This window comes from Camellia sinensis, chromosome 7 (genome assembly GCF_055761805.1).
Source record: "Camellia sinensis isolate YWXY chromosome 7, ASM5576180v1, whole genome shotgun sequence".
Lineage (NCBI taxonomy): Eukaryota > Viridiplantae > Streptophyta > Magnoliopsida > Ericales > Theaceae > Camellia > Camellia sinensis.
The window spans coordinates 168,159,950-168,232,038 of record NC_138967.1 but is presented as its reverse complement, the minus strand read 5'-3'; the positions used below and the strand labels follow the sequence as shown (position 1 = coordinate 168,232,038).

Here is a 72,089-nt window from a genome sequence, read left to right as displayed (position 1 = left end):
ACGCAAACAATCTTGATCAATTATGAAATATAAATCTTTAATTTTTTAGCAAATTACAAATACACCCATAAGGTTTGTTTAAAATATGAATCGGTGTTATAGTATTAAAAATTACAACTATCGTTTGTTATAAATTTTAATTTAACACAATACTCAGGAAAAAAAAAAAACACTATTTTCCTATGCAATAATAAATTATCAAAATTGTTTATTAATAAATATTTCTCATGTCATTAAAAATTGTTAATTCACTTAATGATTTATTTATTAACAAAATGCTTAACTGAAAAATATTTTTCATATCATTAAAAATTGTTAATTTACTTAATGATTTACTTATTAATAAAATTGGTTATTGTTATGCGAGTATGATTTATGTATTAATAAAATTAGTCATTTGTATATACATATGTATTTTTTTCTGTTTCTTTATTAGTTCAGTGAATTATCTAAATAGTTTTTTTTAGAAAGAGGCCTCGTTTGGCAAGTTCTTGCTTTAGCTTAAAAGTTAAAAAGTTACTAAAAAAAATCAAAAAGCCTATAACCTATATAAAGAAGTCAAAGATTTCTTTTTCTCTCTACTTTTTGCATATCTTTTCATAAAAAAACCAAAAAGTCATTCCAAACATACTAATTTTTTTTACCTCATATTTTAGTTAAAAAACTAAAAAGTTACTAGAATAGCATGTTCCCAAACGAGGCCAAAAGAATTATCTTCGTATTTGTTTTATATTTATCTATTAAAAAAAACTACACACCATAAATTTTTTTTTATAAATTCAAAAGAAATATTAAAAACACATAAATTCACAATTTGAGTCTAAATCATTAAGCGTATGACAAATCAAAAATGACACATATCATACCACATAATTCCATCATATATCTAATAATTTATTCTTTTCAATAGAATAATATTATAATTTTAAAAAAATTATCAAAACATAAAACTTAAATATACTATAATAATAATTTGTGTCTTACACGGGTCTTTGTAAACAAATATATATATATATATATGATTGTATTTTTTTTGATATCTCAGATTTTCTGTTTCATGCAATATCTCTGATAATTTTGGGGTTTAATAAAAATTTGTGTTGTCATGTCAGAAATGGCCCTAAAGCTTCCATGTGATTTTTAGCTCTGAGAACACTGAAAGAGAAAGTAGCAATAATGCTTCAAATTGTTCTATATTAAGTGTTGCTTAGTGTGATTTATGGGTGATGTACAGAGTCGGTAGTAATTTTAGGAACACTGTTTTGTATTTTGTAACCATTTTCCATTGGGTTTGGCTTCCTTCTGTCCGTGATTGGACTGGAGGGTGGGTCCATGAAAGTCTATCACGAGTTTCGATTTGATAACTTAAATTGTTCAATATGTAAAACTCATAAAGTACTATATACATGTAAAAAATCACGTTGATCGAATATCAATAGTTACGTGATCAAATCAGTTTTGTATAAAAAAAAATGAACAGCGAAAAAATAAACAGTTGACAAATTTAATCCGATGAAATAGTTATCGATATCCGATCAACGTATTGTTTTACAAACATATAATACTCGACGATTTCTACACATTTAACGGTTCGAATTATTGAACCTGTGATGAGCCCCCATGAACCCAACAGCACGGACAGGAAGGAGACCAATCCCTTTTCGATTTACCAAGGAAAAGGGGGGGAAAAAAAAAAGAAAAGGCTTCTTGGTTATGTTGTAATTTGTTCAATTGTTACTGATTATGTTTAATGTGTATAATGTGATTGTTCCACTCTGATCAATCCAACAGTTAAACCACTTACCCTTGACCTAGTTTTTTTTATCTAGTTTATTGAATGGTCCATTTGTTAAAAAACATTGGATGAAATAATTCATAGGTTTCCAGAACCAACACCGATACAATTTTAATCACTCCCATGAGCAGTTATTTAAATTTCTTTAAAATGAAAAGATTTAAAGAAAAAGAGTAAGTTGATGCCACTTCTCTTTTCTTCTCTCCTACCTGATCCTTCATTTTTTCTCCTAGTTTTCTATGTATAAACATTGCTTAGTGGATGAGGCATTTCCTTACCAGGCTTGATGAATGTCTGTGTTGAAGTCTTATGACTGCGAGTGCAAATTCCATTACCTTATTATCCACCCACTGGTTGTCAAACTTGAGTACATTGATTCTTCACCTACCAAACAGACCTTGAAAAATGTCAAACAACTATGAAAGAAACAAAAAAGAACAAGAACCCACAATAACTCCCAGCAGCAAACAAAACCAACACCACAGAAGCCCTTCAATATCTTCAAATCTAAATGCCTTCAAACCTCAATATAAGTTAAAAAAGGATTTTCTAAATTGGGCATTCAATTACTGTTGTGCCAGTTGCATCAAAGATTGGATCCCAAGAGGTCAACACAAACAGCTAAAATATGCAGAGACATAATTGAAATATATATATATATATATGTCCTCTAAGCAAAGTAGATATATAATCTAACACTGTTTAAATCATAGATTCGTGTAGGAAAAAGAAAAAGAAAAACGAGAAGTGAATCAAATAGAAATAATTTTTTTTCCCACAAATCTCACTCCTGCTACAGACATCATTTTCTATCACCCACTCAAAATAGAAGTGAGGCCTACATATTCAATTCGAGATCCAAACATAGCCTAAATTAACACAAACCATATAAGCAGAGATCACAGACAGCAAGTAGAACCCTCATGATCATGTTCTATCACACAGCCTTTGCATCTAGTAATTTCAGGGTTTTGATCCACACAGTAGTCAAAAAAAATGAAAAGTTCATCAAGAGTGTTGATCTACTACAGAATTATTACAAACTGGTGTTTCTCTCCCCAACTACTGTAAAATGATTTTTACGCTGTACATGCCAGTCTGAAAATGAAATACAAGAATTACAATTTCAAGCATTTTGTCCGATAATGGTCACTGGATTTTGGCACCCATCCATATGCCTTCCTCTAACTAATCAAACATCAATCCTATACAATACACCTTACGTAAAAAACGAGAGGGAGATATTACAGTATGAAGGTTTTAATCTGACCTAGCAGTTGAATTTGGCTACAGACCATACCAAGGCCACGAGGTTTAGATATATGATAGATAAAGGAACAAAATATAAGATAAATTAGTTCAGGTCACGAACACTCACCATGGTTCTGACAGAGAGAGCCAATTAAGTGTTCTTTCTTTCTTTTTCTATATTTTTAATTTTATTTTTCCGGGGGCAGCAATTTACACTTCATCGGATGATTTTCATAATCCATCCATTCTTTCTGCTCGTGGAGAATGAGATATCTTGTCTTGAATTTCATTGGTGAACCAATAAGATATAGCATTCTAAATCCACCTTTCTGTGAATCTGTTGTGATACGCTTGCACAATTTGTCATTGCAAAGGAAAATAATGCATGAGTTTTTTTTCGTTCTTTCCAACTTGACATAGATTGATCATTCCTTTCCTTGCAAGAACTGTATAAAAAATTGTGCTATCAGAAGCTCCTGGTTTCGTTCAACGGATCGTAATCATAAGCGTCACCAGCCTTGACAAAGCGCCCCTTCACACGCCTCCTTACATCAGCCCTTGCCTTGCGAGAAGCATATCTAACCTTCTTGTCAAATCTATGACGCAATTAACATTATAATAGTTAATTATGAGGGGGAAAAAAAAGAAAGACTAAACGTAGAAAATTCCATCTTTTGGGAATCAAAAGACAATGTAAAAAACTGACATAAGTTTCGTGCTAATAACACACCCATGAATAATTGGAAAATTAAACCTAACAAAAGGAAAGATCCATGTGCATCTTGCAGGAACAAAAAATGTGGGTAGCTCCACATCTATGAAGCATAGGTACGATGAAAATATTGTCATAGGGTATGCATATCAATACGACTACCCGCATATCATGTACAAGAAATACTTTGGGTACAACTTTGGTATGGGATGGGTACTGGATGAATACATTTCGGATACTTTTGTGGGTACTTCCGGGCATAAATGTGACTTTTTAAAAATATAGGGGATACTGAAATAGTTAGATTGTGACTATTTTAAAAAAAATTAAAATAAAAGGTATTTTTACAATATCAAAGGTATAAAAAATACATAGGGTTCTTTTCTTGACCATTACAAAAATACTTTAATTATTTTTTGTACTTGATTTTTTAATTGTTATATGTTATGTACTACTACAAATTATTAAATCATAATTTTTTATGGACATATTGGACCGTACCCGTATCCTACTTTGTTTGGTTTTGCCATATCAACATACCCATAATGTAACCGCACCCGCACCAGTGCTTCCTAGGTCCACACAATATTCTTTTCTTTTTTTAACCTAAATGATGTGTAAAAAGAAACTGCTCTACTCTTACTTGCGTGTCTTCTTCTTTTCCATGTAACGCATAACAGCGCTGCTCCTACTAGTTGAAGGGAATGAACTTTCAGGACACCATGGAGGCGGCTCTCCCATGAGAACCATTGGAGAAGCACCACAGTCTTGATGATCTGCAGCACTACTCTCCACGCTAAGACCAGAAAATGAGATGCTGGAATGGGCTTGCGTTGCAAAGCAAAGGTTTGGATCAGTTTTAGAGCTTATCACAGAATCAGCAGACACCGGGTTGCTGATAGCCGGCTGCATTGACTTAACTAGTCCAATTGATGACCCCTGGGGAAAACAAGCAACATTTGATGATGAGTGCATTTTAAATTAGATGTAAACTCACAAATAACAGGAAGTTTCAGTAGTACTTCAATGAGAGAAAGCATAAGCGTTTATTCAGACACTCCAGCAGAAATATTTGATGACATACATGCAAGTGTGGAATGTTTGCTAGAATGTGATTGACAGGTGTTGAAAGGAGAGGAGAGAGGTTTTTATGTCAGTTTGGCAAGCAATAATCATGTCAGAAATTCAATGCTTCCTCGTGCTATCCATGCAAAAATCATTCAAGTGTTTATGCAAAGAAATCGTTAGGTACTCCACTCCAAAGATAATTGAAAAACCATGGGCGCTTTTTGAAAATAAACGCACACTCACAGATAAAAAAAGAATCAAGATGCATGACCAATAATATTAAATATTATTGCCCATTATAATTCGCATTCCAATTCCAGAAATCTTTTACTTTCCAAAATATTTGCACTGTAAACAAATTCTCTTGGTTTATAAATAGGATAGGCCCACTGGAACTCCACTTTAGCTTCCCACGCTCATGAATTTCCATGAACTCACATCTTGGAGGCAAGGAGCTGTAATTGGAGTGCCAAAGGCACAATTTGAACATCAAGAATTGTGAGATGTAACAGTAAGCTATGGTGGGGACTTTTCCATGGAGGTTTTGAAGGAAGGTTTACTAATACAAACACTACTATAATTTAAGTGCAGGAAACCTAAGTTGCACTTACCAATCAAATATTGGAACTGAGTGACAAGTTTCATTATCACCCGAGGGTGGTAGCCTGATGGACTGGAGGTCATGGGTTCGAGTCCCACAGGCAGTCACTAGGGGGCACAAAGCTCATGCATATACCAAAAGAAACCATGTCCACCAAGAACATTCCATTTAACCAAAATTTGGTAGATAGGAAAGAAAGCAATATTTATGTAAAAAGTTCCATTTCTCACAGCTCAATGGGACAAAGATGTTAGAACTATGCATTGACAGTGACACATTGTAAAGCAGAAAGAGATGAAGGACAAAAACACCAAACAAATGAGCTGATTACAGCTGATGAGAATAATAAGGATAAGATTAAGCAACATAAGAGAAAGCAAGAGTACCTCAGCTGCATATGTTCCTCGACGGTTCAAATCAGCACCGGACATGTCCTTCACTCCAAACAAGCTACCAATTCCATCGTTACCAAACAGTTGTTCTGGATCATTAAGAGCTACACCAAATATTTCTTCATAGTTCTCAATATTCAAGTCAACTTCATCCATATTGAAGTCCTCATAGAATTTATCATCTTCTTCTAAATCAGATGCTTTTGTTCCAGGACAGCACGTCTGCATATTAATTACCAGAGGTCAGATTTTTACTCAAGCAACACAGTAAACAGGTAACCTTAAACATATTCATAATACTATAAAGGTGATCAGTTTTGTACTTTGGCAATCTTAATTGATCTAACAAATTATCACCGCATGCATTTTCTTTTAATCTTCTTTACAAGCATGGCTAGGATTGAAAACGTGTCATATAACATTCCAAGAAGAAAGGCCCAAAGCTCAAAGCCAATGAGTAAGGTTGAGAGGGCAAATAATGATGGTACTGTTTGGCTGACTAGAATGATTAAGATTGTGCGGACCAAGAAAACATATGAAGAATGGAAGAGCAAAATCTTCACAACTATGCTGTAAAACAAAGGTGCTGCAAGAACTATCACTAGATCACATGCAAAAGTCCTACTATGAGAATTCAGAAGAGAATGATAAACTAAGAGCAAGGTATGCAACCATGGAACTATAAAAGCAATTTGGTTACACCAACAAGATGATCATATTTGTCTACTTAGGTAATAAGAGCAAGGTATGCAACCATGGAACTATAAAAGCAATTTGGTTACACCAACAAGATGGTCATATTTGTCTACTTAGGTAATTGACATAGGAGCTTAAGAGAAATCGAAAAGCCCTTGCTTGACATGTATGCTGAAGTTTCCCACTAACTACAGGGCAAATTTCTTGGTAATCATAATAGAGAACCAGGATTGGATCCCTTCTTCATGCTAGTTGGGGTTTTATTGGTAGGGGTGCTATCACCCCCATCTTTCAGCCTAAAATGACTTTGGACCCAAAAAAAAGTCAATAAAAAAGAAGAAGGAAATTAGATTATTGATTAAAAAAAGCAAATGCTTGGATGCATAAAGAGTTTCCATGGAATAATTTGAAGAAGAAAGAGATAGCAACCAGAAAATTAACATCCAAAAGGATGAGAACAATGATTCTATACTAACTTTAGAGCAACTGACAGAATACAAAGAATCAATCACAAGCCTAAATCAAAGAATTTTACTTCACCCATTAAAGGATGTTTGCAAGCTGAATACATGAAGGACATTTAATAGTCAATAAGCTTACACCAAAAAGATATTCAAAACAAACAAACAAAATTGTGCAAGGGAGTCTGAGAGACTTGTGTATCTTTCAAATGACAGAAGTAAAATACATAAAGCCTTTTGCAAGAATTGGAAAGAAAATGATTTTTAATCAAAATTTTGACAGTTATATGAGATGCCATTATTCAGCTAGGTAATGTAAGATTAGGAACACTAGAAAGAAAACACACAGCTCCCACATGAGCACAATACACTTCACAATTCTGATGGTAGGTTTTCCACACAACCAAGATGTTTGTTTCTGAGATATCCTATGAGAAATTTTATCATCCTTCAAAAGAAGGATTCATCAATTACCTTTGATGAAGTTGAATTTACATTTTGTCGCTTGGTTCTCAGTTCAGGCATTGCAGAGGACCCCATCCAATCACTCGACTTATCAATATTCTTTACATCATTCTCTTCGATGAACACATCTTGCCCATCTTTACTTTGTGAAGGGTCCGTGCTGTTTGTCAGACTATTGTCAGTAATGCTCATTAAACTCATTCCCTTTTCACAAGTTGAATCACCCACAGAAGGAATATCTAGAACAAATGACCAGATTGTGGAGAGTTCTGCAGCCGAAGGGCAACCAGAATAACAATTGACTGCCTGCTTCTTATGAGTTGAGGCCTCAGTAGAGCCAGTATGTCCCAGCCAATCACAATTCTGACAAAGAGATATCCTCTCTTCGACACATCTAATGAATGCAGGCTGTGAATTGCATCTTTCACACACAAGGGTCCTAGAATGACGCCGTGAAAGGGCATTTGCAGAATGGACATTCCGGTCACAGGATAAACATAAACAAGCAGCATCAGATCGACAATAGACCATCGATCTTTGATCCCCACAGAAATCACACATGTAACCCATGTTGCAACTAACCCTTCTTCTACTAGAATAAAATCCAATTCAATCCAATGAGAGGACAATTGTACTATTTTCGAAATTATCAACACTCTTCCCAAAACTATCAATCAACAGAACATAGCTTCAGAAACCCCCTTTGCTCACAGTTAGGAGATATAGAAATCTGCATTAAACAGGCCAAAATGTAAATAATTAAAAAATGGAAAATTTCAAGACTGAATTGCATAATCCACTAAAAAAACAGAAAAGTCAAGGTGTGGAAAAATAAAATCCAGGAATTTGGAAACAGATCTTGACAGAATAAAGTTCACTTCACACTATGGATGTGAAAATGATAGAGATTCCAAAGGAATAACAGTTAACAAGACATATATACCCAGAAAAGCTAAAAGGAGCTCCAACTTATTGGGCACCTAGAATCCAGATATAGTGAAGAAAATGAAGAGAATCAAAACACTCTGCTTTTTTATTTCCAATCAGCATGAAAAATATACATGACAACAAAGAACTAGAATCTAAAGAGTAAAAATTTATTCTTTTGGATAAAATCAATTAAAAAAATATGAAAATAAAATCATAGAAAACTAAAAACTTACTCTTAGTGTCAAGCTGATATTTGATTTGATTCGATTTGATTCGATTTGATTTGTTGTAGAAAAACAAAAACAGAGAAAGGATTCAAAAGAAACCCAAATCGTTATCACGAGACAACAAAACTTCAAATATAATTGTAAATTAAACAGTTAAAATCCCTAGAAACCCCAAGAGAGATAAGAAGAACTCTCCAAAAATACCATAAACACAGATAAGAAAGACTCTGCCAAAAAAAGATAATCGTACAAAAAAAGCAGTTTCAAATCACAATCAAACCCTCTTTCGCTTCACATCAAAAAACGGACTGAACAAAAAATTGAGACAAATACCAATACAAATACCTAATTTCAGGCGAAAACAGTGAACCAAGCCGAACAAATCAGAGCTCTTGCTGCCAACTTTCAAACCCAGAAACCCTAACACCCACCAAAAAACAACAAAAACAAAGATCTCAACTTTTTCACTTTCTCCAGAATCAATCTCTCTCTGAGCTATCTATCTGGGTCTCCCGGTGGAGTTGCAAGTGTTTTGTGACACAAAATAAAATAATGAGAAAAGGAGAAAAAGTGCAGATAATGGAGATTAGAGAGAGAGAGAGAGAACGGGTGGGGGAGGAGAGAGAGTAGAGAGAGAGAGGTGGGATGTGGGACCACGTAGTGGCTTTGGAGAAAGGGCAAAAAGTTCGGTCCCCTCACACGAAAAGGTACTCTTTTTTTTTCCTTTTTTGTTTTAAATTTTATTTACGAATATTATTTAAAAATTAGATTATTTTTTAAATTTAATAATATGTTTAAAATAATTAAATATTATTTAATCATTTTTTTATACCTCACACGTTTATAAAAATAGGTCTAGATGTGTTTTTTATTTAAAAAAATTAACAAGTGTTTCTTATTTATTATTTAATATTAAAAAATGTATGTAAAATATTTTTAAAATATGTAAAAAAGTATTTAAAATACATTAAATTTAATAAAAAAAGCATATTATATTCTTTAAATTTTTTTTTGTCATTTAGGCCAAGCACTTGATAGCAACATCTTTCTTTAAATGTAGAATTAGATATTTACATGTATACGTAAGCAATAATATCTAACGCTTTACTAAGATATTTTAATTTGGCATATTCGATGGCCACTTGTCCCTCACTTATTTTCTTTGATTTGATTTGTACTGTCATTCTCAAAAAGTTAATCAGCAGTAATACATCTTCTAAAATTCCAACTCTAATTTAGCAGTGATTCATTCTCAAAAATTAAAATTCTAATCGAAATCTAATAATACAAAAAATTAAAAAATAAATAAAATCAAAATATCATATTAAAGAGTAATTTGAAATGTCTTAAATAAGTGTATTTTTTTATTTTTTATGAAATATAGGTTGAGTATAAATTGAGTTTAAAATGATGTGGTACAAAGATAATTTGATTTAAATAAGATGATGTGATTTAAATAAGATAGTGACTTTTGACTTTTTGTATTTTTAGGTCAAGTTTGGCAATCTAAAAATAATCTATCTTTTTATCTTTTTTTCATTACTTCATATCTCTACTTTTCTACACATCTTTTTATAAAAAATCAAAAAATATACTTATTTAGGTCATTCCAAACAACACATCAGTTTAGGTCAAACAAGACGAAATGAAATCATATAAAAAAAAAACTCTCTCCATAAAACTCTCGAACATTTCCTTAAAGTCAATTTTTTTTTAATTTTTTAATGGTGTGACTCAGCTCAACGTCATCAAGTTGCTAAGATATGTTAAAAAAAATAAAAAAGTAAATTACACTTAACCCTGTCAGATTTAGATTTAATATATATTATTTTTGATATTTTAAAAATTACACTAATTTAGATAGAATGAAAATATTAAACTCATAGAGTGTGTTTGGAACGATTTCCAAATTATAATTCTACCTATATATTCTAATATGATGTTTACATAGAATGTTCAAATTATATTTCCACAACATTTAGAAAACTCTGTGTGAGGCGCGATTTTCAAAAAAAAATTGAAATTTGGCCTAACCGATCGTCCGGCCAGTTGACCGGAACAGTGCAAATTTTTTTTTTTTTTTTTTTTTGCAATTGACATGTTAATTTTTATATATTCAAAAAAAAATATACACTCTCTTTTCTTATTTTGCTTTACTTTCTCTTTTTTTTTTTTTTCTTTTCCTTTGTTGTACTTTTTTTTATTTAATGTAATTTTTTCTATTTTTCTACTAAGAGTTGTTGTATTTTATATAAGTAGGGGGTTGTGAAATGAAACTATTAACCACAAGGGTGAGAATATAATTTCCAAAACGTCAGGGATAGAATGTAATTGGACTAAACCTCAGAAGGTGCCAATGTAATTTACCCAAAATAAGAAGATGAAATAATTTTTCTATTTTTTTTTTTCTTTTCCTTTGTTGTACTTTTTTTTATTTAATGTAATTTTTTCTATTTTTCTACTAAGAGTTGTTGCATTTTATATAAGTAGGGGGTTGTGAAATGAAACTATTAACCACAAGGGTGAGAATATAATTTCCAAAACGTCAGGGATAGAATGTAATTGGACTAAACCTCAGAAGGTGCCAATGTAATTTACCCAAAATAAGAAGATGAAATAATTTTTTTTATCATTTGACTAAGAGCATCTCCAATAGTGTTTGCTAAAATAGCATTGTCGTTGCTATAGGCCTTGTTTGGAAAATTGGCTATTTTAGTAGGTTATTTTAGTTTTTGATTATTTTAGTAGGCTAAAATTTTTGTATTTAGAAAAATGATTAAATTTTTTTGTAGTTAGATGTAATGTTTGTAAGAGAAAAAATGAAATGATTTTGGATTTGATGTGACATTTTATTTTGTTAACTATTTTAGCCTATTTTGTCTTTTTGTAAATTTTAGCTTAAAAAGCCACATATTAGCTATTTGGCAATGAATAGTACTATTTTGCCAAATTATAGTAATTGTGCTCCAATGGTCACATGCTATTTTAGCAAATCTCAACTAACTTTTTCTCTGAATTTGTAGGTGATGTTTGGATATAAGTTTTTTAGTGATTTTTTTTTTGTTTGTTTAATTTTTAGCCTCTGTGACTTCTTTTTTTTTTAATGTTTCTAAAAAAAATTATATATTTACATTATTTCCGACTAGACAAATATAAAAATGAAAAAAATTTGAAAAATTGAAACATTTATAGTTGTTGTTTGTACTAATTTTAAACTTTTTTTCAGGCAAAAAGAGCACGGTGACTCTTTTGTCTTTCCAAGACAGATCACCACAGTTCATCTAATCCATTTCTAACGGTTGAGACGAATGATCCAAAATCATCTTGACTTTCCACTTTGTCTTCACTCTCCTTCTCCCTTTCACTTTCTCTCTCTCTTTCACCATTTCCTCCTCTATCTCCCCCTCTCTCTCTCTCGCAACCTCTCTCTATCTCTTTTCTCTCTCTCTCTCTCTCTCTCTCTCTGATCGGCGACGGTGTCTACCTTCAATCGCCGAAGACCAACCTTTCCTCCCCTTCTCTCCCCTTCTCTCTCACTCTCACTCTCACTCTCACTCTTACTCTATCTCGCTCCCTCTCCTTATCGCTCTCTTCTCTTTCACTTTGATCAATGACGATGTCCACCCCAAATTTTTGAAGACCAACCTTTCCTCCCTCTACATCTCCCTCTCACTCTGTCTCATTTTTCCTCTCACTTCTCTCTCTGTCATCTGGAACCGCCAATCGTCGCTGTCTACCCACACTCCTCTTTTTTTCTCACTCTTCTTTCTCTCTCACTCACTCTTATAATGGATCGACAACGTTGGGCAAGATGGAAGAGACAATCGCCGATTCTAAACCAAGGACTACCAAATCTGTTCCTACAGCTGGTGATATCTTCAACGCTACATTCGACGCTGTGACTCGCCACTAGATCTACTTTCAACTACCAAAACCAGGTATTTATTATTTTCAGTTTTGTTCATATTCTGAGATTATGAGATTTGAAGTATAAAATTGTTTTTTGAGCTCCAATGAATTTGTTGAATCTGAGATTTGTTGAATTTGTTTGAGATTTTGTTGAGATTTATTGATTGTTGTTGATTGGTTTTGTAAAAAAATAAAAAATAAACTTTGTCGATTTCAAGTAAATTAAAAAAATTATTGTAATTTTTTTTTTGGTGAATTCTAATAATAATAAAAAAGAAGAAAAAAAAAAGTGGTGAAATAGTTCTTGAGTGGGAGAGATGAAGGGAAACAGTTGGCTTTGGTTGAGTTGACACAAATGATAATTGCCAAAACTTGTGCCATTTTTCAACACAGCTGCTATATTATAGCAATGGCAACTCCAATGGCAAACTATTGGAGATGCTTTAACAAAATATGTAGCCAAACAACCTTGAGTAGAAAGAATTAAAGCAATTTTAGGGTTGGTTTGAGAATAGGATATTTTAATAATTTTTTTGATTTCTTAATTAAAATATAAGATGAAGAAAGAAAATTAGTAGGCTTAGAATGATTTTTGGACTTTTTACTAAAAATCATACAAAAAGTAAAGAGGAAAAAATTAGTATGTTTAGAATGATTTTTTTAACTTTTTTGTAAAATTTGATTTTCTTATATTTTTAATAAATTTTTAATTTTTTTTATTGTTATTGTAACTTTTCAAATTTGCCCTTAGTAATCATTATTAAGTGGTTTTTTGAGAAATGTTAAATTCATATACTTTTTGACTTTAAAAAAAATATATGTAAAAAAATAAAGAGATGATGTAACCAAAAAAAAAAAAAAAAAGAAAGAAAAAAAGACTAAAAAAATTGTGCTATATTTGCAATTCCCAAACAACCCTTAAAATGTAAATGCTAACTAAGCACAAGGTCAAATCAAGCCGATTTGACTCGTATAAACAACGTTCAAATTCATTACCCTCTAACAGATTTTATAACTGGTTGGGTTGAATTGGGACAAGATTAAAACTTCAAACACAAGTTTTATTTTAGATGAGTTTATAGGTTGAATCATTTATTATGTGTCAACATATTAAGATTTAAACTTAAATTTTTAGGTTTTGAGTATTTTTCTTTTACTAAACTCACATTGTGAGCTAGACGATGGAACAACAAGTAAATCTATAATCGAGTTTCAAACCCTAAGCCCAAGCCTAGTCCAAAAACTTAGAACCAATCAATTTCATTGAGTTTGGCTCTATCCAAACTAAACTAATCCATATCCAACTTTAATTAAAATTACGACTAAATATGATCATATTATAACATTATTTAAGCCTTTTTTTTTTTTTTTTGATTACTTATTTTGGAGAGCCAAAGTATTTGATACAGCTTTTGTTTATAACTTTTAAAACAAAATTAACTTAATTAATTTTTTTTTAAAAAAAATTAACGTTAAAAAGTAAAAAAAATTATTTTGTCTATAACTTTTAAGACAAAATTAACTTAATTAAATTTTTTTTAAAAAAAATTAACATTAAAAAGTAAAAAAAAAAAAAAATAGATAATTTTAACTTTACCTTCCTACTTGTCAATTTCTGATTCATAAAAAATTATACCAAACAAATCTATAGCTGTCCCTCGTATTGTATTGTAATCTTACCTGAGGAAGATTGGCAACCGCATTAAATTATAATTTTGAGATTTGTAATAGGTTTACTAGGCCAAATGTAGTTTGACAAGGTTGCCTATCTATGATAATCTCTTCCAAACGTCATATAAATTGGACTTTTTTTTTAATATAAATTTGATTTGAAGTTTTTATTAAAAATTATAAATTCTATATAAAAAATTATATAAGAAAGAGTAATTTTTTTAAAAAAATATTAATGTGTACTATAAAAATACAAGTTAACAAAATTTTTAAAGTATTCTTTAAATGTTTATAAATCAAAACTTTTTAATCAAACATGCATGCGAGAGTTTTTTTATTTATTTATTTATTTTTTTAAGAAAGGAATTAGGAGAAGAGGAGCTGCATCAGATAGGGGTAAGTATGGCTTTAATTGGTTTGGTTTAGAAGTAAATTAATGATCAAATCATTACTTACGATTACATAAAATAAGAAATGAAATCAAATTATGAAGATCATAGAACCAAACCAGTAAGACGAGATCCAGTTCGATTTGAAACTATAATTTTTAAAAATCTTATCATTATTCACAATATAACTTCAAAATATTATTTACAATTTAAGAATTGTTTAGAACTGATTTTATCATTATACAATAACATGCTCGCATAAGTAAAGAGTTACAACTTATGTGTATATATATCTTACCGTAAGAAGATATTTTTGTTGTTTGCAATAAGTAAAATTATATATATATATATATATATATAAGTGGTTCGGTTTGGTTCCGAATTGACTCCATTACTATAAAACAATGGACCGAACTTTGTATTAAAAAAACTAAATCCAACCATGTCATTTAGTTTGAATCAAATCAATTTATAAGTTTTCAATTTTTTTACTTAAGCAACAAGTAATTTTCAAATTTAAACATTACATATGATAAAAGAAAGAGTAATGCTACATTCACCGAATTTGGTGTCACTCAAATTTGTTCATTTCGGTCGACTGGCTGGTTATCCGAATGACAAGGTGATGACCTTGGTAGACGAGGGTGAAGTCGATCGTTCGGGAGTCATCCGAGCGTCATCTGGGCAATCATCCGGCTAGCACAAATTCAGACGATTCGGGCAACAGCAAATTCGGTGGATAAATCATTTCACTAAAATAAACATTTTATCGGCGAGCAGTGCTACATCTGTCAAATTTGATGTCACCCAAATTGCCCAAATTCGTTCATTCCGGTCGTCCAATTTGTTGTTTGGATGACAGAGTGATGACCATGGTAGACAAAGGTGATATCGACCGTCCTGCCAGTTGTCCAAATGTCATCCGAACCGGTCATCCAGTTGGCACAAATTAAAACAATTCAGACAACAGCAAATTCGATAGATAAATTATTTCACTTTTATCGGCTAAGCTAATTCTGAGCCTTCGTTTAGGATATGGGTTGACTTTTTAGCTATTTAATTTGGGGCTAAAAAGTTTCGTATGTGATGAACTTTTTGGTTTTTTTTAACTTTTATAAGAAATAAAATAAAATAATTATAATTTGAATATAACATTTTATCTTATTGACTTTGTAATTTATTTTATTTTTTTAGAATTAAAATAATTAAAAAAAATTAAGCGAAATGAAACTTTAATATACTGTGCAAGAGTTTAAGACGGCAAAGCTCATTAAATTGACGCGATTAGGATGTGGCCTAATCGAATCTACATTTGCTTAATGTGATGTTGTGATTTAATTAAGGTTTCGTGTGTTTTTATGTAAATCCTTATGATTTTGGAAGTGTCCACTCAAAATGTGTGGGGCTGCTCCATTTCTGTCGGCAATTTATTAAATAAATAATAATAAATAAATAAAAAGAAGTCACACTCACGTGCAGAGTTTTTTGTGTTACTTTTGGACTCATTTTGGGAAATTTATGTCATGTTTTGGATCTTCTGGTTTTTTTGGTTTTTGATTGTAGTAGTTTTTTAAATTTTTGCCAAGAGTAACTCTTTTTAGTTCGGACGGGAATCCAAGAAAATAATATAGCAGTTCACTTTTTAAATTTAATGATGTATTAAGAAGATAATTAATTGATAATTATAGAATATTTAATTATTAATTAATTATCTTTTTGACATATTAAGTCTAAAAAACTGGTCTAATTTTTTGACTTGAATATCAATGCTCATGAATTAAAGAGTATTCCAACCCTTTATACATATCATTTATGTGAAAAATTAAATCTATTCAATAATTATAATATGTTTAATTTATTCTGTTTGAAACAAAAAATGATCAATTTCTAAAAATATAATTGTCGTTTATTTTTTTATAAATAAATGTGATAAATTAAATAAATTAAAATTATCGCTTCCAACAAATGTTTGTGTGTTGATGATATACGCAAAGAGTATTACAAAAGAACAGTTTAGATTATTAGAAAATGACTCATAATGAATCTCACAAATCTAAAAAACACCCTCCAACTCAATTTTAGACGGGGGATAATTCAACCCATTTTGTTAAAATAATTTACTTTTAGGGATTTCTAAAAATGAAATCTCTTTAAAGAAAAAAAAAGAAAAGAAAAAAAAAAGAAGATGATAAAAATTTAAAACTCAAATTGCGGTTTTAGTGCTTTGTGGTGACGTCTAGTTTAAAATCTTATAAAATTTAAAATAATAAAAAAAATTATCAAGTTAATACAATAAATTAGAGATAAAAAAAATTTAGAAATACAATTATTTTTATTTTTAATGATAAAATTGTACATTTAGTGTTTAATTACTATCCTTTTGGAACCAATTTTTTTTTGTGTGGTGAATTACCTTTTTGACACCAAATTGTTTTGTCCCAAAAAGTACATTTATTAGAAATATTTTCAAAATTTTGTTGCTAAATTTTTATTTTTTTTTAAAATCTTTTGAGACAACCTTACAGCAACAACCCTTGTGACGTCAGGAATTAATTTTCAAAAATTTTTGTAATAAAATTTTTACTTTTAGTGAAAAAAATTGGTCCATATAAAACCTTTATATGTTATAGTAAGGGATGGTTTGATTTTTATATATATATATATATATATTTTTTTTTCTTTTAAATTTTTTTAAGAACTAAAGAAATGAGTTTAGAAAATTACTAAAAAATTTATTTTGTAATGTTTAAAAGGCATAATATTTGGCTTAAAGGCCAAAGATTACATATTTTGCTTTAATAAAGTTGGTACATGTAAAGAAAACAATAATGCTAAACACTACAGCTAAAGAAAACAATAATGATAACACGCCAAAAAATTGTCAAAGGCATAACATTAGGCTTAAAAGCCAAAGAGTGCATATTTTGCTTTAAAAGAAATCAATGTTTATTATAGAAAAACTAACCATTATAAAAAATATTAGAAAACTCAAAAAATTAAGGATATTACAATAAACTAAACTTTTTAACGTTAGCTTCTTCTTCTTTTTTTTTTCTTTTTTTTTTTGGGGGGGATGCACCAATAAATCCCAAATTAATAACTTATGCACTGTTTAGTCCTAAAAGTTTTCTTATAGACTGAAAGGTCCCATTACAATGTTAATAACATCAGATACAATGTTAATAACATCAGAGTCATGTTACAAACATTGGATTTCAAACATCTAATGTTCATCAAATTTCAATAATGTTTGAAAATATAGGATGAAAAACATCTAATGTTCATCAGATTTCAATAAATTTTGAAATTATAGAATGAAACATCAGATCATTTACATCATTCACATCATGTTGATGTAAAAATGGGACTAAATGGAGCATAAGAAAACTTTTAGGACTAAATGGTTCAACGTTTCAAAACTAGGACTTATGGGTAAATTTTCTTTTTTTTTTTAACTAATGAACTATCTTTTCCGCTAACTCCCAAAAGTGGTTCAATTAATTGGGGCTTCGTTTGGCAACAGATTTTTTTAATAATTTTTTAACTAAAATGTGATTTAAAAAAAATTAATATATTTAGGATAATTTTTTAACTTTTTACTAAAAGATGTATAAAAAGTGAAGAAAAAATAAATTTTTTGACTTTTTAATATAAATTATTAACTTTTAAATTTTTTAATAATTTTATGACTTTTTAACTAGAAGGAGACCTTCAATTATCCATATACTTTAGGAAAATTGAAAGGTCAGTAATTTTCTCTCTCCTCTCTTAAGCTACGACCCCAAACGTATAATAATAATAATAATATTAATATGTAAAATAATAATATTATATGTATCAATTGGTATATCAATTAATATATTAATAGATAATATAATATAATTTTAGATATTTTAAGTTTTTGTAATAGGTGAGATCATAATTTTAAAATAATAATATCACAACTATATTAATATATTAATTAATATACTAATTAGTGTGTGTAACACTACCGTACATAAAATCATGGGGCATTTACACATAAATCCTAATATATGAACTTATACTCTATTAAGTCCTAATTAAGATTTTTTGAACCTTCAAGTCCTATTAAATTTTTAATAGTCAGAATTGCCCTCCAAATAATGATTGTTCATCATTTATGATTATCTGTAAAAGAACATGATGATTTGACATTTATTTTGATTTTCAAAATTTTAAAATATCAACTTTTAAATTGAAAAACCTAAAAAACATTATGTGCAATTTGAAAAAATTAAAAAAAATGAATTATTTTTTATGTAAAACTGAAAATTTTGTATCTATAAAGGAGCGTGATGATAGAACATTGATGTGTAAAACTAAAAAAAATAAATAAATAACTTTAAAAATGAAAAAACTAATAATATTTTCAGTTTTAAAATTAGAAAAAACTGATAATGTTTTCGATTTTATTGGATAGTTGAATCAAACCAATAATTAGGGTGAAAACATTTAATATCATGGTCTGCTTTTTTTATCAGTTAGTCAAACAATTATCTAGAATATTACTATGTAAAATTGATAATATTTTTAGTTTTAAAAATTAAAAAAAGTTAATAATATTCTCAGTTTTACTAAATAAAACTTATTAATTCAAAAAAATTTAAATTAAATTTAAACTATCATAATATTTGTAAGAGTCTAGCTTTGGTCCAGTCCACTATCGGACTATACCGTGCTGTTGGGCCCATGGGGGCCCACCATGGGTCCCTTTTTAAAAATCTAAACCGTGCAATGTGTAGAACTCTTCGAGTACTATATGCCTGTAAAAAATCACTTTGATCGGATATCGATAGCTATGTGATTAATTCAGTTTTTTTTTAACCGTTAATTTATTCACCGTCTATTTTTTTTTATACAAAATTAATTTGATCACATAGCTATCGATATCCAATCAACGTAATTTTTTACAGGCATATAGTACTCGAAGAGTTCTATACATTGACGGTTCAGATTTTCAAAACGAAACTCGTGGTGCATTCCTAAGGCCCAATAATACAGTCTAAATTGATGGTAGACTGGACCAAAATCAGACCGTGTTTGTAAATATTGACTTTTAATAATTAATTCTAAAATCATCCGTTTTAATCGCATCAAGGCGACGGTTGCAAAAAATTATTAATAGACATTGCTGGGACAGGGGGTCTACAAACCTCTACCTAAAAAAGGTCGTATTTAAGGTTGTTGTTCTGAACCTATTATTGATTTTTATTTTTTTTAATAAAAGTCGCCAATTTTAGTTTACATTTATTGCAAAGAAAACCAAGCTTTGTTTTGTTTGGCAACATCACATTTTAGTTTAAAAATTAAAAAATTATTTAAAAAATTAATAATTTATACTAAAAATTTTTATATATCTTTTCGTAAAAATTAAAAAGTCATTTTAAAGATATTAATTTTTTTTACATTATATTTTAGCAAAAAAATTAAAAAATTACTAAAAGAGTTTATTTCCAAACGAGGCCTATAAAAGTCCGTTAGGATTAGTTTTGGATCATCGTTTTTTTTTTTTTTTTTTTTGTGTGAATTGAAAATTTTACAATAGCTTTCAATTCATTTATCCTCAAAACTTACAAGGTGGTTGAATATTTTGACAGATTCAAACTAATGTTTTAAGTAAGCGGACAAGTTAAAAATACCAAATAAGAAAAAAGGTCGATGACCATACAAATTATGAGTGTATAGTTTAATAAAGTAAATTGATATTCATTAATAGTTAAAGAAGTCTTGGTGTAATTAACTTAATAAAAAAATACATAAACAAGTGGTTGCAAGGAAAGACAAGTACATGAAGTATTTGAAGCAAAGTAAGAAATATGAGTTAAGTATCTTAAACGGGAGAATTTTTTTTTAGAGCATTTCAAGTATTTTGTTTAATCTCACCATAAAATGAACATTCAATACAATAAGCAATCACATAGACATTTTGCTTCATTCTCTCGAGTACTGGTTACATTTGTAGAGTCTCAGAGGATTAGACAATCTAATTTCAAGACCAATATTATTGAAATATATACTAGACAATCAAATGCGTTTGCGGATTTACTAATGAACATGGGCAAGAAGATGGGGTTAGGATTTCACGTTTTCAATGTACTTCTTGATTTTATTTTCAATCCACTGACATTTGATATTAGAGGACAATCTTGTATTAGATTGTTTTAATATATGACGTACTTTTTTAATAAAAAAAGAAAAAGAAAAATAATAAGAAATATATACTAGACAAATAATTAAGCAATATACTTAGGTTCAACTACAAAGTTAGTTTATTAGTTGACATGGCAGGCCCATAAAGATTATAGCTCACTATTTAGGGCCCAATACATAACCCAAATACTAAGGTCCAGCATTGCTGAAGCCCCAAGTAGCAATGAGAACTAATGACATCAAGACACATGGCAACAGAAGGGCAAGCCACATAAGCAGACAAAGATCTGCAAAGTTATTGCCACTGCACATTGCCATTAATGAAAGCCCTTACAGCATTTATTGCGATAACCCCTCTCCGTCGGGACAGAACACCTTCACCATGAACAAGGTAAGCTAGAGCATAGACTTTCGGCCAAGGTGACAGGTCAGAAGGGACAACGAAATGATTACTAGAGGATATAAGCAAACGTCAAGAACAAGAAGAAGGTTAAGTTTTTCTAACTCTAATCTATCTCTACATTCCACCTCTCTCTCTAACTTGCTCGTCGGAGGGTTCGCTGGGGGACTCCCCGTTTTCCGTTGAACTCTTGTGCAGGTTCCTCTGTGGGCTTGGTCATCCGAACTCCAGTTTGGGAAGCGTGGATCAGTCCGACCCGTTCCGTCTGGAACCCGCTGTATCATCAGTTGGCGCCGTCTGTGGGAAAGGTTTTTGTTCCGCGCGCCAGTTGTGCTCATTGTTGCCGGAGACCCTCTCTCAATAACCCCCTCCTACCACCTGTGAAGGTGGATGGTCACAACTAGATCCATGGCTTCTCACCCCAATGTTCCCGATCATCTAGCCGACCCTCCCAATCCGAATAACCCACCACAGTATTTCACCGAGCTCACCAATAGCATTAACCGCTTGGCCGAGCAAAACCAAGCCCTGATTAATGCTCTACTTCAAAGAAACCTTCCTATGCCTCCTCCTCCACCACCTCCAGATATTCCACCCAACCAAGAACGAGCCCCAAGCCATACTATCCTGCAACCTAACCCACCCAACTTGGAAGGCTTGCGAGCTCCCCTCCCGGATATAAACCTACCACCCCGGGGGCTGCATCCATCGGCCCCGGTACCAACCCCCGAGGGAGAGGCCAATAGCGTCCAGCCCCCGCTCCCCTCCGGTGGTGACAACATTCCTTTCTGGGATACAGAACTCCGAGCCATGAAGCTCCAGCTCCAATGAGTCATACAAAACATACAGCATAAACCATCCACCACGGCCAACTCGCCATTCGTTGCCTCCATCTGGGATAAACCTCTACCCTCCAAGTTCAAAATGCCCACCATCGACTCTTTCGACGGTACAACGGACCCAGTCGATCACTTGGAGACCTACAGAACCCTCATGATCCTCCATGCATTCCCCGACGAGATCATGTGTCGGGCTTTCCCCGTAACACTCAAGGGGTTGGCTCGACTTTGGTTTAGTCAACTACCAGCAGATTCTGTCTCCACTTTCCAGCACCTCAGTGACTCCTTCCTCAGCCATTTCATTGGAGCCCAGCGCCAACGACGTCTAGCAACCCAACTCCTCAATATCCATCAGACCGAGGGGGAGTCCCTGCGCAGTTTCGTTACCCGCTTCAACACCGAAGCCTTGCAAGTAGTGAAAAATGATGACAAGGTCATCCTTACGGCTTTCGTGATCGGTCTACGGTCATCTGATTTCTTTTTCTCCCTCTCAAAAAACCCCCCGACCTCCATGGCAACCCTACTCTCTAAAGCCCAAAAATACATGAATATTGAAGATTCCCTAGTCGCCTGACAAGACCCAATAGCCAAAAACCCGACCTCCAGAGAGAAAAGAAAGGACTCAAAAACCAGAAATACCCAGTACACTCATCAAATACCTCAGTACAATGACCGCCCACCCCGAGTCGACCGGTCGGCACCAGCCCGACCGCCCAGCCGGTTCGAGGGTACACACCCCTCAATTTTCCCATGGAACAAGTCCTCAATCAGATCTAGCGGGACTGCCCCCTAAAATGGCTCCAACCATCACGGACTCCTTCCAATCGGAGAGACCAGTCCAAATATTGCTGCTTCCACCAGGACCACGGCCATAATACCGAGGAGTGTGTTAACCTCAAAGATCAGGTCGAGGGCTTGATTCGTCAAGGACGTCTTAGTCGATTCACAGATACTCGCCCTCAGCAGAGGCAACGGACTGAACCCATCAGAAATAACCGCCGGCGCACCCCTCTACGACAACCGGCATAACCTAACCAAGGTCATGATCGCCCTCCACAACAACCTCGGGCACAAGGTAACCCCGCCCCACCTGTTGGAGAAATCAGAGTTATTTTCGGCGGCCTTGCTTGTGGAGGACCATCCCGCTCGGCTCAGCGTGCAGAACTCAGAAAAATAAGGCAGGGCTCAGACAAAGAAGTTGTCACATTGGACCGACCCTCCAAACAGCCCAGGCAGTAGACCGAGCCTCTCACCTTTACGGATGCCGACTGCACAGGCATCCGTTACCCCCAAGACGACCCTCTCGTCATTTCCGCCCTCCTCTCCAATTACAAGGTCAGACGAGTTCTCGTCGACAACGGCAGTTCTTCCGACATCATTTTCTTAAATTGCTTCCGCCAGCTCAAAATCGAGAAAGAAAGTCTATCCCCTCTCCAAACCCCATTGGTCGGCTTTACGGGTGATCGGGTGACCTCCATCGGCTCCATTGATCTTCCCATCACAATCGGCGAATAACTGCGGCAGACCACAAGGTTACTCACCTTCCTTGTTGTCGACTGCGCCTCTGCCTATAATATCATCCTTGGCCGCACCATCCTAAATGCCTTCTAAGCTATCACATCCACTTTCCATCTTGCCATCAAGTTCCCCACCGATCTTAGAGTCGGCACAGTGAGGGGCGAGCAGACAGAGTGTTATGTCGCCTCACTTAAAGAAGTCAAGCTTAAAGAGGCTATGATCATTGAAAGACTCGACGTCAGAGACGAGGACGAGTTGGTCAGAGGGGAACTAGTGGAAGAGCTCGTCGAGGTCCTCGTCAATTCCACTAACCTAGCAAAAACTGCCAAGATCGGTAGCCAACTATCCTCCCAGGCCAAGACCGACCTCACCGCCCTCCTGATTGAACACAACGACGCATTTGCCTGGACCCACTCCGACATGCCAGGTATTGACCTCTCTTTCATCACCCACCGTCTCAGCATTGAGCCCCATTTTCGACCCATCTGCAAGAAACAACGCATCTTCTACCCAGAGCGCAATAACCTTATTGCTTCTAAAGTAGATAAGCTCCTTGAGGCACAGTTTATCACAAATGTGGACTACCCCAAGTGGCTGTTGAATGTGGTTTTGGTTCGTAAAAACAATGGTAAATGGCGACTCTGTGTCGACTACTCCGACCTCAACCGAGCTTGCCCCATAGACAATTACCCTCTTCCTCGCATAGATTTGCTGGTTGACGCCACAGCCGGCCATCAAATGCTCAGCTTCATGGATGCCTTCTCTAGGTACAACCAAATTCTAATGCACCCATCTGACCAGGAACACACCTCCTTCATCACCGACCGGGGCATCTACCATTACCGTGTGATGCCGTTTGGGTTGAAAAATGCCGGAGCCACTTACCAACGGTTGGTCAATGCCGTCTTTCATCATCAGATAGGCCAGAACATGGAGGTATATGTTGACGACATGCTAGTCAAGAGTAAGCTCTCCACTGATCATCTGGCCGACCTGCGAGAGACCTTCAACACCCTACGGAAGTACCAAATGAAGCTCAATCCGGAGAAATGCGCCTTCGGCGTAAGATCTGGGAAGTTCTTGGGTTTCATGGCCAGTTAACGAGGCATCGAAGCTAACCCCGAAAAGGTCAAGGCCTTAATTGAAATGCAGTCACCCAGAACGGTTAAAGAGGTTCAGCGGCTTACTGGCCGAGTTACCGCCCTCAACCGCTTCATTTCTCGTGCAACGGACAAGTGCCTCCCCTTTTTCAAAGTTCTTCAGCAAACTTTTGAGTGGACGGCAGAATCCGAAGAGGCCTTTCAGCAGTTGAAACAGTGCATGGCCAACTTCCCCTTACTTTCTCAGGCAATCACGGGCGAACCCCTCTTTCTCTATTTGGCCGTGTCAAACACCGCAGTTAGTGCAGCACTCATCAGGGAAGACAGCTCTATCCAACGACCGGTCTACTACATCAGTCGGGCTTTCGGGGGAGCAGAACAGAACTACCTATTGCTTGAAAAAATGGCCTTAGCCTTGGTCATAGCCTCAAGACGACTCCAGCCTTACTTCCAGGCCCACTCCATTATCGTCCTCACTGACCAACCGTTGAAGAAAATCATGCAACAACCAGAGTTTTTCGGCCGACTTATGCAATGGTCAGTCGAGCTTAGCCAGTTTAATATCTTCTACAGACCTCGAACGGCGATCAAAGGGTCGGCTGTCGCCAATTTTATCCTGGAATTCACTAATCCCATTCCGACCACGGCCCCACCACCTCCTCAACCCCAAACTGAGGCAAAAGACCCCCATTCTTGGACCCTCAACGTCGACGGATCATCCCGCAAAGAAGGCTGGTCTCATCCTCACCGCCCCCGAGGGCGGTTATTTCAAATGTGCTCTCCGGTTCTTGTTCAATGCAAGCAACAATGAGGCTGAATATGAGGCATTGATAGCAGGTCTCCGCCTAGCCAGAGACATTGGTGTCAGTCATATCCGGGTGTTTAGCGATTCCTAGCTTATTGTCGGATAAATCACAGGAGAATTTGATGCCAAGGAAGACACAATGCGGGCTTACAGAGACATTGCACTCCCACTTGCTCGCCTCTTCAATACTTTCCATATCAAGCACATTCCCCGGGCGAAAAACTCCAAGGCAGATGAGATGGCTCAATTAGCTTCTGCAGATTAGTCAGACTTCAGCCATGGTGTCCGCCTCGAGTACTTGACCCACCCTGCCATTTCCCCCGACCAACAGGAAGTCCACTTCCTCCAAAATGAACCTATCCCATGGGCGTCCGACATCTTTCTATTTTTAACAACGGGGGAACTACCAGATGACAAATAGCAGGCCGCCAAAGTCAGGGCTCGGTCGTTCAATTACATTCTTGTTAGTGGTCTCTTGTACAAACGTGACTTTTCACGCCTATACCTGAGATGCCTCAACCCTGCTCAAGCAACCTACGTGATGATTGAAGTCCATGAGGGTGTATGTGGCAATCATTCGGGTGGCTGGTCCCTAGCCCACAAAATACTTCGCACTGGTTACTTCTGCCTTACTCTCAATCAAGATGCGACAGACTTCGGGCTCAAATGTGATAAGTGCCAGCGTTTTGCCAACATCCCCCATGCTCCACCTACAGAATTGATCACACTTTGCAGTCCCTACCCATTCGCCAAATGGGGGATCGACGTAGTTGGCCCGTTGCCCACTGGCCGAGGCCAAACCAAATTCGCCATTGTTGCTATTGATTACTTCACTAAATGGGTGAAGGCAGAGCCCCTTGCCATAATTACCGAGCGGAACACAACCAGATTCATCTGGCAGTCGATCGTATGCAGATTTGGCATCCCTCAAGCCATCGTCTCCGACAACGGTAAACAATTCGACAATGCCAAGTTTAGGAAATTCTGTGCAGAGCTTCAAATCCAGCCATGCTTCTCTTCTCCAGGTCATCCCTAAGCCAATGGCCAAGTTGAGGTCACCAACCGTTCTCTTCTGAAGATCATCAAAACCAAGTTGGAAGCTGCTAAGGGACTCTGGGCTGAGGAATTACCGAATGTACTCTAGGCCTACCGCACCACCGCTCGAACTCCCACTAAGGAGACCCCCTTTCGCTTAACATACGGCATTGAGGCGGTCATCCCAGTGGAAATCGGTCTTCCTACCCCAAGGATTCTACATCCGAATCCAGAACTAATTGAAGAGCTGCGTTGGGCAGACCTAGACCTAATCAAAGAGCTCCGAGAAACCACCGCAGTCAGACGGGCCTCATACCAACAGAAAATGTAAACACACTACAACTGCAAAGTCCGACCGAGGGAATTCGCAGTGGGGGACCTTGTTTTGCGAGAAGCAACTCTTGCCACCAAAAATCCGATTAAGGGTAAACTGGCAGCCAAGTGGGAAGGACCTTACGTTATGAAAGCCAGACCTCGTCCAGGTACTTACCGACTTCAGGATATGGAAGGTCGATACCTCCCCCATCCGTGGAACGCCGAATACTTGAAGTGCTATTTTCAATAAATTCCTATGTCTGTTGTTGATCTGTTCTTGTATTTTTTTTTTGGCAATCTACACACTTGAATGTCTTTATTTTTTTCTCACATGATGTAAATTTCTGATTCAATGGGTTTCACTTTACATGACAACAATCTTATATCTCAATTATCTGTGTGGTACCTCAATAACGTCCTGATTGCAACACTCAGTTACAAGCCTCAGCCAGATTGAGCATGAAAAGCCTCAGCCAGACTGAGCATGAAAAGCCTCAGCCAGACTGAGCATGACAAGCCTCAACCAGACTGAGCATGACAAGCCTCAGCCAGATTGAGCGTGAAGAGCTCAACCAGACTGAGTTACTTGAAGAGGCAGCCCGATCGATTTCATCATGGCTCAACCCGAACTGAGCACGAATGAAGAGATTGGCCAAGGCCACCATTGCAACTTTATGATCACGGCATAGTTGCCATACATAGTCAAATTCCGGTCCAACGTTTTCCAAGTCAGACTGGCTCCTTGCTGGGTCATGATTCACAACTTCACTCTGCATTGAGGTTTTCTTACATTTTGAACTTCACTCTGTATTGAGGTTTTCTTACATTTTAAACTTCACTTTGCATTGAGGTTTTCTTACATTTTAAACTTCGCAGTGACTTATACACAAGCCCTATGTAGACCACCACTTTCACAAATAATAAAGACAATAAAGACAACTTATAATAAAGACAATAGCATTAAAAAAAAAAAAACTCATAATTTTATTCATTCACAACTTATACACAAGTTTATTACAGAAATTCCAAAGACAAAAAAAAAAAACAACAACAACAAAACAACCAACATTCTTAGTACAACTTTTGTTCACATCAATTGTTCCTCTTCACTTGAGACGAGGTCTTCTTCTTCAACACCCTCATCTAAAGGGGTCTAGGCCACGTCGTCTTCATCAATCTTTACACTACTGAGATCCAAGTCTGGGAACAGCTCTTCTACTTTGCGTTTAAACATCTTCCAGCCGCTGTCCCAGAACTCAGCCATCTCGTGTTTATAGAAGTCCGACCGCTGGAAGCTCTAGATCACTTCTTCTTCACTCCTGCTCCCAGCGGTCGCTCCCAACGGGCCAGCCACCCCAGACCCTTCTTTCGCCAAGCTGTCGGCGATCGCGGCATCGACAGCCACCTGAAAGTTAGCAGACCCCTTGAACTGCTCTACTGCTGCGACGCATAAGTCGGGGTATGCTGCCCTTTTAAAGGCTGCCTTGGTCTTTTCCTCCTCCAACTCCTTCTCCAACCCTGCCTTCTCTACCGCTGCCTTGGCGCGCTCGTCTGTTAGATCCCGCTCCAACTTCGTGATCTTCAAGTCTGCTTCTTCCTTCTCTTTGATCCACTGAGCGCGCAGATCTTCATTACTGGTCATGGACTCTTCAAACCGTTCGTTGGCGATGGTGCAACCTTTCTTTGCCTCTTCCAACTTCTTCTGCTCACCAGCCAGCTGGAACTCGAGCGACACAACCTTGCGACGCTCATTCTCTAGCTCCAACTTGGCCGTGAGAAGCTCAGCATGGGCACGATCGGCAACATTGCTGTGCACCACCGCCAACACCCCCATCTTCTTCGCCTTCTACGCCTCTTCCAACCCCCTTGCACACACGCTTCGCGCGACCTTCCGCCACCCTGCAGTCTCCCTCCTTAAGCTTTCAAGTTGGGCCTCCATCGCCGCCAACTTTGCCTTTAACTCCCACATTTCACCTTTAGCAACCGCCGCCTTTCTCAGAAGGGCCCTTGCTAAGGAGGTCGCCTCTATTTGGGCAGAACACAATCCCCTCAGCAGCTCAGCCTCAGTAAAACTGGCCATCGAGCGCACGGCCGCGTCTTCCGCTACTCCTAAGAGGCGATCTACAGCGCTTCTGACCTCCCTTTCTTCTCTTTCCAGCCGCCCAGACACGACTGGGGCGTGGTAAAAAGCGGTCTTCAACTTGGCCCCATCTTCTTCTCCTTGGGGCGCGGAGCCCCCTTAGGTTGCTGCTCCACCCCCTCCACAAGGTCAGTCACACCAACCTTCACTCGCTTTTCAGGGCCAATTGCCCCACTCTCCACCCCCTTGGCTGATTCTCCCTACCCCACTTCGGGAGTCTCTCCCGCCGTCACCTTCTTTCTCCTCTTCAAGGCGGGCTCCCCCTCACTCTCCTTCACTCTCCTTCACTCTCTTCTTCTTCTTCAAAGCCTCAATTTCCTTTTTGTTCCTCTCCTTCAGAGGATCCACTAGGGGCGGTCATGGCTCAAAGCCTCCCAGATTCTTCCCTCCCAACGGCTTCGGGCACGGTCGGATTCGCTCTCTTGCGACCAGCTTTGGAGCGGGCCCCAGCTGTGTTTCTTTGTACTTGTTTGCTCGGGCGAATAGTCTCCTCTCCTCCTCTTCCTCCGCTTTCCTCTGCGCCTCCAGCTCCTCCCTTGCTGGGTCCTCCCTCAATGGTTGCGGTCCCAATTTCAGGGCGAACAATGTTGAAAGCAGGACTAGCTTATCCCATCTCACTCCCTTCTCTTCCCTCCATTCCCTCGCCCTCTTCACTCGATCCTCCGCCGCCTTGTCCAACTTGGGCTCGATCGATTTGGTGGGCACCTTCCACGTTACGCGAACTCCCGTCCCACCGTTCGCCGTTACAAAAAACCATCTCGGCCTCCATCCCTTCACCGACGATGGAAGACCCGCTACCAGCCCCCGTGCCCGTCACCGCTTGCAGAGTGACCCAAGTCTCCTGGTGACCGGAGGCCTTGTAACAGGAAAAGAACTCCTCTACTGTCATTGTCACCCCTCCGGTTGCCTGAAGACAGGCACTCGCGCAGGCTATTACTATCTTCCAGGAATTTGGCATCAGTTGCCCTGGCACTGCCTCTAACTTGTTCAACACATCCACCACCACTTGGGGAAGAGGTAGCCTTACACCTCCTCGCAATGCCTCCCTGTACAAGCTGAACTCACCTGACTGCACATTCGACGCACTTTCTTAGGATGTGGGCACTCTCAGCCCTATCTCCGAGGGAATTTGATACTTTTTCCTTATCCCCTCAAACTCCTCCGCTGTCAGTACGGACCTATCCGGTTTGGTGTGCCAATGGTCTGGCTCCACCTGACTAATGGGCCTCGCGGCCGAGATTATTGTCCTGGGGCGAGCCTGCATAGCCTGACTTGTTTTCTCCCCTTCCCTGTGCCCCGTACGATATTGTTCTGCCAAGCCCACCGCATCATCATCACCTAGTGGATCAACCCTCACGGTTGTTGCTCCCTCTTGGGCCATCTCTCTCGTGTGTCTACGAATAGCTTCGGATGCGGGCACAAGAAAATTCACAAAGTGTTGCAGGGGTGTATCACTAGCGACGAAGGAATTTACACTTGGAATATTTTGGTTGTTTACAAAGAGGTATGTAAAACGGATAATACCAAAAGCCCAAGGCTTGCCTATTTTCCAAGGGTCACAATTTATTTTCGCCAGTTTAAAACTTTTCAACAATCCGCCAAAATTGTCTTTTCGACAACCTATAATAATGACCTATCATTTCACTTCTTGCCCAACGCCTAACCTCCCCCGCTATAGGATTCTGCCACGTGTACGACCACGGTTCACTGCCCCCTTCCCCTACCCTGTCTTTTCCACTTCATATCACCACGTACCCCGCCGCCCCTCGAGCCCTGCGCACCGCCACTTCCCCTTCGCGGTCGGCCCTCCTCTGGTCGATCCCTCCACTCGGCCACCCCTCGCGGTCTGCCCTCTTCATGGTCGGTCCCTCCATTTGGCCACCCTTCGCGGTCCGCCCTCCTCTCGGCCACCCCTCGAGGTCCGCCCTCCTCATGGTCGGTCCCTTCACTCGGCCACCCCTCGCGGTCGGCCTGACCATGCTTTCACCCTGCCGGTCTCTCACAATCCTCATTTTCCTCATTATTCCCTTCGTTGGACTAAAGCTGTACTTGAGAATGGGGGACTACTGACATGGGTAGGCTCATAAAGATTATAGCCCACTATTTAGGGCCCAATACATAACCCAAATACTAAGGCTCAGCATTGCTGAAGCCCCAAGTAGCAATGAGAACTAATGACATCAAGACATATGGCAACAGAAGGGCAAGCCACATAAGCAGACAAAGATCTGCAAAGTTATTGCCACTGCACATCACCATTAATGAAAGCCCTTACAGCATTTATTGCGATAACCCCTCTCCGTCGGGACAGAACGCCTTCACCATGAACAAGGTAAGCTAGAGCATGAACTTTCGGCCAAGGTGACAGGTTGGAAGGGACAACGAAATGATTACCAGAGAATATAAGCAAACGTCAAGAACAAGAAGAAGGTTAAGCTTTTCTAACTCTAATCTATCTCTACATTCCACCTCTCTCTCTAACTTGCTCGTCGGAGGGTTCGTTGGGGGACTCCCCGTTTCCCGTTGAACTCTTGTGCAAGTTCCTCTGTGGGCTTGGTCATCCGGACTCCGGTTTGGGAAGCGTGGATCAGTCCGACCCGTTCCGTCTGGAACCCGCTGTATCATCAGTTGGCGCCGTCTGTGGGAAAGGTTTTTGTTCCACGCGCCAGTTGTGCTCATTGTTACCGGGGACCCTCTCCCAATAACCCCCTCCTACCACCTGTGAAGGTGGATGGTCACAACTAGATCCATGGCTTCTCATTCCAATGTTCCCGATCATCTAGCCGACCCTCCCAATCTGAATAACCTACCACAGTATTTCACCGAGCTCACTAACAGCATTAATCGCTTTGGTGAGCAAGAAGACGGGGTTAGGATTTCACGTTTTCAGTGTACTTCTTGATTTTATTTTCAATCGACTGACATTTGATATTAGAGGACAATCTTGTATTAGATTGATTTAATATATGAAGTACTTTTTTAATAAAAAAAGAAATAGAAAAATAATAAGAAATATATACTAGACAAATAATTAAGCAATATACTTAGGTTCAACTAAAAAGTTGGTTTATTAGTTAACAATAAATTTTCAAAAAATTTAATATTAAAAAATTTAGTTTATTTAGTATATTCCTAATTTTTTTTAAAAATTTCTAATGATATTTTAGAATTATTAAAAAAAATTAAATAAGTTAAAAAAATTAATGAAATAATTTTTTTAATCAATAAATTGAGTTCTAAGCTTCTACAATAATATATATACTAGTGGTTGGGCACGTCTATTACACGTGACACGTGATTTTTTATTAATTGTAAGTACTTTAATTATGTGTGAATCTTAAATTGGTATATGATATGTATATAAAATATGAAAATTTGTATGGGTAAATTGATCTGTATTCAAAATATAACTATACAAGAAATGAATATATACTCTGCTGAAGAATTTAAATGATAAATGAAAAATTTTATAAACATAAAATGGGTGTGTGAGGTACATTATTTTTCTTGAACTTCACAACAAATAGGACAATTCCTGCTTTAGTTCGTCTAACTTTACTTGAAGAGCATGTTGCAATATATTTTCTGTAATTTTTATTTTATCATCTTCTTATTTTTCTTTTTACTCACTATTATAACTCATTGTAATAAAAATATTTTGATAAATAAAAATTTGAGACAATATCATATTATTATGAATTTCAAAATTCATTTTCCTCTAATAATGTGATTTTTTTCTGTGAGGGGAAAAAAATATAATTATTGTCGTGATGAAGGTGTTTTGCAAAGTTTTGGTTTATTATTGAAAGCGTTTGTTATAAATACTTATTTGTATGACATGTATTTATATATGTATTGAATATAAGTTGATACGAGAATAATACAAAATTATGCAATTTTTTCCTAACAAATATAATTATATTACTAAGGCGATACATGTTAGAAAATTAAAATATCCAATGGTAATATAGTATTACAGATTGACAATGTATGAATACAGTAACATATATAAATTTACATTTATATTTTTTTATATATTTATATATGTAGACATTGACATATATAAGATATTACAAAAATAATATGTGAAATCTTTTGTAACAATATAATACAGGTAATAATGAGAAGTTAATTATTTATAATTAAATAATTCGTCAAAATGTAGATGTTTAGTGTTACATTTTTGTGTGTACGCACCATTTTTTAATTAGATTATTAAATTCACATAAAATTTGAAATGAATTTATGAATAATTTGTGTAAAATTAGAAATTAGTGAAGAAATATTTAAAAAAGAGAAGTTTATAGTGTTTGATTTGGTTTGTTTTTTTCAAACTTTTGTTTTGAATTTTTTGATTTCATGTTTTTTTCTTTGACATTATTTTTTTTAATAACCATTTTATTTTCATTTTAGATTCACTTAATTTAATACCTTTTTATTTTTTAATTTTACTTTTAGATTTGAATTCACTTAATCTAAATACACATAGAAAATAATTTGTTGTGTATTCTTTTTAAAAAAATTATGAATATTAAATAATAATAATTACAATATATATATATATATATATAAAATAAAAAATAATACATGTTTGAATTTATAATTTTTTTACTAATATTTTACTTTTTAATTCAGTTTAAATTATTAGATATTAGATTTTCATTTAAAAGTATAATTTAAATATAAAATATAAAGAAATTTTAGTATTTTTAATCACCAAAATTGAGAAAATGTTAAAAACCAAAAACTAAAAAACAGATTTAAAAAATAAAACTAACGTAAGTGATTCTTGTTTATAATTTTGACATTATACATTGGTTATTAAAGTACAATGTAAAATATTAAAATTCATAAAATATAATTTAAACAAAAAAAAAATGTATAAAGATAACCTACGAATTTTTGAGATGTAACACAAATCTGTACATGTGCTTTCCTCTATCTAAACTATGTTTGGCATGAAGATTTGGGTTGGGTTGGGTTAGGGCTATTTTAGCCACAAAAAGATAAAAATAGGTTTTTTAGCTTGATAAGACAAAATGTCACATTCAAATCATAATCATTTCATTTTTTCTCTCACAAAAGTCAAAAAATCCATCCTAAACGAAACTTTTTAGCCCCAAGCTAAAATAGCCAATAAACTAAAAAGTCAAAAAGCCAACCCACATCCTCAACGAAGGCTTAGATTTGAACGAATGCGTACAACTTTAAGATTTAACCAAAATTATTCACAGTGATTTGATCAATGACGGAAAATTGTAAATATTATGTATATCAGTATAGAAGCAGATACATAAAATAAGAAAGAGTAATTATATTTTGTTCTTCAATCATCATCAATGTAAAAAATAGGAAGATGACTTTTTTGTTGTTGTTGTTGTTGTTGTTGTTGATAAGAAGAGAGACAATTTATTTATATTTATATAGGACTCTTGGAAACAGATATATCATTTTTGAGTGTTCAACTCCAAAAATAAAGACATAGTTGGTTTATATAGGACTCTTCATGACTTTTAAAAAATATTGTAGATTTGGGAGGGTACAATTGAGATTTAAAAAAAAATAGAAAATATGATAGGTTCTTCGTACTTTTATAAATGGGGTATATATATATTATAGCGTGTTTTGAAAAGTAGGTTAAAAACTATATTTTTAACTTATTTTAAAAAAAAATGTGAAAAAAATAGAAAAATGATATGACTCAAAAAAAAAATAAAATAAAATAAAAAACTAAAAAAGTTACTTTTAACCTCTTTGCTAAAAGAGACCTATATAAGAATTGCTTTGTTATGGAAGACTTCTATTTCTATTTCTATTTCTATTTTGCCCTTGCTTTGTTTTTAAATTTTCCATTTTTCTTTTCTTTTTTTTTTTCCTGTTTTTTGGGTGGACTCTTGAAGGATATTTTGGAAAAATCAGCTTTTATAGATGTATTATTTTAAAGTAATTCTATTTGTACATAGTACAAACTCTCAATAAACACCATAAATAGTGTTTGGATATAAATAGTCAAATAAAAGTCAAATGTCTGAATATAAATTTATAAATATAAAGTAATTGTTCGGATATAAATAATTGAACGGAATATATATTTAAACAATTTATTTTTATTTATAACTTTAAATACGAACAATTGATATGTATTTAAAAGTTTATATCCAAACAATATTTTTGATATTTACTCATAGTTTATATGATGTGCAAAGAGATTTTTTCATAATTTTTTATTGTTTTATAAAAAGGATAATTTTACGTTGTTTTCTCCAATAGTTAGATAGATAAAAAAACATCTTATTTTTGAAAAAATATAATGAAGTTTCAATTTAAACAATTCAAACATATCTGATTAATTTGAATATTATTATTTTTAATCTCTACTAAATAATTATTCCATTATATTTTGTTTCAATTAAAACAAATATTACCATAAAATCAAAAAAACAAATTGAAAAAACAAAATTGTCAAACGCGCCCTTAATGTACATTGCCAAGTAAAATATCTATCAATTTTGGAGTTGCCATTTGAGAGAGAGAGAGAGAGAGAGAGAGAGAGAGGGTAAGCAGCAGCAACAAACCACTCGGCCGACAGTTATAAGACGTGAGATTATATAAATAAAAGGGCAAATATCAAATTACAAATAATAAGAAACTTTATAAATAATTACAAATTAATAAGAAATTTTATAAATATTAATAATTAAAATTATAATTTTTTTCTTGAATATATATTTTTTTCCTAACTTCTACTAAGGTGTAATTATTCCTAAATAAAAATAGAATAAATTATACTTTACTCTTTTATATTTGATAATTTTCTCACTTTGATCTTAAAGTTTATTTTATTTTATTTTTTCACTTTGACCTTTTATATAAAGTTTTTCATAGTTTACTAGTAAAGTTAATTTTTGTTTAAAAGTAGATAGAAAATACAACGTTAACTACCGCATAATATACAAATATATATATATATATATATATTATTATATTAAAATTTGAATTTGTTTTAGAGGTGTGAGTTATATCTAATGAAATATTTTTATGCTACATGACAGTTAACATTGTATTTTTTGTCTAATTTTAAATAGAAATTAATTTTAAAAGTAAACTGAAAAAAAACTTAAAACATTAATGGTCAAAGTGGGAAAAAACAAATTTTAATGACCAAATAAAAAAAATAACCAAACATAAAATGGGCAAGGTAAAATTAACCCATAAAAATATAATGCTAAAGGGCAATTCCAGGTTCATATCACACTCCATGTTCTTTCACTTTTAAGCGAGAGGTTTTTTTTTTTTTGTTTTTTGGGAACAAAACTTTAAGTGAACGTTTGGGATTAATAATAAAACAATCAATTTTTTGTTAAAAAAATTTAAAAAGTCAAAGTCATAAGCTATGGACAAGGGGGTGTTTGGTGGGATTTTTTTGAGCCAACTTATGGCTTCTAGCTTTTAAAAAGTTATTTTGGACTGTTTGGTTAAACTTATTTTAAATAGTTTCTGATTCTAACAAGTTATTTTAAGTCAAAAAAGCTGATTCTAAGAAGCTGCTCACCTCTTACTTTTGATTATCAACTTCTGCTGTGGACATGTTAATTCACGGTTATACTCTTATATTTTTTATTTTTTATTTTTTTTTAAGAATAGAAAAAGATCAAAATGGACTATAGAATATTATTATTATTTTTTTATGAGAAATGTAGACAAATACTGAATAATAACAAATAAAAGCTAATTAAAAAAACTACTTCATAACTTATTTAACAAATACTACTCTATCTATAATCCAACAGCTACACAAAACAGATTAATAACTTCTAATTAAAGTCATAATTTATAATCTGTTAAGCTATAATCTATAATATGTTCTAACAGCTACACCAAACAGGACCAAAGAGGGAGAGCACACACATGCTGTGAGGTGGAATGGAGACTTATTCCGAATTTATTTTGATAATATAAATTATTTATATTGTAAGATTCGTTAAATATATCATTTATTAAAAAAAATCAAATTAATTAAATCTATGTAAAAATAGATTATTAAAATTATTTTAACTATTTATTCTTTAAAAAAATAAACGTGGTCTTATTTTTGAAATTACAGATATTTAATTAATATAATTTTTTTTCATGAAGCATGTGGGGATGTATTTTCTGAATACCAACACGTGGCATGGTGATGCCGACGTGTCAGCCGAGGTTCCACGTGTCATGGTAGTTATGCCGAGATTACCTAGGCAAGACCGAGGTGATCTCCGAAGATATCGGAATCCGAGATAAGCGGATAGGGGACAAGAGTCCTAGAGTAAAGAGAAGACTTTGCTAAGATAAAGATAAAGCTCTTAGGGAGTTTATCTTTATCTCTTGAAGAGTCCAAAGTTAACATTGAATTGGAGTCCATAGAAGTCAGACTTCTAGTAGGACTTGGATTTAGTAAACTATAAAAGAGAGGCATCCCCGTGGGTTTAAGGTACGCAATTTTATACTCAAGCTTGTGAGTTTAAACACTTGATTTATCTTTGAGAGATATACTGACTTGATTGTCGGAGTGCCCCGGGTGGAAGAGCCACCGCCAGAGCCTTTTCTTTTTATTACAGGTCTGTTGAAGCCATCTATTCTGCCGGTGCTCTCCAGTTGATTACTAGACGGGCGGTGTGGACAGAAAATTACTCACACAAAGCATCTATCCAATATAACGGTTCAGATCAACACCGTAGAGTAGCTCCCATGTGTGCCACATCTCCCCAGTTCCTATAAACTACATGTGTGATCAGTTAAAAAAATTATGAAAAATTACAAATCAATCCAAATAACCAAAAGCAATTATAGGGAGCGAGCTGGGGTGCAACTCTTTCCGTGAAATTTTTTACACAGAAAGAGCTAGAGCTGCACTCCCATATTTTGTATAATTAATTTTAATCATTTAGACTGAATTGTATTTTCTTTAAATAATTCAATGGCACATCAATTTTTTTCAGCCAACAAAATAATTTTTAATAATTTCTAAAAATATCAAAAAAATTAGGAAAAATTGATGAAAAGTCTATCCTAAAGAGTGTATAAGATATTAGATTTAAGGAAAAATCTTATTTAATGATAAGAACATGCTGAAAAAATCACCTAAAAATTGGCCTAAAAAGTCTTTGGAAAAGTTGTAGACGCCTGCAATAGGTAGTGGTAGTGAGGTAGAGAAATATATGATATTCAATAGAGAGGGTGTTGAATGAGTGATATGTGTTATATTTCAACAGATAGATTGTTTGGTGAATTTCAACAGATAGACAAATTAAGTGATTTCAATAAATAGATTGATTTTAAGAGATAAATAGATATATTGATTTCAACAGATAGTTGTCCTTTTGAATAAATTATATCTTTTTAATCTAAAAATATTGAAGCTTGCGCCTAATAGCTTAAAAAATAAAAAAAAGTAAATTACAAATATATTTTATGAGATTTGATTAAAATACAAATCGCTCCTTGTAGTTTTAGAAATTACATTTCACTCTTTGAGGTTTCTAATTTCATAACAAATCACCCATTTTATTAATAAATTATCAAGTTAATTAATAATTTTTTAATAATATTAAAAATTTGTTTCAATTAATAATTTAAGTAATTTTATTATTATATAAAAAGAGTAATTATAAATTTTATTTTTTTAGTTAATTTTTTTTTAAAATTTATTTATAATTTTTTAAATTATAAAAAATAATCTATACTTTAAATAAAATTGAAGGATGTATTCGTAATTAATTCTAAAAGAAAAACCTATAACCTGAGTACCAAAAAAATTAAATTAAAAAGAGTAAAAAAGTCAACCTCAAATCCACCCTTAATGGTTAAAAAAGTAGTTGGGCTATGATGACACTTTCTCGGATCGTTACTCCCATTAACTTTTGAAAACATGTCGGCCACCGGATCTGATTTTTCTTTGGATATTTGTTGGGACGAGAGGATCCGGGGAAATTGTCAATAGATTTTACTTTAAGATTTATCGTCTATTAAATTTTACTAATAACATCTCAAAATAATTATTATAGGCCATTCATAATATTAATTATATAACAATACATGTTAAGGTAATTATTTTTCATTAGTTCCAATTACTTGTATAAAAGAGTAATATATGCAAGTATACATTCACAAGTTTAATCCTAAATTTATACCATATATTACATAATAGAGAAACATGATGAAAGTTAAACAAATAAGAAATACCCTAACGCTGTGTTTGGTTGGAGGATTTGAATAGGGAGTTGGAAAGGGAAAGGGAAAAGTTTGGTCAAATGTGAATAAAATATACCTACATTTCATATAGTTTCACACAACTTTTCACTTTCTCTTTCCCTTTCCAAACCTCTTCTCAAATCCCTTAACCAAACACAGCATAAGAACTTACAACTTTCCAAGTCAACACGTGGTTACAACAAAATGGATTTAAACCTAATACAATTAAAACCCTTGGCTTGTATAAAAATAAATATAACAAATACACAAAATGAAACTCTTGCTCTAAATCCTCCTAAGCTATTGCCTTGGCGGAGACATATCTGTAGACGTCCCCGAACGTCCCGGGAGGGATTCCCGTTTTGTTCATTGGAGCTTACTACAGTTCGGACTCAATTGTCACGGTCCTGTATCTAATCTCGCAGAGTGCAATGCAAGACCGATGAATCATCAAAGAGTCCAAATCCGGCAAATCGTTTTGAAAAATTGATTTTTAGAAAGAAGTGTCAAACATGTACTACTTGCCAGATATATAGTCGCCACCTAAATGTTTTATTTTTGGGAAATTTAGGAAACCCTGACTCGTGCCTAAGGCCACGTGTCCGTCATCATGAAAGTTGCCTCGGCTTGAGAACTTGGGTACGATTGGGGAAGGTCACTTCGAGAGCACCCCCGCTCGCCCGATCAAAGATCGACCTCTAGTAACCATGATATCAAGTTTTTGAAAACACATGTACTCTTATTCCGGTTTATTAGCCTAGAATTACTATGTGATGCGCACAGCAAAATAAGTATAGAATAGATTGTCTAAGTTGGAACAAAGCATCGTATATCCGTTTGTTTTGAAAAATGGATTGAAGTTTGCTACTCGCAAGTAGGCTAAAATACGGGTTTCGACGAATTATTCCAACTCAAGCAACCCAACCTTCACCCACAGGCATTCAGGCAGTTATATCACATAAGCACATAGCCTCATAGTAAGCATGCTATCATGGCAGTTACTCACACACATGCAAGGATGCTAAAGCATAAACGCTTACCGAGTACTCCGAGCCAAAACAGAAACTAGTTAGTAATCATATGCATGATCCTAGTTCGTGTTAAGATGGCTAATGCAACACATGCAAGATGCAACTAAGCTAGGCTCGGCTATTCTAAGATGGCATGTGATGATGCTACAGCTAACACGTATTCTACTTGGAATTTAAAATACGATGTAGTTAGTATGATGTGCCAAGCCCAGTGCATGCAAGACAAATGAGTGGATGCAAACATGGGAGCATAAGTATGCTAATTGAAACATGCCCCAATCTAACCATCGTAAGCTAGTAAATAAAAGGGAGAAAGACGTGGGGTTGGAAGACATGCACACACGCATGCACACTTATTACACAATTGCCCTCGCTCGGAGGGTCCGAATAATAATACAAACCGAATAAATAATTAACTACCCTAGCTAATTAAATATTACAAAACCCTTAAGTAATTAACAAATTAATTAAGCTACTAAAGCAGTAAAACAACCTCGGGAAAAAGGATGAATGCATGCTCGGATTGGCTTGCTCGGAAGCCCGCTGCCATGCCAATGTTGCTTCTGTTTGCACTGTCCTATACCTCTGAGGATTGTGAAAACCCTGGAGATGCCTCTGAATTGCTCTCTGAGCATTGTGAGATGCCACCGACCAAGGCATAAGATCACCGGCCATTTATAAATGGTCATCGATCAATTGTTGAGCCATCGGCTAATTATTTTTGGTCGGTCGGTACTGTAGGTAGCCGGTCGGCCAAATCTTCCTGCAGAATCCTGTTTTGATAGCAGCAGAGGATAGACAAGGCATGGCATGGAATTTTCAAGCAAATGTGTGCATGTCCACCCTTCCTATCATGTTATGGACTTAAAGGGGTGCAGACCTCGGTACTCGGGCCACCAATCACGCATTTTGATGCATGATGGCCAAAAGTACCAAGCTTGCAAGTCAATATAAATGAATGCAACAAAAACACATGAGTGCTACATGCCCTATCATGTTGAGATCAAAGGCATCGGTGACCGAGGATTGAGACGTGTTTCGTCACTTTGAGTACGAATACATTTCATTCCTCATGCTTGGTTTGACACCCCAAACCAAGCAAAATGTAATGCATGTGTGCAACGTGGCTCAAGTATGTACATGATGCTAAGGTACAAAACATGCCAAATGCAATGTAACCTATCATGCAAGTGTGCAATGTGCCAAGCATGCAATGCTACAATGCAACCTAGATAGGCAACTAGGCAAAGTGATAAGCATGTAACAATGCACTAACTATAAGGATGCAACAATCATACAATGTAATGAGCATGCTACAAGATGCAAATACATGATCCATGAATCTACACTAAGATGGAGGAACCTCAGCCACACCCCAAAACAATGGCCAAAAGTACTAAAATGAAGATGCCAATCATGCAAAATAAACATGCAAACCAACAAGCTTAAGGCTAAGGTATGAAAGGCAAGTTTCAAGAGTACTCACATGATGACAAACATGGATGCTTGACTAACATATTAAGCTCTGAAAATATATAGAGAATGATGCCAAATCAACCATGTCATGCAAGTAAGGCATGCAACCATGACCAAAACTTGAAGCCAACAAAGGGGTCCAAACCATAGCTATGTCAACCAAACCCCAAAGGACCAAAATGACTTAAAGCAGTCCTAAAGCACTCTAAAACAAGACTAAGGCATGCATAGATCATGGTCAAGACATGCTAAGAAATTGATGCAAAACAAAGGGGGATTTAGGGACACAAGGAGGGCACTCTATTACAACCACCCCAACCACACGTGGCATGGACTAACCAATGCAAAATCAGAGTTTTAACCTGCAAAATAAGCCCCCAAAACCCACTGATATGGCAGCTCAAAGACTAAACATGGTATCATACACAATGACTAACTCTTGAGGCACAAAACTACAACACTTTCAAGCATTGAAAGAGAGCCAAATGCAAGTGCACAAGCATGGATTATGGACTGAAATATGGTCTCCAATGATGCCAAATCATGAGAATAAGCTAAGTAAAGCATGCTAATGACCCACACACTCAAGGCTCACAAGCCAAAATGCAAAGAGACTATACCAAACATGGCAAACATGATCAAATCAGTACCCAACAGACCTTAAGCATGGTAAAATATGACCAAAAGCGTCATGAAGTTAAGCTAGAACATGCAAGCATGGAGGGGCAAATGCATAGCACATGTTATGACAATAAAGGGGATTACTAAGCAAGTATACGATGCATGTAATGGACAATGAATCCGACCAAAAACAGAGGTATAATATGACCAAATAACACCCAAAAACCTCTGAAATGAAGCTAAGAACAACTAGGCATGCATGCTACCCTTATGAGCCAAAAACATGAACAAATGAGACACAAAGGGAGAGGGGTGTTCCTCCCCTATGCAAGATCCCAAAACCTCTTCTTCACCACTAAAAATCTCCTGAATTTCAATGGTGAGAAGGCCAATACACGAAAGTTACAAAGGCTCAAAAAAGAAAGCACAAAAGGGGCCAAACAAGGCCAAAGAGGGGGAGGTCGACCCCCAACACCAAAGAGACCTTAATGAAAGATCTTAAGCATGAAAATACAAGACTTTTTTCAGTTATACACAAAGCTTAAATCAGTATGCAAGATAGGTTAAAAACTAGTGCAAGAATGGGGAATATAAAGCAACTATACTCACCCTTGAAGAACACTTGAAGAACAGCAAGTCCAGTCCCTTTTTCTGATCAAAACCAACCCAAAATCTCCAAGAACAATCTCTCAACACCTCAAGAACTGAAGTATGGTGTAATACTATGTGTCCTAGTGCAAAACTAAGAACAAAACACACTTTTGAACTCTCAAACACACACAAGTGAAGAGAGAGAGGGGGATATAGAGAGAGAGTGGTTTATATATCAGATATATATGTATTATCTCTGATTTTGCTGAACCTCTTCAAAGGAAGAGGAAGGTCCTCTTATATAGACAAGGCAAAAGGCCTAAGCTTCAAAGAGAAGCTAACTAAAGGGGTCAAGGCTTCTTAAAGAAGCTAAGGCAAAGGGGCTAAGGCTTCCTTAGGAAGCTGAGACAGGTGTCCAAGCTTCTTGAGGAAGCTAAGACAAAGGTCCAAGTTTCCCCAAGAAGCTAGACCAAAAGGGTGCAAAGGGTGCAAATTCCTTCATACACGTGTATGGAGGACAAGTCCGTGCACTCCAGTTGGCATAGCTGGCATGCATAATGCCTGAAAAAGGCGAAAAGGAGGTACCGGCCAAAAAAAGAGACAACCGACCAAATATATGGTCGACCAACCACACAAAATGCCGATATACCTCAGATAAGTGCCGACCGACCAAACATTTGGTCGGTAGAAAAAAGGCAAGGCCGGTGGCTTCATGCCACGACCGGTGGGTTTCAGGGATGGCTAACAAGCCTCTTCCCACCCTCAGAAGCACAAAATACAAGTCCTTGGTGCAAAACCAAGCACAGAACAGACAAGTTAAGAGATCCTGAGGCAAGGCGCGCGACCGAGGCTTCTGGGAACTCAAAATGAACACGAACATGAATGATCACCGAGTGTTCAAACGGTGACGTCCAAGTCTTGAGGACGGTCAAAAATGGGGTGTCTACAATATCATCAGCACCTGAAAGTGTTTTTCCCACATAAAGTGAGCCAAAACTCAGTAGAAATAATTTAACACAGTATATGAATCTTAACAAAGCTATAAGGTGAATGCATATGCAACGCACGTGCCAAAAATGTTTTATATCTATTTCAAAACTGTGCAATGCTAGGTTATAAGACAACTCATAAATCAATTCTTTTACAATAGAAAACTGGGCAGTGAATCACACTCAGGAAATCTCAAAATCATTCCAACCTTTCACGGAAATTTCGTCTGCAAGAAATCGTAAACTGGCACTCATGCAAACATAGGCTCTACAAGTACTATTATTGCTATTTCACGAAAATTTTGTCTGTGGAATCGACACCCATGTATCTGCGCGGTTTTTAAGACTTTCACTATAGATACCCAGGCCAACTTATTTTAATGAAACTATATATACTTCCTAGATTCACACCTTTTTCTCAAACGATAAATATTTCCAATGTATAAGTGTGAGATAATACTCAATGCAAATGAATGAGAAAATAATTTCAATTCTCCTAATTCTCATGCAATTTCTAAAACATTCATAGATATCTTCCATCGATAACCCAAAATAAATATTTCTAAACAGATAAACAATTATTAATAAAAATAAACTTTATGAATTTCAAGATGTGAGTAATAATACATATCCAACTCCATCATCCTCATTAATATCAATCTAATTTCACAATTTCAATATTAATTCCTTTATTTATACAAAATCAACATTTGAGACATTTAAGGCAAAATCCCTATTCTCTTTGTGAATCAATCCCAAGAATAAAAACATACTATATTATCACTACACATCCTCATTTACAATTTTAAAACCATTTCCAAGAATCCCTTTGAAAATCTCTCTTTTAATTTTTAATTCAAAACCCTAGATTTGTTTCAAAAATTTCCAAAATCCCAATATTATTAAAAATAACAAATAACTAAGCTAAAATTTATAAAAAGTGCAAAGAATCTCTACCTCAAGCTTTAGAAGATGAGAGTGAGAGTGAAGAAAACTTAAAGACGCTGAAAATCAACTTTGCTCCAATTAGAACGAAGCTCTCGTCGAGCTTTACCGTTTTGACAAAGGGACATGGGTGAAAAGGTCAACAGATCTAGGTGTATTTTGAGTGAAATCAATGAGTTTTAGAGAGAGAGTGAGAGAAAATAAGGTTTTGAAATGTTTAGAAAGAGAGAGAGAGAAGTGAAAAAGTGACACAGAAAAGTAACTTTACGAACTGATATATGTGTAGGTCGCTCAAGTACAAGATGTGTCGCTCGAGCATCCAGACACAAAAGATGTGACCGTTCGAGCAAAGAAGTTTGTCGGTCGAGTGAAGATTACAAACTCCTAAAAATTTTGCAGACAGAAAACCCACACTCGAGCACAAGAAGCACCGCTCGAGCAAGCATCGCTCGAGTGCAAGAAGGATTGCTCAAGCGAAGAATACCAACTTCCAATATCTCTACAAATTTACAAAAGTGCTGGAAGTTCACAAAGACCACTCGAGTGCAGAAAGTGTTGCTCGAGCAAAGAAGCCAAAATCTAGGCAACCACTATTTTGAAAAATTAACTCTCGACCTGTTCCAAACGCAACCAAAACACAACAATAAGTGTAAGATGAAATAGGACATAAACAACCATATACAACAATAAAATCCGGATCCAAAATATCAAATGGGTCGGGTCTAAATCAGAATCATTATAATAAATTTAATTAATAGGACTAATTAATAAGTATTCTCAAGTTTATGAACACTAAGGACTGTATTAAGGACTTGTTTGTTTCATAGATTATAGTAGAGATTATTAATTTATGGAATTTGCATTTTATTGCTTGATTGTAAATTTTATTATTCAGATTATATTTCAATGATCATTTTATCTAATAAAATTGACCAGCTTTTTTAATCTTACGATTAATAATGCAAAATATACATATAATTGGGATTGTATATTTTTATATCTATTGCAAAACAAACGAGGACAAGAGAGAATTGTGTATCTCACTAATCTAACTAGATAACCAATTCTACACTAATTTCGTTGATTGTTAGTCCCCTCACTATAAATCATATTAATCAAACAAGCCCTAAAAGTATTAATTGATAACGTTTAAAATAATTCTATATTTTTTAAGATATATATACTCTCATAAATAATATATAATCATGGGTTGGTCTTTCACATATAAGTTTAAATTTGAGAGAACTTAAGGGTCGATGAGGCTCACCATGAGTCTCATTTTATTGACATAAATTGTTCATTTTGTAAAAGTCTGCGTATATATCATTTATGAAAAAAATTATGCCAATCTGATAATTGTAATATTTTTCTTTTATTCTATTTGTCTCTAAAAAAATAGGTGGCATATTTTCAAAAATACATTTCTTGTCCAATTTTTTAAAAACAAACGTGATAAAATGAAAAATGATATAATTATTGAATCAACCTAATTTTTTCCATTGATAATATACATGGAAGATCCTATAAATTGAACGGTTCGTATTATCAAAACATAACTCATAGTGGACTCCACGGGCCTTATAATTGTACTTGAGAAGTGCAACCCTATAATTATCATAAGTTTTTTAATAAATATTCTTAGGATATTTATTAACAAAAATAGTATGTAATATATAAGAAGTTTTGAGATAAAACAGAATGTGTGAGCACAAATAGAAATTGATTGTAACTCGTCAATTGAAAGTGGGCTTTAGTTAGTTAATTGTATTGGTGGGTATTACTTGGGCCAATTGTCTTGTGTTGGGCCTGTGATAATTTGATTGCCTGGTAGATTTTCTTCAATACTAATCTAATGCATTTATTGTTTTATATCATTTACAATTATATGTTGACACTATTTGATTAATACAACTTAGGGATACAACAATACAAGATCTTATTTCATTGCGAAATGAGTAGATCATAATTTTAAATAACAGTATCGTGATATCTATTAATATTCGGTATCAAATCGTATCAACAAATATATAAATGTATAACAATATCACAAGTCCATAATTCTCTGGTGGAAGACCGATTTACTCGAGCTTCCAGGCATACAGAAAAAGACAAAACTCCGATGCTTTCGAATGACTTCGAGTTGAGTAATACATACTAATGGCATCATCATTGTCACTACCACGGTTGTTCTCTTCTTTATCACTGTCAGATTCTGATTGAACCGGTTTAAATATGAACAACCCGTGTCCCGAGCCAGGGCTGCAAAACAACCAAGCATGAACATCCCAAAAGACTTGTACTGGTATTTTATCGACCAACATGGTCTCATTACCCCTAAATTTCCACTGCAAATTCTGTACATGGACCATCACAATACCATCTACGCTGATCCACATCTCAGGATCTTTAAGCCCCAATGTCGAACTCTCCACGACAATGTCGTGTTCTTTCCATCTCCGATCAAACTTGGCTCGTGTCGGATAACATTTCTTGTTGAACACATTTTCCATCTTGTAAAACATCACAGCATCAACCAAGGCCGGTCTCGATTTTGTTCTTTTGTAAGCCTTTTTCTTGTAATCCCCTAACAACAACACAACCTCTTCTTCGGAAACTATGGCAACATAAAAATCTGATTTTGGCTCGGGACCATTGGAAAATTTAGCCGAACGCAAATCCCAATAAACCTCGACTTGATTTCCATCAACCTCGAAGGTCTTGAACCCTTTTTTGCTCCAAAAGTGCCAAGGCTTGAGGTCAATCTTGCAAGAATGATGGCGATCACTTTCTGCACTATCTATAGAAATTGTGATCGAGTGGTTCATGAGGTTCTTGCACCATAAAACCGTAACGTTTCGCCAATAACCCTCGATATGGGTTTGATATACACATGTGACGGTACTTTGAGCGGTTTTCGGTGTGACAGGTGGAGGATCATCTGTTAATTTTTGCGTTACAGGTTGCGGTAATGGTTGCACTAAAGGTTGCGAGTATGACATCAATTTGGATCTCGAGGAAGGAATCCGATAAGACATGGTTACAAATTTTTGTGTTTCCTTCAATACATGTGTGGGATCGACCCTATAAGTTTAGAAGGTGAAAGATTAAAATAAATAAATAAATAAGTAATTCTATTCAAAAACTGTGCATACAAAATCACTTGTTGCACCAACAGAGAATATATACCTTAGTTACATTTGCCTATTAGGCCTAAAACATATTTATATATATAAAGATATATGTATACACATGATTCGTTTACAAAATAGACAGATATGGAGTTTAGGGTCACAAAATTGTGCAACCTACACTATTTGTCTCTATTCTGTGATTTTTAGTGCTCGTAGCAAAGTTGAAAACATAAATTATTCATTGATCATTAGATGAATGAAAAGTTGCACATTACCTAGAAATTAAAGCATTTATGGAACCCATGAAGGGCTGAGCTATCTAGAGCCACACCAATGCATTGATACATGAGATGATGACAGTTTTTGAAGGTGAAACAACAATGTCAGGTTGAGAAAAATGGTGGTGGTTTGGCCGGAGAAACAATGTGCACGGGTGTGGAAAATTCACCTAGAAATGTCGTCGAAAAAAAAAGTTTGGTCAAGAAAGACAAAGAAAGTTGTAAAATGAAAGTTTTGGTTTGTAGAGAAAAAGTCTCAACCTAGTGGTTGTAGACAAGAGATGGCCGAAAAAGATGGGGTTAAAAATAAGAGAACATGGGTAATTATTACACGAAAAAACTAAAGTTTGATAAGTCAGTAAAATAATGTTTTTATTAGCATAAAATAGTAGGGTTTAAAATTTTAGATGGAGTCAATATAGTTTTTAATATGAGATTTATAGTTTTGGATCAATTTGATTTTGTGTTTTGTGTGTGAATTGTGTGTAAAATTTGACTATACAACCAATTTTGACAGGATTACCTATTTTAAAATATTTAAAATATTATCGATACTTCAGATGAATTTATCTAAAATTTGCAAGACTATTCTGAGAAAGGGCAAGCACTCTGATGCTAAAACTATAAGTTACAATAAATTATTAGAATATGTGTTCCTCAATCCATGGGGGTGTTTATATATAGGAGTGTCATGTCTTATCTTAGATTTTCTTTTTCATCTAGTACTCTACTTGCCTAGTAAGTATTCCTTATCTAGAATTCATCATTTTAATTGGGTTGGGTTTCATATTCTTATTAAGATTCTAGGAGACATACTCTAGCTGAGATTTGATCAATGTCACAACTTCGGTCACTAACATCACTCCATATGAAGTCATGCCGCATAACCAAGATCCTGGACCGCGTAGTCCTGCTAAAAATATAAATCCCCACAGGAACAAATTCATTTTCATAAAACTATGAATAATTATAAGAAGCCATTATATACCCATGAATAGTGTATAGGTCACACCCCCTGTCTGTATGGCTTACTAAAGGTTGAAAATGAGCTAAGTTGAGATTTGCAAGACTCGAGTTTAGCTCAAAAAATGGATCAAGTTTGAACTCACTCGACTCAAAGCTCAAGAATAATTTGTGTGTGTGGCTATTATTCATATTATTTAAATATATATACATACTATATGTATATTATTTAATATATATAAAAAACATATCCATTCTATTATGTATACACATTTCTATAACTATTTTATACATAAATAATATATTTATTGTATTATTTAGATAAATAATAATTGAGCCGGACTTATTCGAATTCAAGCTTGACTCGTTTATTAAACAAGTCAAAAAATCTGACTCAAATTCAGTTATTTATTTAACAAATAAGTTAAACTGAGCTACTACCAAGCCGAATTGGCGAACAATTTGAGCAAGGATCCTCTCCTTGGATCCTCTCTTTGGCTCCCTACTTGGTGGGCCATTGGGCCCACTTTTGGGCTCAATTTCGATGATCTGAACCATTCACATTTTAGAATTTATCAAATATATCATACCTGTAAAAATCAAGTCGATCGGATATCGGAACCACGTGTTTAGATCATCAAACTAAAAGTTTTATTAAAAAATAAAACTGTTTATTAATTTTTTTTTAATAAACTATTTTTAGTTTGATCTACTTGATTTTTTACAAGTATGACATACTCGACAAATTCTAAAATGTGAACGATTTGGATCATCGAAATTAGGCCCAAAAGTGAGCCCAATAGACCACCAAGTAGGGAGCCAAGGAAAGGATCCAAGGAAAGGATCCAAGGAGACACTACAGGAATTCGCACTTTTGCCGACTAAAAATGGAAATTTACTCGGCAAAAGTCCATTTTTAGTCGACAAAAGTAATTATCGACTAATTTTTTTGGTCGCCACTTTGGTCGCCAATTGAGGGTCGCGAAAAGTAATTAGTGACTAAAAAGTTTTTTAGCTGGGAAAAAGTTCTATTTGCCGACTAAATTTGTAGTCTCTAAATATATAATTACTGCGACTAATCCATTTAGTAGCTAAAATGCTTTAGTCGCAAAAAGTCATATTTTTCCGACCAAACATGTTAGTCGTCAATTATCACGTTCCACGACTAAACATGTTAGTCGCCAATTGTCACATTCAACGACAAAAAAGTTTGATCGGCAATTCTCACATTCCATGACCAAAAAGTTTGTCGGCAATTGTTAGATTCCACGACCAAAAAATTTGGTCGCCAATTATCACATTCCACGACTAACAAGTTTGGTTGGCAATTGTCACATTCCATGACCAAATTTTTCGTCACCAGGTACTTTCAGCGACGACGTATAGGCCACGGACGTGGTGACAAATTTTTTTCGTCACAAATCACTTTAGTGACGAAAATTTGATGTTTGAAGACAAAATCAGTTTGTCACCAAAGGCCTTTTTTGTTGTAGTGTTGTTTTGAGTCTTTTTCCAATTGTTGCCCCCAAATGGCCCTTTTTTCCCCCATTTTTTATCACATTTTTTGGTCTACATATCCAACTGTGCGTCTTATCAATGCGCCGCTTACTCGTACAAGTTTGTTTAATCTAGGCTAAGGTGACCGTTACGATATGGGGACTGATTCGAGGCTGTTTTCAATTGTTGTCCCTAAATAGCCCGTTTTCGCCTTTTTGGACACTTTTTTTTTTCTCTCATTTTTTATATATATGATGTGGGGCTTGTTTTGAGGCTGTTTCAAACTTGATAGTTCAAGAAATAGTCCGCTAAAAAAGGCAAACATAGAAACTAAAAGACATGAACAATTCCACAAATCAACTTCACTTGAGGAAAAGACAGGAACATAATTTATGGCCCACAACTCACTCAGAGGTCCAAAGATGAAGTTGCATCTTCCTCAGGTTTGTTCATAGTGGCATCTCTAAGAAACTGGTATGAGGCCAACAAAGGTCCTTCATTACAAGTGCCCAGGATGCTTTGGAATAATGTGGCACCTCCAAAAGCACAGCTTCTGAGCTGGTTGGCGTGGGGAGGGAGGTTCAAAACCATTGATATGTTGGTAAAGTTTGGGGTGCTTAGTTCAACAATGGTAAATGATTGTCCCTTTTGCAAGAATGAAGCAAAATCAGTGGATCATTTATTTTTGCTCGGCCCTGAGGTGTGGAAGGTCTGGTCAAAAGTGTTGCATTGATGGGGAATAAGCTGGGTTACACTTGTTACTGTGGAGAGTCTGTTGCTATGGTGGTTAGGAACAAAATTAAAAAAGCTGGTGTTAAAGATGTGGAGGCTTATTCCAATTGCAATGCTATGGTCAATCTGGAGGTTGAGAAATGAGTGTGTCTTCAAAGGCAGACAAAACAATATGGAAGAGCTGGGTAACACAGTAAAGGTGAGGATTGGGTTATGGGTTAAGTATAATTTGTCTAATATACACTTTCAGTGCATGATGTTGTGGAAAATTTGAATCAAATTAGGCTATGTTTATGAGGTGGTGGGAATGTTGTATTTTATGGCTGCTGCTGTATCCTGTGTAGGTTCTGTTTAGGTAATTGAGGGAGGTATCAGTCGTTGAAAGTCTAGGAGTGTAACCAAGTTGCTATTGCTGCTAGATGCTGCTAATGTTTACAGATATGTTGCTACTGCCAGTTGATGACAGTTGCTGTTGCTAGTTGCTGCTGCTGCTACAGAGCTGCTACCAGTTGTGGCTACTGCTACAGAGCTGTGTTGGGCCTTGAGTGTTTATTTGTAGCTTTGGGGATTATTTTACCTTGGTGATATTCTGTTATTTCTACTCTTTTCTTTCTCTTTGTTGGCTGGTTGATTGGACCCTCTCCAATCTTGGGTTAAGTGCTGGTATATGATTGAGCTAGCTCTTCGGTACCAACCTAATTGGGATTGTTGAGTTTAATTATGATGCTTGTTGCACTTTCTCGCTTTATTGATGTAGGTTCTTCGTTTGTATATAACTTTTTCATCAATAAAGTTTTCCTTTTGTTGTCAAAAAAATAAATAAATAGTTGTGAAATAAAACAAATTTATTTCAAATTCATTTTTTTTGGGGCCTAAAGATTGGCTTAGGGAAGAACAACTATTTATTACCTAAAGATCTAAGATTTTCATAATTTTGGGAGCATAGGGTCCTGAAACTGGGATTTATGAAGCAGTTGTTTGTAAATTGTACACAAGTGAAAAGCGCTACATAGAAAGGACAATTTGTTCCTTAAAGGAACTAAAAAACTACGTAGAAACAAAATGCAAAATGTAATTAAAGACGTGAATGACCTCAGACAGTCACTAGTAACAGATTTTCATTGCTCTCCAAGAAAGTTTGGCTCACTCCTAATGGAAAGCTACACATCTGGGAAATTAACATCAACAGTAACATAAAACAAAGCACCTCAAATATGAAAAATTATTAATCATACAGCCTAGAGACTATAGTTGAAGGAACTCTTAACTTACAAGTATGAAGTATCTTAGAGTCAAACCATAGCTTCTTTATCACACACAATCTGCTAAATTAACTCTTGCAAAACTTTACACATGATAAATCAACAACTAGACTGCCCAATTCACAAATCTAAATAAACCATTCAACTTGTGCATTAATCAACCAAATAAAAACACCTTATTGCTTTTGAAAAAGGGTCACCTCTATGCTCAATTCATATCATATGCCCCTCTGGTTTATCTAATTCTCATTATCCCCCCTCCCACAAGAATTAAGTGTTTTGGCATTATGGTACAAGTACAGAACAGAAAAGGATGATGAATTTGATACACATGCTTGGAAGAGAAACATGGTAGGAAGTCCTAAAGAATCATTAATAGCTTTTTGATTTAATGTTAATAATAAGAAGTGATGTTATCTTCACCTAGAGAAATAAGAAGTGTTGTTTTTTTATTTAAATACAAAACGGGACTTCTAACTGCTGTCAGACTACCAATTTCCGCCTATAATTCACTACCATTGTGTTAGTTGATGGATTTGGAAAGGGGAAGGGTGTATCAGCTTAAAGGATTCATTTTTTTGATACATCTATTAAAGAATTGTGTGTTGTATAATTCAAAACCACAATAATATTTATTTGATATCAGTATCTAATCAATTGATTTGTCATAAAAAGTTTAGAAACACCCACGTTATTCTCATTAGTTTTTTTTTTTCTTCATAAGTTTCAGGACAACTCACACATATGCATCAAACAAATCAAAACAAAGTTTGGGCATAAATCATCAACAAACCAAAAAAAGGCCAGTAGAAATAATACAACACCATATGTCAAAGATTTGTTTAATTTAAGAAGAATTCATCTCATGTTTAATAACCAAAGCAACAAAATAGAAATAAGCCATCAAAATTCAATCTTTAACACAAATCCATAACCTTCTACACTAAAACAAAAACAAAAACACTAATTCAAAGTTGAAATCAAAGGATTAATCACCACCAGACTTCTAATAAACATAGGTCAAGCCACACTTGCCACAATAGTGCCGATCAAAATGATTCGCCATGAAAGTCCCAGCACCACACTCCCTATTAAGGCTAGGTTAGGGCTCATCCTTAAATATCAATGTCACATAATTAAAAAATCAATGATGGACTGCAACAAGTACACCTATTCAGTCCCATTTAGGTAATAACCTACATGTTTGGTATTTAGAGCAATTTTAATTTATTTTTTGCGAAGTGCCTGCGACTCGGTAGCATAGAAAAAACTTGGATTTGTTAAGTAAAAAGAAAAGGAAAGTGAAAGTGAAGATGAAAGAAAAAAAAAAGAAATGAAATGAAATATCTAAATTTCTTGGTTTTGTTTTGTTGAGATGAAAATAAGAAACAAATAGTATTTCCTCAAAATTTCAATTTTTATGTGATTACCCATAGAAAAATAAATGATACGAGTATTCTCATTTCCCTTTCTTTTTCTTTCTCCTGGTGAAATGTTGCACCCAAACATAACAAAAGATGACTAACTAAAGATTGGGAATAACTACATTACAATAAAATATAGAATGCTAATTGATAATAATAAAAAAGAATATGTAATATTGCAGAGCCAAGTCAACCTAACATGGCAAGTTTGGGAAGTTAATGAAATAGCTAAAATGTCAAAAAGTCACTAAAAGGCCAAAAAGTTAAAGAGCTATACAAAAAAGTCAAAGATTCTCTTTCCTCTCTACTTTTTGCATGTTTTTTTTTTTATTTTTTTCATAAAAAGCCAAAAAATATCCTAAACATACTAGTTTTTTTCATCTTATATTTTAGCTAAAAAGTTAAAAAAAATTACTAAAATAGCCTATTCTCAAACCAAAACATTGCAGCAAATAAAGGTGAACTCCAAAATATAAAAAATAAAGAATGATGCTTCTAGTCCCTTCTAAAAGTCATGAAGGACAATCAACTATACAAGCATGATACATTATGTATTTCAGATCCATGGTTATCATATATTTAAACACATTTGAATATTCAGTAAAACTAAAAAGCATATGGAAGGCGAACTGGTAGTAGCAGAAAATGGTGATGGTGGTGCTGTTAGGTGCGAAAAGAGAGAGCAACCATGTGAGTAAGAGGAGTAATGGAACACAAATACAAAGATTGAGATAGATAGAGATAGAGATAGAGATAGAGATAGAGAGAGAGAGAGAGAGAGAGAGAGAGAGAGAAACAGAGATAAAATACATAACTAACAATGGAGGCCCAATTACTTCTCGAAGCGCCGCTGATGCTCGGTCGAACAGGCGACATAGATGATTGCGATGACGAAGGAGAAACGACTTTGGTGACTGCAATCGAGCAGGAGAATTGAGGATGAGGTGCGTATGAGAAGTGGTGCGCGGGATATACTGTATAAAGAGTTTGAATAATTCATTAGGCTGATATAGGGCAATTTTTCCCTACAAAGTTGTTTGGTCGGTATTGTCCTTCAATTTATTTAAATAACATTTAATACGACGTCGTTTTATTATCTACGACCAAATTATTTTGGTCGCTAAAATTTTTTCATTCCCGCTTTATTTTGGTCTTCTATGTTCGACCTTTGCTTACCAAATTGAAATTTTGGTTGCAGAAAATTCTATTTTGGCAACTACAAAATATTAGTCGGCAAAACTCCAAACCTTTGCCTACTAAATTTTAATTTAGTCACCATATGAAAACTTTTTGTGACTAAATAAAAGTTGGTCCGCAAAATTGGTCTAGAAAAATGTAATTTCAGATGAACCTTTCCAACATTCTTTAGCCAAGGAATTCACTCCTCCAAATGAAGCCGCCGCTACTGGCGCCGCAACATCAAACCCACCTCCACTGGAAGTGAACAAAGCCGAGAAGCCAGCAGTGGAGGCTCCACTAGCTCCAATCCCCAGCCCAAGAAGATCAAGCGTGGTTGGCTTGTTCCCATAGAACAGCGGTGGACCCACCATCAAATTAGTCAAACTGGTGGAGGCTCGATCGGTATGGAGCCCTAGCCCTAGCCCAGCCGCTACCAATGAGTTGCTCTCTGGTATTACCACCACAAGGCTTACAGTTAGATATGCCGGCAAAGATCCTCGATCGTGTCGGCAATGGTGATAAGGACATACAGAGCGGTTTGAGGGATTGAGATCGATGACCCACAGATGGGAAAGAGAGAGCTCCTTCAGAGAAACAAATTCAATTTAGGGCAAAAAAATGGGGAAAGAAGAATACATATATATATATATATATATATGGTTATTGGCAACTAAAATATTTTTTAATCGCTAAAAATGTTTTATAAATCCCTCCAAAATTTGAGATGTCTCCCTTCAAATATTTTAATTCTTTGGCGACTAAAAATTGTTTTAATCACTGAAAATAAATATTTGGCGACTGAACTTTTGGTCGCCAAAAATAAAAAGTAAATTTTTGTTTTTATTCGGCGACTAAATAATTTTAGTAGTCAAAACTAACTATGCAGCGACTAAAATATTTTTTAGTCGTTGAAAATAAAAATTTGGCGACTTAACTTTTGGTTGCCAGAGATAAAAAGTAAAATTTTGTTTTTCGTTTGGCGACTAAATAATTTTAATAGCCAAAACTAACTATATAGCGACTAAAATATTTTTTAGTCACTGAAAATAAATATTTGGTGACCAACTTTTGGTTGTCAAAGATAAAAGGTAAATTTTTATTTTTCATTTGGCGACTAAATAATTTTGGTAGCCAAAACTAACTATACAGCGACTAAAATATTTTTTAGTCGCTGAAAATATATTTGGCGACCAAACCTTTGGTTGCCAAAAATAAAAAGTAAATCTTTGTTTTTCATTCGGCAACTAAATAATTTTAGTAGCCAAAACTAACTATACAGTAACTAAAATATCTTTTTAGTTGCCAATTGTGGCAAATTTAGTGACTAAATGTTTTTTAGTCGCCAACTGTGACATTTTTAACAATTAAATTTTTTTTTTTAGTTGCCAATAATCAATATACCTCAACTAAAAAAATTTAGTAGCTAAATATTATATTTTTGCTGACTAACATAATATTTGGTCACCAATTCGACAAATTTTGGCGACCAAAATATTTTTAATCGACAAAAGTGGTCGCCAAAAGTGTACTTTTTTGTAGTGAGAGGATCCTTGCTTGAACAATTTGGTTTATGCAGCTCTAGGGCCTACACAACTTTTCTTTCTACGAGTGGACAATGGGGTGTAGAAATAAGGTCTTGTTTGGAAACATATTATTTTAGTAATTTTTTAACTTTTCACAAAAAAATATGCAAAAAAGTAAAGAGAGTGATAAGATAATTTATAATGATTTTTTGACTTTTTAGTTAAAAATTGCCAAACAAGGCCAATGTGATTCTAGCATTATTGTGAAGAAAAATGCCATTCCACTAATTTTTATTTTTATATAGAATATTGCACAATGACATGGCGGTGTTATTTACCTCATTAATATTATAAACTTAAATTTATTTATTCAAAATTATTATTTTGTGGTTCAAATTTATTTTACATATGAATCTTATATTAAATAAATTTAATCCCCACCACACAAACATCCATTTAGAATTTTCTAGGTCGATATATTTGGGTATGTAGACTTATTTTATTTACGTAATTAAAGACATCTCAATGGATAGAGACATGCTATTTGTTCTAGAGTGATAGACTCAAAATCCATGCAAGTTTGTAAATTTTTTGTTTATATATTATTTACTATTGGGTAATGTTATACAAATAAAATTTTTAGACAAAAGTTTCTATTGGTAAAAATCATGCTAACTCCCAATCGACAAGAATTGTACAACAATTTTAACTAAACAATTAAACAAGAGCAATCAAGTGACTGTGTTTTTTATTCAAATGCCTTGAAAGTACAAGGACTTCTTTAGAACAAAAATTACAATCAACAAGATCAAACAAAGTAAACTAAACATGATTTCAAGATGAAACCACTAATGTTTATAAAGGTTGCAAATTACAGAGAAAAACTACTCCTAAGTTAAGATAAAACTACTTCTAAGATAAAACTAAGTTGTTGTTGTGTTGTTGGTGATGATTCTCTCATTGCAAAATCCCTGGCTTTTATATCATCCTCCTCATTTTTTGGCCCATGATTGCATGATTCTCATGTAATTGCCTTTGCCTCAACTGTTTTTGCAACTGCTTTCTCACTCCAAAGCCTTCAACCTTCCGTAAATCCTTAACCTTTCTTGTCGAATTACTTTCCCTCCATGTTGCCACGTGCCCCTTAATACTTTGGATCTTTGATCAATAGAGCCAAGCCCTTATTTTGTACATGCTCATTTCTGAAACAATCCACTAAGTCTATGACTTAGCCTGGTAACTGCTCCATTATCTAGGCCATCTAATGCACTTGACCCATTCCTTCACTGCCACATATCCCTTTGACGGAGAAAGGACTTCTACTTTGACCTTGCCACATGTCATAATCTGATTGATCCACCTGTCGACAAGAATCTAACAAAAATAGGTGCAAACAATGCCCCCCTTGTTTAAATTAAATTAGTAAAATGATTTTAACTTAAACAAATCCCTTTCTTGGGCCCAGGCGAACGTTTACTTCAAATAAAACCAAGTAATCGGCTTCACCGTTTCAACCCTGAGGTTTAACAACTTTTGGCCTCTTTCTTGAACCTCATCAACACTCCTATTGAAGAAATAGCCTCAAGCCAACCCAATGAAACTCTGAACTACCTGATTGCTATCCAAAATCTTTCTTCTAACCCTTTCAGTTCAAGCTAACTCAAACAACTAGCTAAAGTCATTGCTAGGTGGCCAATTCTCTTGGAGATTGCTCAAACTTGCTCAAAGGAAATCCAAGCCAAAAGAATTTCCTAACTACTGCTCAAACCATCTCTAACTCCCTTATGCTCCTTCATCAAAATTCTCCCAACCTCTCTAAACAAGACAAGGCACTAGCACTTGAAGATTCAAGGCTTGAGGCATAACTAGCCATTGTCAAGCAGAAAAGGCTTTAACTGCAACAACAAAAAGATCAACTTGGCCATTAAGTTAGGACCATGCTATCACAAATAAGGAGTGACCCATCTTCTATTCAAGCCATCAAAGCAGAACTTGACCAAACACAAGCTATGCTTGTAGCTGCCCAGCCAGAATGTGAGATTCTTGCAATACTTTTTTCCAAGAACCTATTTTTTCTTTTTTTTTTATTCTGGTTTCTTGTAAAGACTTTAGACAAACTTTTGGCTCTTATAAATATCTTTTGACATTTTAATGAATATCAGTGTCTTTATCTTTTAAAGTTTGCCTTGTTAATTCCCTTTAAAGCTTTCCCACATAATTGGGTAATATTCTTTTAAATATTTTTCATTTATGTTTTTTCTATGTGGTTGTCTTTTCAATGACTTCAATTCGTATGCTCCTTCTTTGAGGACTTTATGGATCTTAAAAGGACCTTCCGAATTTGGTGACCACTTGCCAAACTCAGGATCTTCTGTCCCCAATGGCAATATAATTTCGACACTAGTTCATCCTCAAAATAAATAAATAAATAAATGTAACTTGTTGTGACATTATAACCCCAAACAATTTATCCTATTTTCTTCTATTAATTTCTTAGGGAATTTACGTGTAAGTCTTAATAGGTGAACTTATTGTTCGATAGGTCCTGTAAGAATTAATGGCATTTTTCATTAAACACTATTAAAAAACGTCACTAATTATTAATTTTTAGCGATAGTTTGAAACTTGTCACAAAAAATGTCACTAATTAAAAGTTTTAGTGATAGTTTAAAAAAATCGTCACAAATAAGCCACTAATTTTCAATTTTCAGCGACAATTTGAAAAATTCATCAAGAAAAATGTCACTAATTGTAAGTTTTAGGGACAATTTATAAAAATCATGGAAAAAAATAGTCACTAATTGTCAATTTTTAGCGACATATACAAAAAAAATATCACAAAAATTATTTTTAGTGACGATTTTATTAGGACTTGATGAGAATTAAGTCCAACTATTTGGACCTGTTGGTAGTTTACCCAAACTTGTTTTATTTACCGCATCATTATGAAAGCATTTTTAGAGTAAATTACACTTTGTATCCCTGCACTTTGCACCAAATCTCACTTTAGCTCTTATACATGAAATCGTGACAGTCAGCCCCTACACTTTTGGTCAAATTTCATTTTGGTCCATGCACATGAAACTGTAACAGTTAACCCCCTATACTTTTGGTAAAATCTCAGTTTGGTTCCTACACTGGTGTCAATGTCCCATTTCTATTACTCAGTGAAATAAGGGTAAGAAAGGAAAATCATCTACATTTTCCACCAATACACACTTTATCCCAAAATTTACATCAAAATATGACTATATTAGGTTAAAACAAAATGCAGATTGTGAACAATTAAGAAGATGAACTAGGGTTTTGCATAAATTGAAATTATGAAATTTTTTTTTTTTTTGCGGTAACACTGTTTTCTATCTATTCATCATTGTTATCCAAAAGACAATCTAAGAGAGGGGTGAATCAGGTTTTTACAAATAAAAATAATAATACCCTAATAAAAATTATGACTAGCACAATAGATAAATATAGTTAATGAAATAAAAATAATTAAAACAAGTATTCTAACAACTATGTCAGTTAATGATTTTAGCACAGTGAAAATGTGAAATATAGTTATGACAATTAAAATAAAATAAAGAGATAAGGGAGAGAGAGACAAACAAATTTATAGTGGTTCGGTTTTAACTCGGCCTACGTCCACTCCTCAAACTTCACTTGAGATTTTTCACTATACTCTAGCTTCACAGGGTGCTAGCAACCTTTTCACAGATGGAGCAATCCTCCACAGATTTTACATAGACTTTCTAAGTCAAGAACACTGAGTGTACTATACTCTTACAAGGTTGAAAAGAAGGCGTTTTTGTTTTCACAGAAAGCTACAAGAATTATCTCTCAAAGATAGATATAAAATGAAACTCTGGTTTTTCTGTAAACCTCACACAGGAAAGATGGGCTTAAAACTATATGTCTCAGTGTATAATTTCTGAAAAAGGATATAAACAAAAATTGAAGAACATTTTTCAGAGAATTTTTCAGAGAATAGATGTGAGTGATTATAGATCAAAGAATATTTTCTGATTTTTTTGTAACCTGTTTACATTAGAGGCTTTGGTTTATATAATGAAACTTATAGCTGTTTATAGCCGTTGTATTCATTTGAATATCTTTCACTCCATCATTACTAATTTGAGTATTTTCCATTCCATCATTACTAATTTGAATATCTTCCACTTGAACCTTTTGGCATGCTGCTGTGCTGGGTTGTTTGAACCTTTGTTTTGGGTTGTTTGAACCTCTAGTTTGGGCATTATTTTTGGGTTGAAATGAATTCTTGATTTAAGCAAATATTAAATACATTCAAATAATATTTAGGATAAAAGTTTAGGTGAGAAATAATGGGACAAAATAAATTTTGAATAAATTAAAACATAATTAAATAAATTATCAAAATAAAATTTGGATTCTATTAAAACACAATTAAATAAATCATCAAAATAAATTTTGGATTCTATTTTTCTTTTTCAAATAAATTAAAATATAATTAAATAAATCATCAAAATAAATAAATCTAACAATCATTCTTTCTCTTTGATTTCTTTGTCGCATTTTTTTTATATTTCAAAAGCTCCACTTTCTTGCCTTTTCGACCCAATTTTTATCATACAAACATATATATATATATATATATTGGTAGGAAACATGGATAATTTTTCTCTCTTACCCTCATTTCGTAGTCACATTTTTGTCATATGACTGGGTCTTGTTAAAGACTTAAAAATGAAATAATGGAAGAGGAACATTGACACTCATGTAGGGATCAAAGTGAGATTTGAGTAAAAGTGCATGAGGTTGATTGTCACGATTTTATATGTAGGGACCAAAGTGGGATTTGATCAAAAGTGCATGAAGTTGACTATCATGATTTCATGTGTAGGGGGCCAAAGTGAGACTTGGTGCAACCACCGGCACTTTGGCCCCTACACATGAAATCATAACAATCAACCCCCTACACTTCTAGGAAAATCCCACTTTGGCCTCTGCAAATGAAATTGTGACAGTCAACCACCTGTACTTTTGATAAAATCTTACGTTGGTCCCAATACAAGTGTCAATGTCCCTTTTCTATTACTCAATTGTTTAAATCTTTAACAGAATCTAGTCATGTGATAAGAATGTCACTATGACAATAGGGTAAGAAAGGAAAATCATCTACATTTTCCACCAATACACACTTTATCTAAAAAATTACATCAAAATATGATTGTATTAGGCTAAAACACGCAGATTGTGAACAATTAAGAACTAAGACATAAATTGGAATCACGAAACTCTATTTTTCACGGTAACATAGTCTTTTGTCTATTCATCTTTCTTTTTATTTGATTTCTTTGTCGCATTTTTTTTTTAATTTCAAAAACTCTACTTTCTTGCCTTTTCATCCCAATTTTTACCCCCCTCACACACACACACACATATATATATATATATATATTGTATTATATAACTCTCATGCACTTATCACATAAGACAAAGTGTATTGGTGGGAAACATGGATGATTTTTCTCTCTTACCCTCATTTCGTAGTCATATTTTTTGTCATATGACTGGATTTTGTTAAATATTTAAAAATAAAATAATAGAAGAAGGATATTGACACTTGTATAGAGACCAAAGTAGGATTTGAGTAAAAGTGCAGGGGGTTAACTGTCACGATTTCATGTATAGGAACCAAAGTAGGATTTGATCAGAAGTGTAGAGGGTTAATTGTTATGATTTTATGTGTAGGGGCCAAAGTGAAATTTGGTGCAAAGTGCAAGGGTGTAAAGTGTAATTTACCTACATTTTTAAGAGTCTCCAATATTTTTCTGTTGTTAATTCATAATTGCATGATATCTCCTCTCTTGCAGTCGATACCAAAAGCTTGTGATTGGATTTTTAAACAATGTGAGGAAAATGTTAAACAAAAATAGAGAGATTTACATTTCTCACAAATCAATGAGATTCCTTCTCCAATAGGATTTAGAATTCTTAGCAATATGTTGTGGTCTAAGGCTCAAAGAAGAGGTTCCATTTGATTTGGATGATTACCCAGGATACCAAAACAAGTATGGATATGGAGGTGACAAGAATTTCAATTGCAACCCTAGCATGACACACAAGTTTGTGCTCAAACACATATCAATCAAGGCTCACCAGTGAAATTTAAATGGAAGTTCAAATTTATGAAGGTACAAGACTATCTTGCACAAATCTAGTTCATGTAACACTACTTTCTCATTATTTTGAAAGTGTTTTTCTCACTTTTTAGGTTTTTTATAGTCCTTCAGTGAATGTTTGAAAGGAGGGACGTTTTTGTAATAATACTACTTTATAAATTCATGATGTAAAATGGGAATGGATGTGATTAGTACTCATTACTGTTTTTGGTAATTTGAATAGTTAGGCATTGTTTGGTATTTGTTTTGTTTTGTGTGTGTATGTATTCATTTTTTTAAAATTTTATTTATGTATTATTTTTAAGGCTCATTCAATCTAAGTATATATATATATATATATATAGGATTTTTTATTTTATTTTTTTAAGATTCTTGATATTAAGATTTTATAAGATAAATGACATATAATATTTTCATAATAGTTGGGGTCCCTCAACATTTTCATATAAAAAATTTGACACAGAGAAATTTTGCCCAACATAGAGAAATTTTATTGAGGACCTTAGCTAATAAATAAACATATTGAACCTCTCCTACCACCTAAAGTTGCAGAGGTTACTTCACTAATTTTTCCATATATATATATATATATTAATTGTTAGAAAAGGGTCAACCTTTATTGGACTGTGTTGTTGGACCCTTGTAGGTTCACCACAAGTCCAATTTGACGATTCACTTTGTATACTTTTTAGGTCCCAATGGGTAGCTCATCTATACATAAAATTTAATAATTATAGTCACACAATTTTATAAATTTGCTCGCAAATTTTTTTTTTATCTATATATATATATAGATGATCAATATGATTTTGAAAATAGATCTTTGATTTTCTAAAGACAATATATAATAAAATTATATGGCTATAATTATTGAATCAACTTAATTATTTTTTTTTATAATATAAATGATATGCATATAAAGACTTAAAAAATAAATAAAACATATAGACAAAATGGGTCCTGTGATGGATTCATAAGAATCCAATAGCATAGTTCAGTCTCCTCTCCTAACTAGTGAGAAATTGGAACCTTAAAAAAAAAAATAATGACATACAAATAAGAAATTACATACAAAATGATAAGATAATAGAAAAAATTGGTGATAAATCTATTCTAAGAAGTGTATAAAACATTAAATCCGGTAGATATTTTTTGTTATTGAGAGGTTTACCTTTTATGAAATAGTTTGATGAGAAGTTTAAAAGGATATTTTGTTTTCCAATTTTACCTTTTAATTTATCTATTAACTTTTTTTATCTGTTGACTTTTCATTTACTATCTGTTCAAATTTATATCTACTGTTTAAATTTTTTTCTATCTATTCAAAATTTTCCTCTTATCTGTTCAATTTTTTCCCTTTATCTATTCAAATAGTTGTCCAAATTTTATTATCTGTTCAATTTTTTTTATTTATTAAAATACCAAGCCAAACAAAATTCTATTTGTTGACATACAGAGTCAAATCAACCCCTATCTGTTGCAATACCAAACCTTTATCTGCTCAAATTTTGAACAAATCTATCCCATTATTTGAGGTTCAACAATCTAGATCCAGCAATAACATATATGTTTCAATGCTATTTACATATTTGTTTTATCAACAACAACAAAATTAATCATTAACAAACAATAACAAGAGATCAACAACATCACACAAAAAGGAAAAAAAAAAAAAGAGGGAAAGAAACAGAGTTCATCAACAACTACTAAAAAAAAAAATCCAACTCCATCTCCACCACCACTGCGAAACCTGCTGCCACCGGTCGATCAAACATTTCATTCTCTTTCTTTTCATCCTATAAAACAAAACTTCATACGTTACAAAAACACAAAAATCAAAAACAAATCTTCCAAACTAAAATTAAAATTTTACATCCAAGAAAATTACCATAAAATAGATAATTTCCACATAAAATCATGATATCTCAATCAATCCCAAGTTGCACATGAAATTAGACCGATCTACACATACATACAATCATATAAACGTATATGTAGATTAATTTATAACCGCGCATACACACAAACACACACATATATACATATATAACAGAACTCAAAGAAATGATCTAAACACTAAAAAACCAAAAATAAAACGTACCTCGAGTGCTCAAAGCTCTGAACAAAGCCGAAAGATGGAGAAAAAAGTCTCAGATCTCAAAACTTGAGAGAGAGTAATTGTATCAGATTTTGAAGACATGGATGGTCGGATCGAAGAAGGAACAAACCAGATCTACGAAAGAGCCGCCACGCTGCTAGATCTCGCAGCCATGAATGGATCGATCTTTGGTCTCGTTATCGGTAGATCTATATTCGATTTTGGAGATCTCGACGTGCTTCACATTCGTTGTCAGTTTTAGGGAGGAGAAGATAGAGAACGGTGGTAACGGCGAGAATGAGAAGAGACAGTGGAGGATGGTGGTGTTAGAAGCGGGGGACGAGACAGAGAGAGAGAGAAGGAGAAAGAGAAAGAGAGAGAGAGAGAGAGATAGTTTGGATCTTGAAACCACCAAGGGTAGAGGATGAGGATGACGCGACAGCGGCGAAAGAGGTAGAATAGCGACGACCACAGAGGAGAGCGGCGAAGGAGCATCGATGGAGAAGAGAAAGAGAGCGAGAGAGTTAAGGTTTGGAGAGAGAGAGAGAGAGAGAGATAAGATAGAGGAGGTTGTGGCCGTGTATATATGATATATATATATATATAGAGTATTTTGGTCATTTTGTCTAAACTTGTCATTTTAAACAAAGTATTATAATACCTGAATCTTTAGCCAAACAAAATTGATAATTAAATTTATGGATGGAATGGGAAGATAAAGGCTTTGTCTGGTTGTATTCTCAAAATACATTTCCACCCGTCCATCCGCGCTTCACGTTTGGATACAATTTTCAAATCATAATTCCACAATTCTATTCAAAACACATCTCCACTTCTCGTTTGATAGCTTTCTCCCTTCGTTTCTGCACTGTGAAAAGCTTCCAACGGCACATATTCTGTGTCTTTCGTCTTCTTCATTTCTGAAAAGCCTTCTGTCTTTTTCATTTCTAAAAAGCTTTACGTGCAAAAAGAAATTTAAAGTTGAACTTCACGAGTCGTTTCCTTTGTTTGAAAGATCACGGATAATTCTTCGTATGTTTGAAAGATCACGGCTGATGATTCTTCACGGGTCGTGTTCGTGTCTGTGAACTGAGACCATGTTTTAAACCATGTCTGTGAACCCCCTTCCCACCCACACTAGCTCCTACAAATCAAGTGAGTTGTAGTTTGTACGTTGTGGAAGATTCACTCTCTGGGCAACCAAACAACGACAATACCGAGGTCAAATAAATCACAAATTTCTTTCAAAATTGTTTTTACAGCTCACTGATTTTTTGAAACATCCCCAAATTTATTCCAAATTTATTTGTCTCAGGTCAAATTTGTCAAACCTATTGTCGAATTAGATGCCTACTAAAGAAGTGTAGATCTACCCATTGTACCCACTCCATCACCAGTGACAAATATTCCACTCCTACTGATCTGGTACGTATATCCTTCAATCCATCTGCTATGTAATAGGTGGTGAGAAGTCGAAATGGGTTCTGAAATGGGTTCTAATTTGTCCTAATCTATCCAAATGGTGCTGAGCAGGTCAACCGCCAGGACAACTGCCCAGTCGTCCCCCAGGTCATTCGGCCGGCCGACTGGCCGGTCGACCATCGTCCTCTCCCCTACCTTTGGCTCGACCTGCGCTCACCCCCTTTCATGCTTCTCTTCTTCTGCTCTCATTTTTCTGCTTATTGTCTACTATGTACACTTCTTTCACAAACTTTTTGCATGCAATATTATTTGGTTTTTATTGTTGTATCTGTTTTGCCCAACACTGTTTAAGAACTTCAATTAATCTGTTTTTCCCAACACTATTTAACAACTTCAATTGATTAATTTTTATTCATACTGAAACACAATTGTAATTGTTTTTTGTGTCGTTATTTTTTTATATCCACTTCAAATTAGTTTAGATATAAATTGTGTGTTGTTAGATGGATGGGAACAATTCAGATGACAATCAGGATACAAGAATGTGGAGTTCCAGAACTGAAATGAAGTTAATAAATATGTTGAGAGAAGAGGTACAAAAAAATCAAACAACAGGCCGTAGTACTGTATGGACAGTTAGGCATTGGAATAATTTTGCAACTCAGTTGTAAAATCTATATGGATTTTGATACACACCAAAACAGGTGCGACAAAAATATCAGCGATTGAAAGTTGATTACCAAACTTTCAAGCGACTGCAAGCATAGACCGGTTTGGGATGGGATCCCATTGTAGGAACGGTTGTTGCACCCGATAAATTTTGGGATAAGGTTTTTCATTAACCTGTACCATTTCTATTTTTTTTTTGTAACATTTCATCACACGTACAGTATGCTTATTTTCAATTACTGTAGGCTACAAAAAATGTTAAGAAGTTTAGGACAAAAGGATTTGAGTATTTTTAAGAAATGGTCAAAATTGTTGAAAATTATTGTGCCACAAGGGCCTTGTCTCGTGCATCCACACAAGGAGCCCTTGACTCTGATGAAGAAGATGAAATGCTTAATAAATTTTGGAGCCCTGGAGCTGGTGGGAGTAATACTACTGAGGCCATTGCTGCTGACTTATTCGGCGATGAATATATGGAACTAGTGAAGGGCAAAAGTCACAAGAGGGGCCTTACAAATAGCCAGACTGACAGTGGTCGTTCTAAAAGGTCACGGTCAAGTGGCTTCGATGATGTCTGTGCAGCTTTCACTACCTACGTACAGGCAAAAAAGGAACATTCACATGCATGATTAACTGACATAGAGGCTGTAAGTGCAGGTGGCGATGACTATTCCCTTGATGCATGTCAAGATGCCTTGCTAGAGCTTGGAGACATACCACCGCTCCAATGTGTTAGGGCACTGACACTATTCAAAGACAAGGAATGGCGAAGGTTTTTTATGCATACTCTTGCCCATATGCGTCTAGCTATGATCCTAGCTTTGCAGTGAAGTGAGAAGTTGTGTTTGGATCGAGTTTGCGGTTCTCTTTGTGTTGTGCAAGATGATTTGATGATTTCTGATTTATTTTTATTCATTTTTTTACCCCATGATATGCTATTTTTTATTCGTCTTGTATGTTTATTTTTATTTTATTCTAACATTGTTTCTGTTTTACATTTACATGCCATTTTATTCTTCGACATTTTTTCATGTTCGTTTTCTTATGACAAGATGACTAAATATTAATATGTTTTTTCTTCGCGTGTATATTTTCATTTAGTTTGATAAATGACTAAGGCCGACTAAATGTAGCCACTAGTTAATTTGAGTTTCACCAATGATGGTAATAGTTAGCATGTTGTTAAACATTTTTTTATAATTATGTTTTTACGGTGATGTAGCCAAAACAATGTCATCCGACTAAGAAAACAATGCAATGGAGAGCTCATCAGAGGAGGATGAGATTATTGAAGATTTTATGGATTTTTTGATGATTGCTTTTATGCATGGCCATATGAATGCGTCAAGTAATAGACGACATCAGTGAACTTGTCCATTCAAAGGTGATGATTACATATTCAGTTTATTAAATGGCCATCCAGAAACGATGATGGACATTATGCGAATGGATGCACAAACATTCATTTTATTGAAAGACACCGTACTTCAAAATGGCTTTGTCGAAACTGAATATATGCATATCAGTGTCGAGGAATCACTTGGAATTTTTTTGTACACTTTCGCACAAAATGACCGGCATAGACTACTAGTCGATAGATTTTAACACTCCATTGAAACTATTTGTCGGCACATCAAAATTATTATGCGGGCACTGTGCAAGCTTGCATCAATAGTTATCAAATCATGTAACCAAGATGAGATATCTGCAAAAATTTTAAATGACAGGAGGTTTTTTCCCTGGTTTAAGGTATGACTATATGTTTGTCCTGTAAGTTTTCAATAACAATAAGAAACGATATATATATTTTTAATGTTATAAAATTAATATCCAAGTTTATTTCGTGTTTAATGTCAAACAAATATATTTCAAGTACGATTATGACGGTGCTATCGATGGCACATTGGTGGATGCATGGGTCCTTGCCTCTAGACAAAAAACATTTCGTGGTCGCAAATCTGCGGTATCGCAAAATGTACTCGCAGCTTGCGACTTCGATATGTTGTTCACATTTATTAATTCTGGATGCGAAGGTAGCGCTCATGACAACTCTATTTTAGTTGACTCTATTATAAGAGCTGATCTATGGTTCCCACACTCACCCCATGGTGAGTATCACCAAATAACACACTGTACATTTTTAAAAAACATTTTTGTTTACACGTATTTGACAGAGCAGTGCCTACATTATTTACATGTAGAAAAGTATTATTTAGTGGATACTGGTTTCATGAACATGCCTGGATTTCTTGTCCCAATTCATTCCTAACGCTATTACTTGCAAGATTTTTATGGCTGTCATTATTCTGGACCCAAGGAATTGTTTAACCATTGACATTCGTCATTACGCAATGTCATTGAAGGAACATTTGGTGTTCTGAAGAAGAGTTTCCCAATATTACAGTCCATGCCAAATTACAAGTCTACAAGACAAGGCCCTCTCGTGATTACATGTTGTGTAGTGCACAATTGGATCTGTTTGCATGCAGATATGGACCCATTTTTCATGGAAGCTGATAATGAAATGGCGGCAGAAGCGGCAGCAGACGGGTTTGTTGGAGACCAAGCTGACTATGTTGACATGTCACAACATGGGTTGACATACCAATCGAACTTCAAGGATGCAATTGCTACTGTTATGTGGCAAAATCATGTTGGCCATGGGTAGATTTGTGATGTGAACAAATAATGTGAATTTGGTAATATTGTATGTATTATTACAATCATATTTTTTAATGTGTACAAAGCAACTGTAGTTTGAAGCGTGCTCTTTACAAGTGTTATGCAATTTTAATTTTACCTTGCAATAAAACAAAAATATAAAAACAAAAAAACGTTTTACAATTGATCTACCCTGGATATAAATAAAAATTGTAAAAAACGCAAAATTGCCACTTCTAAAAGAAAGTTCTTCTAGTTATTGGAGTTAACTATTTTTAAGTAAGCTGTCAAGATATATTTTTTGACTTTCACATTTAGAGTTCTGCAATCATCAAAATTGACTAATAATATTATCTGCTATTGATTCACACAAAAATATGCAATTTATCAAAAGGATTTAGGGGCCTTAAATTTAAGGTTTCATGACAATCATGCATGATTTAGGAGAGATGTATAGTATGCACTTTAAAAAAAAATGCATATGGTATGTCTTTCATAATTTTTTGACAAAAAGTTATAACTTAAATACAAAATGTCATAATTTGTTTACTACAAAAGTCATAACTTTTTTTGGACAAAAAAATAATAGCACAAATCACAAAGGCCCCGTTTGTTTGGAGAGTTAGAGGGGGGATTGAGATTGGTAGTGAGGTGGGACCCGTTAACATTGTGTTTGTTTTGAGAGATGGGAAGGAGATTGATAGTGAGCTACGAATTATGAATCCCCTTGGGAAGGGGATTCAGATGGGCCTCCCAGACTTTGTATTAGAAAAATAGTCCGCCGGACTAGAATTTTTTTTTATATTTTATTTTTTACATGTTGGGCATTTTTTTGAACATTAATGTTTATTTTTTGGTATTATTTGTTAAGTAAAAATCATTATTTTATTTATTTTATTTATTTCTGTAAATTTTTTATTTTATTTTTTTAAATTTTTTTTACAATTGGGCATTTTTTTTAAAACATTAATGTTTAATGTTTTTGTATTTTTTGTATTTGTTTTATTATTTTATATTTATTTCATATAAAAATAATTTAACAATCTCCACACTAGCAAAATAACATTCATATTTCACATTTCATAAATAAAAAAACAATTACAATTGCACCAATATAGGATACAATTTGGAAGATGATACTCTTACACCATTCTTCATAGCCTAATGGGTAGTAATTAAGAAAACAAAAATAACCACAACATGTGTCAACCATTTAATTGCTCATTGAAACAATTTAAGCGTCATTGTTAGGTGGTGGTGGTGGTGGTGGTGGAGGTGGAGAGAAGTAGTGATGATACAGCTGAGTGACTCGATGGTCAATCTGATCAATACAGTTACTTGTCACTTCATCACGTCTCCTAGAGTTACACGAAACTCACCAAATTGTTGAATTAGTGAGTTTTGAGTGGCAGCAAATTTATCGAACTGATTACACAATGTATTGACCTGATTAGCCATTTGTTGTTCCCATTGTACGCGCTGATTGTACCGTTCTTGTTCCAGCGCCAAATAATCAGTCCAGTATTGGGGTTGTTGATTTAGTGGCATGGCATTGTCATTGGGGTCTTCAGAATCAGGTATTGGTTCATTTGCAAAATTAATAGATACTAGTAAGTTTTCAGCACCACCAGCTCGAGCTAGTGTATACTCTGAAATTAGTGAAGTGATTTTCACATCTACTTCACCTTCAACGCTAACATGATGTGCTTTGAAAATTTTGGTTACCAGAGCTCCAAAAGGTAGTGACCGGTCACTAAGAATACCAAGATTTGCAACCACAATTTCTTTCAGTAATATGTAGCATAAATCTAATGTCTATGCAACTTCGAAACAATATAACAAATAAACATTAAAAAATGGAACAACATCAAAATGTCATTTTTTGGGAGTGACATTTTCGACTATCCATCGATGAAGAGTACGAATGTGGGGTTTCAAATGTCTTACTTGTAAATTAGTGCCGGTAAATCGGTTCTCACAATTTGTGGTATAAACCTCAGTTATATCACCAACAATGTTAACTAAGTTAAACTCAGCCTGAAAATGACATTGCAAATCCCTTGATTAAACTCCAATAATTTGTGCCAAAGTGTGGGGTTTCAGTGTTATTATTTTACCTTTCACATAAGAGGTCAGACTACACTGTTCAACTTCTCCCTTAGTAGGTCTCCAATGAAGGTAAAATAAATACACAAGACGGGGATATACCTTTTGTGGTAAATTAGTTAAAGGTAACCATCCCATCGTCTCTAGTCTACCAAGAACCAGAGGATTATATTGAGAAGGTAGATTTACCCTTCTCCCAGTAACAAT

The 72,089-nt window shown here is 34.6% G+C and overlaps 2 protein-coding genes across 3 annotated transcripts; both read right to left on the bottom strand.

Moving 5' to 3' along the window:
• Positions 1–2,784: 2,784 nt before the first annotated feature.
• On the bottom strand, positions 2,785–9,293 carry LOC114318949 (zinc finger protein CONSTANS-LIKE 9). 2 transcript variants are annotated; one of them, XM_082879743.1, is made up of 5 exons: positions 8,944–9,293; positions 7,451–8,171; positions 5,814–6,041; positions 4,402–4,697; positions 2,785–3,642 (listed from the first exon to the last, which is right to left on the bottom strand). In XM_082879743.1, exons 2-5 carry the CDS (start codon positions 8,009–8,011, stop codon positions 3,513–3,515), a joined length of 1,215 nt encoding a protein of 404 aa, XP_082735869.1. In that variant the 5' UTR covers positions 8,012–8,171; positions 8,944–9,293; the 3' UTR covers positions 2,785–3,512. The 2 variants fall into 2 exon arrangements, with proteins under 2 accessions (XP_082735869.1, XP_082735870.1); XM_082879744.1 differs by having other exon boundaries at positions 8,605–9,149.
• A 37,558-nt stretch (positions 9,294–46,851) lies between these two features.
• LOC114318906 (uncharacterized) lies at positions 46,852–55,610 on the bottom strand. The gene is made up of 4 exons (XM_028265883.2): positions 55,412–55,610; positions 54,880–55,034; positions 53,014–53,059; positions 46,852–47,732 (listed from the first exon to the last, which is right to left on the bottom strand). The coding sequence occupies exons 1-4, from the start codon at positions 55,608–55,610 to the stop codon at positions 46,852–46,854; spliced, it is 1,281 nt and encodes a 426-aa protein (XP_028121684.2).
• Between the last annotated feature and the right edge of the window lie 16,479 nt (positions 55,611–72,089).

What these genes read in the sequence shown, in the direction of transcription:
- LOC114318949 (XM_082879743.1), bottom strand. Translation starts at nt 8,011, where the DNA reads ATGGGTTACATGTGTGATTTCTGTGGGGATCAAAGATCGATGGTCTAT. An exon ending in GAGGAACATATGCAGCTGAG is followed by an intron (nt 4,698 to 5,813) that starts GTACTCTTGCTT and finishes TGTTTTCCCCAG; the next exon opens with GGGTCATCAATTGGACTAGT. An exon ending in GAAAAGAAGAAGACACGCAA is followed by an intron (nt 3,643 to 4,401) that starts GTAAGAGTAGAG and finishes ATTGCGTCATAG; the next exon opens with ATTTGACAAGAAGGTTAGAT.
- LOC114318906 (XM_028265883.2), bottom strand. Translation starts at nt 55,610, where the DNA reads ATGGTGGGTCCACCGCTGTTCTATGGGAACAAGCCAACCACGCTTGAT. An exon ending in GGCTAAAGAATGTTGGAAAG is followed by an intron (nt 55,035 to 55,411) that starts GTTCATCTGAAA and finishes CTCTTTATACAG; the next exon opens with TATATCCCGCGCACCACTTC. An exon ending in GAAGTAATTGGGCCTCCATT is followed by an intron (nt 53,060 to 54,879) that starts GTTAGTTATGTA and finishes TTATTTCTCTAG; the next exon opens with GTGAAGATAACATCACTTCT.